Source organism: Mesocricetus auratus, unplaced genomic scaffold, assembly GCF_017639785.1.
Source record: "Mesocricetus auratus isolate SY011 unplaced genomic scaffold, BCM_Maur_2.0 Super-Scaffold_100018, whole genome shotgun sequence".
Taxonomy (NCBI): Eukaryota; Metazoa; Chordata; class Mammalia; order Rodentia; family Cricetidae; genus Mesocricetus; species Mesocricetus auratus.
In genome coordinates, this window is record NW_024429199.1 from 6,282,959 (window position 1) to 6,355,047 (window position 72,089).

Consider the following 72,089-nt stretch of genomic DNA (forward strand, 5'->3'; position numbering starts at 1 on the left):
TCGGGTTGTCCCCACGGCTTATCTATGTCACTTTGGAGCAGTACGATGATACTGAAATTAAAAGGCTATCTATTTGGGACAGAGGAACTGACCCCAAATTGTCCCCGATTCAGTATAACCTGGGGGAGCTACCCTGGCAGGCAGTGAGCCTCCGTTTTAGGCTACACAGGGGCTCATGTAGCCAGAGCAGGCTTTAGATTTACAGCCATCCCACAGCTGTATGTGCTGTCATGTGCCACCTCTCCCCTCTCCCTTTCCGTCACAGTGATGGCATAGATGATCCAAACTCCAGCCTGCTGGTCACATAATGTGCATTTTGAAGCTGGTTTGGGGCCAGAGTGATCCAGAGGGACACTAATCCTGCCATTGAGGCTTCCAGCAATTGCGACACACACATGGGGCAGGGGCACCTCCCCCCTGTAAGTCAATGGCTTACATATTTAAATGGTGGGCACCGACTGCCACTGTGTTTTCTTCAGACTGTAATCTTTCTTTTACTCCAAAGGCAAGCTAGAGACATCTCTCTGCCTGACCAAGGCACTTCGATGTCCAGGAAAACATGTAACTACTGGGAGAACAAATAAAGACCCTATTTTTCTGATTTTGTTTTGTTTTTGTTTGTTTGCTTGCTTTGCTTTGTTTTGTTTTTCTATTTCTGTATTTACTTTTTGTTGTTTTTTTGAGACAGGGTCTCAATCTATATCCCAAGCTGGCTTTTACTCAGGGAAATCCTCCTGCCTCAGTTCCCCTAGATTAGACTCTTTAACATTCTATTGCCTATCCTGCCCCCATCCCACACACTCTCATGGAATTCAAATTTAACATAGCTGGCAGTTTGAAGCAGCATAAAGTAAAATTCCAGAAGATGCCATGGCAACACATCAGACATTTAATGTCAGGTTCCCTTATGCTCACTGCATTGCAAAAGGCAAACACCAATTATGCAATTTTGGAATGATATTTTACTTTGTAATTAAAAGTCAGACTCTTCGAAGTTGGTATTTGTTGAGCATATGTGTAAGGCAATCACTCCTCAGCAGGAAGATGGTATCCTTGCCCTTTGAGAGACCTCTGCCTTCAATGCTGTCATAAGTAAGCCTTTGTTTCTTTGTCATTCTGCACTTAAACACACTATCTAGGAATCACCCATCAGTGTGCAAGAGTGAACTCATTGTCCAGAATTTGGTGGAAATGTTGTTGGACAGTTCCTTTGACAGGATAAATATCATTTATTTAATAATGTTCTCAGACTAATTTTTAACCCACCTTAAACTGACATTTTTTGGTAATTCAAATATAATTTGACCAATGGAGTACCATTTGATACAATGCTAAAGAATAAATATATATCTGTAAAATTTCCCAAAATTCATGTCCCCAAGGGTCTCTTGAGTTTTCTTTGTTTATATCCTATAAATAACAAAGGGCATTTATTTAAATCTCATCATTTGAAGTCTTCACATTTTGGCATATCCTAAATGCTAGCAATGTGGGCTTACCTTACTCTGAAACAGCATAGCTTTCTTATTGTCTAAATAAGAGTGGCAGGTCGGTGGTATGTCTTGAAAGTCAAGACAGGCAAGATCTCTGTGAGCTTAAGGTGATCATGACTTATAAAGTCACTTCCAGGAGATCATGGTTTATAAAGTCACTTCCAGGAGAGTCAGGGTACACAGTGAAACACTGTCCAAACAAAGACAAAAAGAGAGCTTAGGCATTATCACATAATTCGTTTTCGGTCAGATGAATAACTGTTCTAGCTTACTAAGGTCCAATAAACAAAGGCGAAAATCATAAACGTGGGTATTTTAACAAAAGATGTATTTTAATTAGGATGCAGACAAGACCTCAAGTATTTGAGCACACCATTTCAGATAGTCAATCTCTCCCTCAACAAGGGCTAATTCTTTTTCATGGTGAACAATATTAGCTAGAAATCATTCTCAATAAATTATACAATTTTCTACAAGCTTAAATAGAGAATATTACTCACAGTAATATTTCAGGTTCAAACTGAATCGGGTTATTGGTTGTTGAAAATTCTAATATAGGTTGTTTTGGGGGCAAAGCCACCAGTGGATGAAACTTGCCTGTTGACAATGACCCCAGACAACTGTGTGGCAATTCCTTGAGCATGTTATAGTTTGAGGCTCCTCCTACCTTCTGAGAGTCAGACCCCTGTCTTGATCTTGCCAATTTGCAGTTCAGGGGTGAAATATGGGGTGCTTTTTACGATGTGCTTTATTCTCTCTCTTTTTGGGGGGGGTTCGAGACAGGGTTTCTCTGTGGCTTTAGAGGCTGTCCTGGAACTAGCTCTTGTAGACCAGGCTGGTCACGAACTCACCGAGATCCTCCTGCCTCTGCCTCCTGAGTGGTGGGATTAAAGGTGTCACCACCACTGCCTGGTTGCTTTATTCTCCTTTGATCTTTGGAAATACGTCAGAAAAACTGCTGAATTTGCATGTGCCTCCTGAGCAGAGCAATACTAACAAGTGGAATTGGTATGCCTGTCAATCAATCTGTGAGCTCTCTTAGGGATATGTAACATTCATTTAGTCTGCTGCTCAGAAATCTGTTCCTTTCTGTGCTTTTGCTTGTTCAGACAAGATCTGTGTTGAGACACGGGGTCCTGCTGTGTAGCTAGGATGCCCTCTAACTCCAATACCTCTTCCTGCCTCAGCCTCCCAAACTCTGCAAAATTACAGTGTGTGCCATCACACCTGGATCAGCAATCTTGGGGTTCAAGTCCTTGTCAGTTATTTCAAGTGGATGAACTGTTGATTTATTGGGTTGTGTACTGGCTGGATTTGTGTGTCTACTTGACATAAGCTAGAGTCATCAGAGAAGAAGGAGCCTCAGTTTAGGAAATGCCTCCGTGAGATGCAGATGTAAGGCATTTTCTCAATTAGTGATCACTGGGGAAGGGCCCAGCCCATGGTGAGTGGTGCATCCCTGAGATCATGGTCCTGTGTTCTATAAGGCTGAGCAAGCCATATGAAGCAAGCCTGTAGGCACCTCCCCTCCATGGCCTCTACATCAGCTTCTGCCTCCATGTTCTTGTCCTTTTGAGCTCCTGCCCTGACTTCCTTTGGTGATAGACAACAATGCTGAAGTGTAAGCCAAATAAACCCTTTCCTCCCAATTCTCTTTTTGGTTATGGTGTTTTATTGCAACAATAAAAAAAACCTAACTAAGGCCAGTTACTACCAGGGACTGGGGCGTTGCTGTGATAGGCTTGACCATGCCTTTGTTTGGAGGAATATGGGCTTTGGGACTTTGGATTAGAAAAGTCTTCAAACACTTTAAGTGGAGCTTAAAGAACCATCCTAGTAGAAACATGGAAGACAGTGGTTCTGAGGGTGATTTGAACTGTGGGGACCTAGCTCAAGAGGTCTCAGAAGAGAAGAATATTTGTATGTGGCTTAGAGATGGTTCTTGTAATATTTTGGCTAAGAATATGACTGCTTTTTGCCTTTGTCTTAAAAAAAACCTGCTTGAGGCTAAATCAAAGATTTTTGGGAAAATTGCCTTGGCAGAAATTTCTAAAACAGCCTAGTATAGACTTTGCTGTGTAGTTATTAGTGTTCACTCTTAGGAAGCTATATAATGAAAGGGGCAAGCTGAACAAGAAGAAATACAAAACCTACAGACTGGGGAGAAAAAGGGGCACCAAGAAGTGGAATGGAGCTAAATACTGTGCCCAAGGAGATGAATAGATTAAAGAAAATCCTGATGTTAAATAGAATTGATGCAGGAGTGACCGCAGGGCAAGACCCCACCTAAACTTCCAAATTGTCCTGGTATACACCTTTAATCCCAGCACTCCAGAGGCAGAGACAGGTGGATCTCTGAGTTCCCAAATTGGAGGTCAGCCAGGTCTATATATGAGTTCCAGGACAGGCAAGCTTAGGCAGTGAAGGAAACTGCCTAAAACAGAAAGTTGGTGAAGATGTAATTTAACAAAGGGGCCGTGTTTCAGCACCAGCAAGCAGCAGAAATTGGCAGCTTTGGCCACATGATTCTAGTTTTAAAGTTAAGGACAGATGAACAATGTGCTTATGGATTTTGTCTCTACAACTAAGGAAAGCATCTGAGGCCAGGCCATGTGGCTGTGTATACCTGAACGGAGGCCTAGAGAGGCCATTGAGTGACAATGTGAAGATGAAGCCTGGATTGCCTTGGAGATGCTGGGTGTTGGAGATGCCAGAATCGCAGGATACCTGCCAAGGAAAGCTGCTAACAGGGAATGGAACTAGTCCAAGAGAAAGAAGTGTGTTGCAGTCAACAAAACTGAAAGGAAATGGAGATCTGAAGAGTGTTTTGCCATCAGACACAAACATGCAGAGTTTGGAATTTGTCTTAGATGGGGTTTCTATTGCTATGAAGAGATACCATGACTACAGCAACCCTTAGAAAGGAGAATATTTAATTGGGGTTGGCTTAAAGTTTCAGAGGTTAGTCCATTATTGCAGACCTGGTGCTGGAGAAGGAGCTGAGAGTTCTATATCTTGATTCACAGGCAGCAGAAAGACGACATCCCATACTTGGTATATTGTGAGCATATGAAACCTCCTGCCTCCACAGTGACACACTTCCTCCTAAAAGGCCACACCTACTCCATGCCTCTTAATAGTGCCACTCTCTATGGGCCAAGCTTTCAAACACATGAACCTATGGAGTCCATACCTATTCGATCCATCACATTCCACTCCCTGGCCTCCATAGGCTTGTAGCCATAACATAAGTCCCCACAGTCTATCACAGTCTCAACAATGTTTACAAGTCCAAATGGAAAGAAAAGGAGTATAGTGAGGAAAACACTGGGCCAAAGCAAAACCAAAACCAGCTGGGCAAACTCCAAACTTTGCATCTCCATGTCTGATGTCAAAGTCTTCTTCAGATCTCCAACTCCCTTCATCTTTGTTGACTGCAAATATACTTCTTTCTCTTGGGCTGATTCTACTTACTGTTAGCAATTTTCCTTGGCAGGTATCCATGTCTCTGGCATCTCCAACATCTTGGGGTCTCCAAGGCAATCCAGGCTTCACCTTCACAACTTCACACAATAGCCTCTCTAGGCTTCCATTCAGGGACACTCCTGATACATGCATGGCCTCAGTGGCTTTCCTTAGTCATGGAGAGATATTCCATAACCCCTTTCTTCTATCCTTGAAGCAGACCCCCAAGTTCCAATAACATTCAACACCACTGTCTTCCATATTCTTACTAGGAGGGTTCATTAAGGCCCACTTAAAGCATTCAACTGCTTTTCTAATTCAAACTTCCAGAGTCCACATTCCTCCAAACAAAATTATGGTCAGGTATACCATGGCAATACCAAATTCTTAGTTAGGGTTTCTATTGCTGTTAAGCAATCCCATGACAACAGAAACTGTTATAAATAAAAACATTTAATTGAAAAATTGAGACTGGCCTATGTCGCATCTGCTGCGCGGCCTGTGTCCGAGAACGTGCGGAGGGTGTCGGGGATTGACAACACAGAGACTTGTTCAACGATATAAAGAAAACTTTAGGCAGGCCCCAAAAAAGGTTCAAGAAAACTTCCTAAGAAAGGCTCCCACCAGAGAAGCTTCTGCTCTCTCCTCTCCCCCTGGCTGGTTCTGCTCTGACCCCAGAAACTGATCTGGGCGTGGCAGAAGAGGTGGTTAGTCTTTGGACAAGGTCGAGGTCAGGGTGGTTTCTGTGGGCAGGCCTTTTCCAGGAACTTATTGCCCCCGGGCATTGTATTGTTTTTAGTAAACATGTTTTTAGTAAACATTGTCTTACAGCTGCCTACTCCCAGGCAGAAGGGGAAGTGGGTCTCTGCTCAAGGTCTGGTGTTCCCACAGGCCTACAGTTTCAGAGGTTTAGTCCATTATCATCATGAGGAGAAGCATGGTGGCATGCAGGCAGACAGCTGTCTTAGGGTTTAGGTAGCTGAAGATATACCAGGACCACAGCAACTCTTCTAAAAGAAAACATTTAATTGGGCTTGGCTTATTCAAACCACCACATAGTTTGCCCAGCTGGTTTTCAGTCTTGCTTTGGTCCAGTATTTCCTCACTATGCTTCCTTTTGAAAAAGTAAAGTATATTCCGTGCCATTATATGTTGCAATCTGTGATGGGGGAAGTCCTGTGTATATGTTGTCCTATTGGTTGATAAATAAAGCACCGTTGGACAATAAAGAAGCAAGATAGACGGGACTAGGAGTTGAGGAGGAGTCTGGGAAATGTAGTCAAGAGAAGGGAGTCGCAAGTCTGGTCTTCTTGGTAAGATAAGACCTTATAAAAATATATATTAGTAATTATGGGTTAATAATTAAGTAAAAGCTAGCAATTAAGAAATCATAAATGGCCAACAGCTTCATAGTTAATACAGTGTCTCATGTGTTATTTGGGGGTTCTGAGGCAGCTATGGAACTGGGCAGGGATCTCGTAACAAATCTGCTTTTCATCTTGATTTTTAGGGGATTATAGGCAAGAGCTTGTGTGAATCTCAAAAGAGACTTTGAACTTTGGATCTTTAAACAATGTTGAGACTGTTATAGACTATGGGGACTTTTTACATTGGACTGAATGAATTTCTGCATTGTGTTATGGCTATAAGTCAGTGGGGGCCAGGCAGTAGGGTGGTGGCTTGGATAGGAATGCCCCCATAGACTGATATGTTTGAATACTTGGCCCATAAGGAGTGGCACTATTAGGAGGAGGTGTGGCCTTTTTGGAGTAGGTGTAGCTTTTTTGGAGGAGGTGTGTCACTAGGAAGTGGGCTTTGATGTCTAATAAGCTCAAGCTGCACCCAGTAGGGCATTCTGTTCCTGATGCCTATAGATTCAGATATAGAACTTTGAACTCCTTCTCAAGCACCATGTCTGCCTGCATGCATTTATGATACCTATCATAATAACAATGGACTAAACCTCTGAACTGTAAACCAGCCCCAGTTGAATGTTTTTCTTTGCAAGAGTTGCTGTGGTCATGATGTCTCTTCACAGCAATAGAAACACTAACTAAGACACCCTCTAAATGTATAAGCAAGCTCCTAATTAAATGCTTTCTTTTATAAGAGTTGACTTACTCATCCTGTTTCTTCACAGAAATAGAGCAGTAACTAAGAAACTCTCCCTGAACTTCCCAGCCTTCAAAATCACAGAGCTAATACATCTCTATTCTTTATAAATTACATTTTGTTACATCAATAGAAAGCAAACTAGGACATCACATATTAGAATTAAGGATTAAGATTTCGACATGTGGAGTTTGGAGGACATAGACACTCACGCTATAATAACATCACAGGGTTGACAAACCCAACACTTTCTAAATCAGTTCTGGACCATTTCTCAGTCCAGAGTCTGCAAACCCTTCATTCCTTACGTTCATTTTTTTCCATCTTTCTTTGCTTGTTTTGTTTTCTGAGAGAATTTTGCTACATAGCTGTCTTAGATTGGGATACTGTTGCTGTGATGAAACACCATGACCAAAAGCAGCTTGGGGAAGAAATGGTTTATTCAGTTTACATTTCTATATCACAGTTCAGCTTCAAAGAAAGTCAAGACAGGAACTCAAACAGGGCAGGAACCTGGAGGCAGGAGCTGATGCAGAGACCATGGGGGAGTGCTGCTTACTGGCTTGTTCCTCATGGCTTGCTCATTCTGCTTCCTTATAGAACCCAGTATTCCCAACCTAGGGCCTATAGGCCTGCCTACAACCCTATCTTCCGGAGGGAGGCATCTTCTCAGTTGAGGTTCCCTCCTCTCAGAAGACTTCAGCTTATATCAAGGTAACATAAGAAACTACCCAGGCTGACCTAGAACTGATTTTCCTCTTTCCCTCTCAAGTTCTAGGATTACAAACATGCACCATCACTCCTGGCTGAGTCTCCATTTCTAACTCACAGACAGGTGGAAGCAGCTGTAGGTTATCCTGCCAACAAAGCAAGTATTAACAACAATGTCCATCGTCATAGCCTTTCATTGTTTTCATGAAAGCAACTCCAAGAGCATCTGGAAAGCTTCTTTCTATGAAGAAAAAAATTTCCTGAAAATTGAGAGCCCTGCCCACTCGCTTCCTACACAGACAAAACCAGCATCTAAATTTCCTCCCTCAGGAAAACACTGTTGCTTGAAAACTCATTTTGTTAAGGATGCCACAAAACCATATTACAACCTACTAAAATAATTTTCAATACATGTGCATACAGTTGGAATTCTCATTTCACCTAGGGGTGTGTGTGTGTGTGTGTGTGTGTGTGTGTGTGTGTGTGTGTGTGTATGTGTGTGTGTGTGTGTGTGTGTGTGTCTTCCTCTATCACACTCTACCGTGGCTTGCTTGGGTTTTTGTTTGGTTGTTGTTTTGAGTCAGGATCTCTCATTGCTGTTTTAGTTTGCCAATTCTGGTGAACTGGCTGGCCAACAAGTCTCAGAGATCCACCTGTCTCCTCCTTCTTAGGGCTGGGATTACAGATGCATGCCATCACAACCTTCATCTTCACTTGGGTGCCAAGGAGTAAACTAAAATCTTCATGTTTACACAGAAGAGCCAAGTAAGTTCTCCAGCCTTCTCTTAGTTTTGAGGGGGAATCTGTAGGATGAAAATGTTTCTTTGGTCAACATCACTACATATTTTCCTGACTTGTATTTTCTTATATTTTCATTCTAAGAGATCTCAGACTTCCCATTTATTTTATTTTCCCCCATCTATTTTATTTTAAAGAGAAAATGCAAAGATCTTGCTTTTATAGAGTCAGAAAGTGAGAGGAGGTCCTTTAGCAATTAGCCAGTGTAAATCTTCATTTTATAGATAAAGAAACAATACCCAAAGGGCTACTAAGTCATGCTTAATCCTAACACTAGAATTCCCCGATCAGACAGAAAACCTTGTGTAGTGTAGCTGTTTTCTTCTAGGTAAAATCCATCCATCTTGGAGGAAAGCTCATTAAGACTAAGATACTAAAAGGGAGGAAAAAAAATTCTGTCCAGCAGAGAAGCTCATTAAAATTCAGAAAGTAACAAGTCAGTAGATTCAGGAAGTTCCTGAAACTGAATGAATCATTAAACCATCTCCCCAGTTGGTCTGAATGAGAATGACCTCCATTGACGCATATATTTGAATGTTTGGTCCTCAGTTGGTGGAATTATTTCAGAAGGATTGGGAGGCACGAGCTTCTTGGAGGAGATGTGTCACTGGCTTCAAGGTTTCAAAAGACTCATGCCATTCTCAATGTTGACTCTCTGTCTCCTACTTGCAAATGAGGATCAAGATGAGAAGCTATCAGCTTAGGGCTACTGCTCTGTTTTTGCTCCACCACCATGGACTCTTAACACTCTGAAACCATAAGCACCAAATTAAATGCTTTCTTTTCTAAATTGCCTTGGCCATGGTTTCTTTTCATAGCAATATAATTAACTAAGACAGCCTCTCTTGCCCCCGTGCACTTATAAACCATAAGGACCGTTGAGAGACACTTTGAGTCAGGCTGAGCAGCTGGGAAAGAGCGGAGACCCAGCTGAGCTACTTAGAAATGATACCCTCCAACCTGCTGAATTATCTATAGGTTGTATAGTGTGCTTCCAGCTTCCAATTTTTGTGATCTATCACTGATGCTGGGGTGGGCTTTGGTGAATCACTTTCAGTCGTCTCTGTTTCTCTAATTAACCCTTACTCACACTTCTGTAGGTTAGCTTAGGAAAACTCATTGGCTCACCAAATTCAACCTTGATGATATTGCACTTTGGTCTGTTCTCAGTTCCCTATCTGGTAAGTAGACATTTCCTCATGTAATCCCCAGCAGTAGTATCATACAACACTCTCTATGTCTGTCCTCAGTGCATTTAAAGTTTTCTATGTGGCTCCATTGACAGAGGGTTTGCCTAGTATACACAGAGCACTGGGTTTGCTTCTGTGTATCAGTTTCTATATTCCATCTTGGCATGGTGCAATACACCTATAGTCCCACTACTTTAGTGATACAGTGGGATGAGAAAATTCAAGATCACCTTAAATTACTTAGTGGGTGTGAGGTCAGTCCTGGCTATATGGAGTCCTATCTGAGAGAAAAATGTCACGGTCTATCCTGGGACTGTAGTTCAGTGCCAGAAGACATGCTAGCAATGACTGAAACTTTGAATTTAATTCTCTGCATGCCCCAAATTAAATTAAATATTAGATTAAATTATGACCTAATTTATGAGAATGATACCTATAAAAAAATTACTTGGAAAAGAATGTTGACTCACACTTTTAATCCTAGCACTGGGGAGGCAGAAGCAAGATTGTACGTTTCAGGCTAGCATAGACTACTTAGTGATGGCATATCTGGAGAAACAATGGTAGAATTGGGGGTAGGTTAGAAAGGTAGGTCACTTGTTTGAGGGTTTATCTTGACTACATAGAAAGTTGGAGGCCACCTTGGAATACACATGATCCTGTCTCAAAAATAAAATAAACTATAATGTATGAAAATATGTAGCATTATAGTTTAAGTGCCTTATGTTTAACTTTAAAATTGGGTGTAGAGGGGCAACCCTACATATTTGTACTTACAAAAAAAACAGTTCATTGTTTTTTAATCTGTTCACCTTTGTATTTTGATCTTAGGTCTGTAACTCACACCCTTCTGCCTGCCAAGCTTGTCACCCCCACTAGGTCTGTCCCAGGCTGCTGGGCTAAATATCCTTTGTTGTGGCTAGTACAAACCAGACAGATAACCATTCCAGGCAGTCTCAGACCCTCTTACTTATTGAGTGAGTTAGCACCAACAGCTATTGAATAAAATAAATGCTTGTCATCATATGATCCCAAACACATACACAATTAACTTAGGAATGAAAAAATGGTTGCTTAAAATTCTGTGATGTGTTTGTCTTGAAAAGATAAATTAGGTCCTAGTTATCCCTAGTTGATCCTCTTAGCTACTGGCATTCATTTTAGAAGTGGTAATAACTAGCACAAAGCAAAATGAAACTCAAGATAGAATTGCTGAAAGTTAGAAGACCATGTATCCTCCATAATAAAAATTTCAGGTGAAATGCCTGTTTTATTCAAATTTAACAGTTAGTTCTTTTTCTAAAAAACTGTTTAATCAATTTTTCTGCTTCAGGTAATATTTTTTTTTAAAGCAAACCTGCTTTATTCTTTTTTTTTTGTCTGAGACAGGGTCAGAGGGTCTCTGGCTGGCCTGGAACTCACTATGTAGATTTTGCTGACCCTGACCTCCTAGACCTTTGCTGAGATAAAGGTGTACACCACACATTACACCCAGTCTCTCCAATCTCCTCTTTTTTCTTTGTTAATACAGGGTCCAAGATCTCAGTGCTTTGCTATGCAAGCAGGCAGACCTCATGAGTAGCCCAAGGGCGTCCTTCTTCTGCCTCAGCCTCCAGAATGCCACACTGACAGTCCTGTGCCACCGCAATCGACTTGACTTTTTTTTTAATCATTGAAAATGATGGTGATTGTAATTCGAGGGGCATTCAGGTCTCACTGGGATCAAAGCATATCCTGAGGAAAGTCTGCCGACTGTTTTGTACCTTTTCTGTGTCTGAGCTAAGTGTTCTGCTTTGAACTGTAGCTATTCGTGAACTCCTGAGCAGTCTGCTAACCTCTGTGATGAGTTTTCCACCTCCTTCTAAAGAAATACCAAGAAACCAAGTGATGGAGTACTTAACATTTCTCTTCATGACCCTAGCTAAGTAGGGGCTTCAAGATCTGAAACCAAGATCAGACACACTTGGAAATAGGTTCCATCTTCAGTCACCCATGTTATTTCTTCTGTGTTCAAACATCCACATTTTTCAGGTCATTTGTATCAAAATTGGAATGGAGCATTCTCTTGAAGCTCTGAACGTCTCTTTATTTTATTTCCATGTTAGTAGATTAAGGAGAAACTGTGGGTTTTTTCCCCCTACCTAGGACATAGTCCATTATGTATTTTGACAACTAGGAAAGTACAAGTGTGCCTTAAGAAGTCAAAAAGGATTAAAGGGAAGAGTATTTGAAAGGGACAACCCTCAGTTTCATCATGCAGACATTTGCAATGCAGTGATTTTTATTGCAATAGAATTGTGTGAATGCAATCAGTCTCTTCTCTCTCTCTCTCTCTTTCTCTCTCTCTCTCTCTCTCTCTCTCTCTCTCTCTCTCTGTGTGTGTGTGTGTGTGTGTGTGTGTGTGTGTGTGTGTGTGTGTGTGTGTGTGCACTTTGATATTTGGTGACTTTTCCCCTGAGGACATTTTAAAGAAAATTACATTTCTCAAATCTGGAGAGATTGATCAACGGAAAAGAACATTTGCTACCATTGCAGAAAACCCAGGTTCAGTTCACAATTGAAGGCCACTCACAATCATTTGCAACTGCAGCTTCAGGGGACCTAACAGCCTTTTCTGGTCTCTACAGGCACCAGATATGCAAATGTTATACAGACATAATTGCAGGCAAGACACCCATACATTTAAAATAAGATTAAAAAATTTTAAATGTGGTTTAGAGACATTTTAAGAAACGATTCTGCCAAGGGTGGTAGTGCACACCTTCAATCCCAGCACTCAGGAGGCAGAGCCAGCTGGATCTCTGTGAGTTCAAAGCCACCCTGGTCATTCAGAACTCATACTGAGATCCTATTTCAATAGCAACTACTACTACTATTAATAATAATATTAAAAAGAAAAACAATAAAAAAGGAGAGAAGGGAGGGAAGGAAGGAAGGATGAAGGGAAGGAAAGAGGAGGGAGGGAAGAGGGAGGGAGAGGGGGGGGAAGAGTGGAGGGAGGAACTTAATGATCTTGGTTTGGTGACATATGCCTGTAATCTCAACTCTAAGAAGTTAGAGACAAAATGAGGATTTCAAATCTAATTTTATCTGTATTTGTGAGTTCAAGACCAATCTAGACTATATAAGAGCCTGTGTCAAAAGAGCAAAACAAAATTTAAAGAAAAAAAAAGACATGATAAACTAGCTTCCCCTATTCTTCTGACAAATATAGAGGAAGAACTTTGATGAGACTCCCTAGTAGAGTAGTCATGAATGTCTTTTCTTTTGTTTTTCTCCACTCCAGACAGTCTCACTGTGTAGCCTTGTCTGGCTTGGAGCTCACTATGTAAACCAGGCTAGCTTTGACATCTGCCTGTCTCTGCCTCCTGAGTGTTAGGACTAATGGCTTGCACCACTGCTCCAAGCCCAGAATCAAATATTTCTTTAAAACTAGATCTTTAAAGTCAAAGTCTTCTAGTTTCATTGTCGCTGATTTCATAGGTTACTTTGACAGTGAGGAGACCATCCAAGATTCTGCCTAAAGATGCTCTGGCCCAAGAGAGTCTCAGAGGGCAGATGCCTGGTCTGCAGCAGCTGCAGCCTACTGAGCCACATCCTACAAGGTGTTTTTAGGTCCCCTCTTGCCCTTGGCCATAGAGTGGGAAGGTCTTAAAACTGCTGTCATCTACTTGGCACTGACACTCATCTGGATGTTGTTGAAAACATTACCCGATGAGTCTAGATTTCAGTCCTCTTCAAAGTCAGAGACAATTCAACATCAAGCCTGATGAAAATTCTTAGCAACAGAAATTCCACAGCTTTCTTGATGCCGTGGAAAAGGTTCCTGTTTTCCAAAATATCATCTCCCCCTGTGTGGTAAAATAATATCTTCTGTGCTTAGTTACAAAGAAATATTAGAAATATTAGTTACAAAGAAAATTGAGACAGTTTCAAACATTATTTTTGCTACTTATATTTATGACTTTCCAATGGGCCAACTTTACAGCACACTTGTGCCAAGAACACCAACATGTGATGTCTGGGGAAGTACTTTAGGTGTATTTTGTGTCTTTCCTCAGGACTACATTTAATCTGATGCTCTGCCTCTCTGTTTCCAAGACTCATGCCTGCTTCCTGCCCATCCTATCACCTGCCACATCAAACCTCATTTTATAGCTACAGCCATGTGCTGCATGACATGTGGGTCCATGATGAGCTGCACATGTTGAGAATGGCACCGTAAAATGACAGTGCCCAATGACAGTATCCATATCTTAGTTCATGCCATCGCCCTATAATATTCACATAGTGGTGAGATCCCGCAAAGATACAGTTCTCAGAACACATCTCTGTCATTAAGGAACACAAGACTGTATTTGTTGACACAGAATGACAACTCTGTAAGACAGAAGCAGGACTACTCCATCTTGACCGTGCTCTCTTTCTTGCTTCTAGCTGGTACTCTCACAACCAACCACTAAGCTTCACCAGCTTTGATCCATTGCATCACATGGCGCTTTACCCTGGTCATCTTCAGAAGACAGTGGGGTAGGAGACATGAAAGCATTTTGATGAAAGGAAAGCCTCCATTCAAATGGATCGCATACTTATTCATCTTTAGAGACTAACAAAAGTTAGGGGTTGGAGAAACGGCTCAGCATTAAAATTATTGATTGCTGTCATGAAGGATCCAGGTTAAATTCTTAGCGCCCACATGATGGTTTATGACCATGTGGAACTACAGTTCCAGGACATCTAATTCCCTCCTCAGGCCTCCACAAGCACCAGGCATGACCATGGTGTGCATATATACATGCAGATATTCATATGTACACACTAAACACACACACATTTGAGTAATATGTGAATTTGTTGGTGATTGCCTAGGTCAATTATTACAACTCTATGTTGATGTCTTAGATGTATTCCTCGACACAGAAGAGAACATTGGCAGTCACATATATCATGGAAGAAAGACTCAGAATTGGTGTGTAACATTGTGTACATGGATCACCTTAACTATGTCTGAAGAAGCAAACCCAAAAGAAAGATAATGTGTAAACCAGGAGTTAGAGGTGAACAGATGGGGAAAGTGGCAATAGAAAAAAGATAGCTGGGCATGGTTGAGCATGCCTTTAATCCCAGAACAAGGAGGCATAGGCTGGTGGATCTCTGTGAGTTACAGGATAGCTAGGACTACATAGAGTAACCCCGTCTCAAGGAAAGGGAAGGGAAGGGAAGGGAAGGAAAGGAAAGGAAAGGAAAGGAAAGGAAAGGAAAGAAAAGGAAAGGAAAGGAAAGGAAAGGAAAGGAAAAAGACAAGCTAAGGGTGTAGAACCTAGGTCAAGTGATTGCCTGGCAATTGCAAGACCTTGGATTTGAATTCTGGTACCGTGAGATGCTAGAGAGAATGGGGGTGTGGTCTCAAGGAGATGGGGAGTGGAGAAAAGTTCTGGTTTTCTAACATCCTGGCTCTCTCAACATTTTTGACATCAGAACAGATATTCCAAACAAAAATAATTTTGAGATAAAGTCTTACTCTGTGACCCACATAGACCTAAGCCTCACTATGTAGTCTAGGCTGGCCTTGAGTTAGTGGCAATCCCCCTGCCTTGAGGTTCCCAGTGGTAGGACTGTATTCATATCACCTGCCATATCCAATTGATATTCAAAAACCCAAGGCCTCTCGATAGGTCAGTACTCTATAACTGAGCAAGTTCAAAATACTGTATTCGTGTGCTTTTTTTTAAAACCCCTTTGCTCTTAGGAGGCCCACTACCCAGCTCCCAAACAAATACACAGATACACCACCATGCTCAGGTTTTCAAATGCATTGTTTTTAAATAGGTATTTTTAAATCAGAAAAAACCCACGTGTCTCTATCTGTTTATATGTATGCATTGTGTATTAATGTATACACATGTATCTTGAAGAGAAACATTTGGTATATGTGTCACCATTCATATTGACAGACCCATGAAACGAGGTTCTCTAAATTCTAACTATACTCAGGATTAAATTACTTGAAGCCTGGACATAAATTTCCATTCATTATAGCTTATTCATTAAGATTTTTATTACATTTACCCCACTATATATAGTTCTCTTCGTGTGTGTGTTGTGTGTGTGTGTGTGTGTTGTGTGTGTGTGTGTGTTGTGTGTGTGTGTGTGTGTGTGTGTGTGTGTTCGGGCACACAAACTCATGCATAGTGTGTGTGTGTAGATTACAGGATGATTCATAGAAGTCAGCACTCTCCCTTTACAATGTAGATCCTGGGGATCAAATTCAGATGGTTAGGCCCAGCTGAAAGTAAGTGCCTTAATCCATTGAGCCATTTCCCTGACCCACGCTTAATAATATCAGCTATACTCAGAAATTCTTACAGCATTGTAACTGAAAAACCACTTTGGTAGCAGATGTGGGAAATGGAGACAAAACATGTATTGAGAGGTGGATACTGGCTTCAGACTCTATAAAAATCTTCAAAAAGTAATCATCACATGAAACAAGCCTCGTGGAGGTTTTGTTTGTATCGGGGCTTTCTTTGCTTCATCATGCACCTATCTTGCATCTAATTTTTTCTTCTCTTCTGGTATTTTAAGAAAAGGTCCCATGTAGTCCAGACTTGCTTTGTAGCTGAATGCTGGTCATCTGAAGTCTTGGTCCTCCTGTTTCTACCTCACAACTGCTAGAACAGACATGAGCCATCATGCAGGGCATCAGAGGCAGCCCTTCTGTGTGTTCTCACCTGGTCTTTTCTCCGCATGTACACAGAGAATGTGTGTCAGGATGGCAGTCCCATTGGATTAAGGTACAATCCTTGGGCCTCATTTAAACCTGGTCATTCTTGTCTCCAAATGCAGTCCTATAGCTTCAACAGAAGATACTTGGTGGGCACACAATTTGCCCATAACAAGTTGAATATAAAACTGAGTTTGGGCAAGTATGGGGACAGGAGGATCAGGAATTCAAAGTTACCATTGTCTATGTAACAAGTTCAAGGACAGCCTTGGATATGGGAGGAGATAAATACCAAGTCCCAGCATCATTGTTAGGGCAGGTGAAGACAAGCACTCTGTTGCATAGATTAAGACCCATGGTAATCGGGAAGTACTTTAAACAATGAAATATTTTGAGTACTAACAGTAATCAAATCTTCATTTCAAAATGATAAAAATTGACAAAATGATTAAAAACTTTCATACTTAGGTACTCACTCTTCCTTGTTGTGTGTATATATTTCACATTTTATTATTAGTGTGGTAATGGAGGTACATGTGTGTGTGCCACAGTGCATGTTTGGAGGTCAGAATATAGTTTTTAGGGCCAGGCATGGTGATGCAGGGCTTAAATTCCAGCATTCAGGAGGCAGATGCAGACAAATCTCTGTGAGTTTGAGACCAGTGTGATTCAGTCTGGACCAGCCAAGGAATATACAGCGAGACTCTTTTTCCAAATGTGTGTGTGTGTGTGTGTGTGTGTTTGTGTGTGTGTTAGCATCTCTTTATTATGTATATTCTGTGATTTCTTTTTATTTCTTTTTGAGACAAGGACTCCTATATCCCAAGCTGGCCTCCAACTCCCTATATAGTTAGAGATGACCTGAACTCTCAATCCTTCTGTTCCCAACCCCCACATTCCCCATTCCCTGTCTATGTGATGTTAAGAATTGGATTGAGGATGCCATGAATGCTACGCAAATACATTCCTCCATCCCCATCCCTGCATATAAACTTTTTATACACTCAACATTAGCATCACGCCATTATGGACATTTTACAATTTTCATTTGGCATTTATTCATGTTAATATTAGAACATTATGTGTGGGGAGGTGGCCACAATGGATTTAGATTATATGATAAGTGTTTACATTAGTAGATATAGTTTGATGAATACAAGAGGGATTACACGTGACAGATGATAGATACAAACCACCCAGCTCCATGGTGGTATTAAGAGGGATGACTTTTGGGTTATGAAGACAGAGCCTAGCCTGGACTTAGTACTCTCATAAAAGTCTCAACAGACCCCACTTTCTCTATGCTTGGCTGTGTTGTGGAATATCAGGTCAAGATGTGTTGCATTCATTTATGCTGTGGAATATTTGTTTAATGCTTAAAGGTATGTTGCCTTATTTTTTTTTTGATACAGTGTTTCCCTGTGTAGCTTTGGAGCATGTCCTGGCACTAGCATCTAGATCTCTTCTCCTGCATACCAGGTAACATTTCTCAAGAAACAAATACTGGGAGGAAAGAGGACAGCTGCTTCCTTGAATGGGGAAATGCCATTACCAAGGTGACAGATGCTGAAAGGGGGAAGCCAATGGGAGGTGCTGGTCCCACTGCAAGAAGGTGCTCTGGGTGGGTGCTGTGTCTCTTCTTCCCCAGCATGTCCTCTTCTCGTTCCTTTATCACCTGAGGTTCTCCCCAATGTCCCATCCCCATAAAGTGGACATAGCTATGGCTTTTGATATTTCTAAACTAAGAGCGTTAGGTGTAGGTGGGAGAGCAGAGTGAAAATCAATTTCTTTGACAAAGTAATTTCTCTGAGGAAAAGCTGCTAAGGTGTGTGTCAGTTTGAGTTTAGTGTGATTGCATTATATTTAATTAACACCGAAGCAAAAAGTTGGGCTTTGAACGTCACTGGGAATAGACATGGGGTTGATTGACCAATAGACTGGTCAGGACAGCCAACTTTTATTTGCTCACAAGAGCTAGTCAGTTTGTCAGGGAATTTGGCACATCAATTGTTAAGTAAAAGTATTATGAAAACTTAAGCTGTATAACCTTACAATTAAATAAATCATTAAAAATGAAAGTATAATATGCATGCTTTCCTAATTGTTTAATTGTGTTTATTATTTTAGTTTTTTATCTTCTTGTGTGTTCATGCATATATGCTACAGGGTATGTGGAGAGGTCAGAGGACAACTGTGGGAGTCAGTTCTCTCCTTCTACCGTGTAGATCCCCGGGGGCAAGCTCGGATTGTCAGGTTTGGTCCATAGTCCCACATTTTACTATTTTATATAATCTGGAAGTTATTTACTTCTGTTGCATGGCAGAATAGCATGTTATTGTGCCTCTTCCCCCATTGGTTACTTGAACTCAATCAAGGTAAGAGAAGGTGTATGAGCCAGGTATGGTAGTGCATGCCTGCAATCCCAGCATTCAAAGGGTGGAGGTTGGGTGAAGAAGAGTTAGAAGCCACCCTCAAACATAACCGGTTCAAGCTCAAAGCTAGGCTGCATGAAACCCTTGTCTAAAAGGAAAAAAGACAATAATGTGTGCACCATGAGAACCAGCCAATAATGTACAGCGTTTTCTCCAGAGAAAGAGCTGCCTAAGAAATGTTACATGAACCATCTCAATACTGGACACTGCTTTCCAGTATTAAGGAAATAGCTTTTGGAGTGTTTGGAGGTTTCACTCATTTCTTTTTGTAGGTTTTGATTTGGCTTGGAAAGTCAGGGTGTCACTATATATACATAGCTAGTTGGGGGACTCTCAATTCCTCTTGCCTCAACTTCCCCAAAGCTGCAATGAAAGTTATATGCTACCATATTCAGAAGAACTTGTACATGAGTCAGTCTATATGGACATTCAATTGCTCCAGGAGAATTGCTGGATTCCTTGTAAGCTATCTTGACTCAGGCTGATTTCAAGGTGTTTTGCGTGAAGTCTGAATACTGCGCTCAGGTATCACATATGAGTGAGTCACTGCCCTACCAACACACTACAACCCCAGCTCCGTGTGTAAAATATAACATTAGAAAAAAAATGTCTAGAAGTAAAGCCGAAAGGTCTGTGCTGGTCGTGCACTGGAAGAGGTTGGTTGAGCGATTTGCCTTCTTCAGACCTTCCTCTCTGCCTTTCAGTGAACTTTACAAAGAATTCCATTTGTTTTTCTTCATTACTTTATGGGTTTGAATGTTTGTGTACATGTATGTCTGTGTACCACTTTCATGCCTGGTGTCCTTGGAGGCCAGAAGAGGGTGGGGGGTCCCCTGGATCAGGAGTTACAGACTGTTGTCCAGAACGGCCACCATGTGGGTGCTGGGAACTGAACCCGGGTCCTCTGCAAGAGCAGCCAGTGCTCTGAAGCAGCCAGCCATGTCTCCAGCCGCTGTCACTGGCTCTTTAATACTTCGTCATCTAAAAGCATACAAAGCATTGAAACGACATTGTGTTATGTTTCATGTCCTTTAACCATTGTCTAAACACTATGATCACTTACAACACACACATCACTTTAAAAGCTACTAGCTTGGCTCTGTAAACAGGTGACTTACTGATAGGATAAAGTTCTGCGTCGTGAATGTTGATTGTAAAATACACCATACATTAACTCCGGTTCTACTACTTGCATCTTCATTTAAATATTTCTGAAAACCCTCAAAATGTGGGGGGTAACAAACGTTAGACTCTGCCTTAGATACTAATACTCCATGTTCCAAGTTAGTAATAATTTACGTTAAAATCCTATGCTAATAAAGTGCTTTTCAAAAGCCCAGAGGTCTCTGTCTGGGCATGGCTTAAACACTGACCTCACCATGCCGGCACTTGGTGATGCGGAGTTCACAGCTGGCACCCTAAGGAAAGCAGTTGAGCAGCTGGGACACTGTATTGGTCTGGGAGAGAAAAACACCCACCCCCACCTCCACCCCCACTCCGGAAAAGAGGAAGACTAAGATTCAACAGAAGAAAAAAAAAAACCCACCCAAAAAAAAAAAAAAACCCTAGACCTCATCAGTTTTCAGCACAGAAGTGTCTCATAAAAAAACTCAGTTTGCAATTGGTTTTGGATTCCCTGAGTTTCACTTGAGGTTTACAGTTCAGCTTTCACTGACCTCGGTTCCCTCCGGCTTCTCGCCTTCACGGCAGTTCCAGCAAACTTAATCACAATGAGGCAAACCTTGGAAAACTCTCAGCACACCTGGGCTGGCTTTAGCTGTGAGGCAACCGGGCTTCCAGGCTTCCAGGCTTTGGATGCACGAGTATGAGGCACCTCCCCATCAGTGTGCTTGGGACAGGACACTAGCTGGGCTGTGTGCAGGAGTGCTGGCACCAGTCACAGCTGTACAGCAGCAACTCTCCCTGGCACCACACAACCCGTGTAGACCTTACTGTGTCACCCGAGATGACATGTGAACCAATCTGGGGAAACTGAGCAATGGGAAAGCGAAGCTATCGCAGAGGAAGAGCAGCCACCTAAAAGAAGGGATCTGGCCTCAAGGAACGACTCACTGTGCGGTGGGGAGAAAGAGAGAGAGTGCTGGAATAGCCATCACAAAACTGCCGAGATAGCCGTTTGTGCTGGGCTGCCGGTCTCACGTGGAAACTTTTCCACATCTGCGGCCATTTGTCTGCATCAACAGTGGCCCTGTTTATACTGTTTTGTTTGGGGTTCTGGCAAATCACAGAATCCTACTCTGAACTCTCCTGTGGGAGGAAAAGAGGATGTGCTCTATAGATGCTGCATCCTGTATTTTTATATTTTCCCTGGACCCTCCTGAGCTGGCAAGAGAGGGTCTTAGCCCTTCAGCAGCCTGTTGGGAGTGGGGCTTGGCCTCCAGGGCTGTCTGTCAGAACCCTGGCTGGGCGGCTGGGGCTGTGTGGAAACCTGGACCTGGTCCTCATCCCCGTGCCCAGGCTGCTTTCCCAGTTTCCACAGCTGCTTATCCCAGCTGCAGCTGAACTTGCATCGCCTACCACCCTCACCCTTGCCCAGAGGACTTTTTACTGGAGAAGACAAGGAAGAGAAACACACAGTTCCCTCTCCTCCAGGCCTAATATAAAGACACACAACAGAATTGGTTCAAAAAAAAAAAAAAACAGCAGAGGACATATTTGCAGTCTTTTAAATGTGAGGAAGACTGGGTATTATTTTAAACCAAAATATTCTCAGTGCTTGATTCTTGACCCGTTGACATGTACACAAAGATAGCAAACTTCAAATAGCGACTTCTCCTCAAGACAGCCTCAGTGTGAGACCCAGGCTTGACTCAAATGCACAGTCCTCCTGCATCAGCTTCCCAAATGCTAGGATTACAATTGTAATCCAAAATGTCTGGCTTTGGTTTTTTGTTTGTTTGTTTTTTATTTTTGTTTTCAGAGAAGACTGTCTATGAAGAGGAGAAAAATGATTCAAAGAGACGACATGATACATGACAGTGTGATCTTCAAGAATTCTTACTGGGATCTAGCAGGAGGAAGAGAAAGTTTCTGCCTCTCCACATCTTATTATTACCATTATTTTAAACATGCATTCTCATATAGTCCAAACTGGCCATGAGTGCATTATACCTTGAACTCTTGATTCTCCTACCTCTTCTTCCAGAAGGCTAAGATTTCAGGCGTGTTCTCTGTGCCAAGCTTCTGCTCCTTATTTTTTATTTATGGACCTTACCTTTATCTCTCCACAATTATTGTGATGGGTCACATGGTGACCCATTGGAAAGTATGCCCAGTTTCAGGCCATGATAGCGTGGGAACATGGCCTGACTTGGAAATGGGGGATCTTTGCAGTTGTAATAGAGCAAGAGAACTTTAGATGAAATCCTCCTTGATTGTATTTGGGGACAAAAGCACCATGGGAAGACAGAGGCAAAGGGCAGTTACAAGTTGAGGAGCAGCTGGGAATGCCACAGTGGAAGGAAGTGGGGTAGGGAGCTATCCTAGCGTCTCCAGAGACTGAGGCCCAGGCAACACCTCAGTTTCAGACATCTGACCCCCAGGACCGTGAGTCAACAAATTTTGACTGCTTTAAGTTACCAATTATGTGTCAATTTGTCCCAGTAACCTCAGGAAATTAATGCAGTTAACTAAAATCTTTGTTGGCCTCTGTTTCCACAACCATGGCTGCTTGGGTATTTAATCTGAAAATAAGCTCAAAACTAAAAAAGAAAATCTGTTGCAGAGAACACTGCAACAAGGATTTTACATGCACAGTAAGAAGTGCAGGAAAACACGACAGTGTTGTTATGTATGTGCGAAGGAAGAGCATGACCACTGTTTCCTGGGGTGTCTGCAAGGCTGTTCAAAGGGAAGGACCTGAAGGTGGGAAGGTATTTCCTGGACAAGTGGGTTCACTGGGGGATGGGGAGAATTCTTGGAAAAGCTAGTAACAAAAAAATGTATGGAGGCACAAAATCTTGTAGCTGCTATGGGGACTGAATGTTTTGAAGTCTTCCTGATAAGATTCCAAAGTAGGTATGCTGAGGGAAAATGCTAAGGCTAGATTCCAAAGGGCCATAGTCACCAAGAACATGGAATGCGTTCTCTGGTGACTAGGATTTTAAGCAAGGTGATACCATAATCCCATCTGTGCTTCAGAAAGATCACTGAGGATGAGGCAGAAGGCTGCCCTGGAGACTTAACCCTAAGGCGGGAAGACTCCTTAGAAACATTCTGAGGCCAGGGTGTGAGGAAGGGAGAAGACGACAAGCTAAACTAAGACACGATTCTGAGGCAGGAGCAAGGGAGCTAGACGAGAGTCTGAGTTAGAGAACTGAGAAGCAACGAGTGTGGTTTCCCGTACAGTAATGAGAGATGAAAGCATCAAGAAGACTACCCACCAACTGTGTGACGTACACCTATAACCTCAGAAGTTGGGAGGCTGAGGAGAAGGAACATTAGGGGTTCAGGGCTAGCCTTGGCTAGAGCGGCTACCAGTGAGTTTGAGGTCAGCCTTGCCTAGACGAGAGATAGAGTGGAAAGAGAAGGAAGGTGAGGACGTGAGGGCAAGAGGTCAGAAGCCAAGCAAGGTGGAGCCTGAGGAGGGATGGCTGAAGAAGAGGAGGAGATGGTCTCCACTTGCAAGGTGGAGCCTGAGGAGGGATGGCTGACAGAAGAGGAGGAGATGGTCTCCACTAGCAGTGGAATTGTCAATGGGAGGTCAGCTAGCTAGCATCCACACAACACAAGACCGGATCATAGGCTTGTCACTGTCACAATGTATCCACACCTTTCCTTATCATCTGAGCAATTGGAAATAGTGTCACATCCTACCCCCACTAACTTAGACATGGTGGTAGAGAGTTCTTATCCATTCCCCCTCAACTGCCCCCCCCCCTCTGCCTCTCTGTATCTGTTTTCTCTCGGTCTCTCTCTCTCATAGACACACACACACACACACATTTTATTAGCTTTGTTTGTTTGTTTGTTTTGAGATGGGATCTTGTGTAGCCTAGGCAAACCTTGACCTCTCTGTGTAACTAAGGGTAACCTAGTATTTGATTTTTCTGCCTACACCTCCCAAGTGCTAAGTTTATAGATGAGCCCCACACTCTCGGTTTTATGTGCTGGGTCTAGAGTGTAGGCTAGGCAAGCCCTGTACCAGCCGAGCTGCAGCTTCAGTCCAGGTCTGACAAGGAGCTGACTTGCTGAGGTCTGGGACCCCACTTCCCATGCTAGGAAGGACCTTCTACTGAAAACGTGATCCGCAGACTGTCAGCATGGGCATCACGGGGGAGCTTGTTACAGACACAGAATTTGAAACTCCGCACCTGCCCCACTGAATGATGGTCTGTATTTTAACAAGATCCCCAGCGACAGGGTGCACACTGAAGCTTAAAAAGCCCTGTCAAAGGCTTTAAACCTCAGTGGCTTCCTTGTCCGACATCAGAGATCACCTAGCACCGTAAGTCCAACAAATTGCTGATTCAGGGAGGCAGTCCTGTACACACCAGAATTTCCTCCTTTACAGTAAAGTAGTGGGATAACTAGGAGTGGCCTGGTGGCACAGGTCTGTTACACCGGCTACCGGGGAGCATAGGGTTAAGGCTGGAAGTTCAAGGCTTGCTTGGACCACTTAGGGAAGTATGTCTCAAATGGTTTTCAAGTGCACGCTGTACTGAGGATGTAGCACAGTGGTAGAGAGTGCTTGCCCAACACGCACAGGTCCTGGGCTCCATCTCTCACACCACAAATAATAATAATAATAAATAACAAATAAGCTGCAGCTTAAATGAGACCAGATGTGATCAAAGTGATGTGGATGCTTTCTATTTATTTGGTACTCAATTCCAAGTTATAGAAAAACATTTTTTTTAAAAAAATGCAAAAAAAAAACCTGACTGGAGTTTATTATATAGCTCTGGTGGGAAATAATATCAAGTCATTAGAACCTTATTCAAAGCAGCCTCCTAGTATCCTTGCCAGGGACTGCATATAGGCATAGATAAATGTTTATATGACGGAGTAGAGGACGGCCTATGCCAGGAAGCAGCCATAGTACTGTCTGGGCAAGTTATTATATGTAAAATGTGGCCCAATGAAAGGAATCTAAGAGCAGTTTCTTTTGTGTGGATATAGTTTAGCTCAAGTGCTTTCAGACTACCAGCATCAATGTGCTTGGTAGGAAGGAAAATATTGGTTCTGCTCAGCCCATTTGGATCAAGCGTCTTTGGGAATGGGAGGCAGGGAGCTGTTCAGTGAGGGTCCCAGTGACTCTGAAGCTGGGTCAAGCAGGAGGGTCTTCGCTTAGGCCTGAGAGACACCACACATAAAACTCTGCCCACATCCCTTGCCTTCATCCAAAAGGCATCTTCTCCATTTGGGTTCCCATTTATCTTTCCTCTCCTGTCAAATTTCTTTCTTTCCTCCTTCCTCTTTTTCCTTCCTCTATCTACCTTTGTCTTTCTGTTCTACATTCTCACTTCCTGTTTCTTCCCCGGCTCATGTTGACTTTGAATTGCTCCATTCTCACAGACACATATAAGCCCCACACTTCTGCTCCAGAGTTTGCTAGCTCAGCAAGACTGTGGGGCGCCCAAGCTCAGCCTTACTTGAGAAACCGAGACAGCACCCCCAAGAGACAGCACCCCCAAGCAGTGTTGTCCTGGAAACAATGTAACTTGCAAAAAGAGCAGCATAGAACCCACCATTGTGCTCTTCTGGGCTATTAATGTGACTTCAATCGTCAAGGGTACTCCTGACTGTCATGTGCTAATGACCCACAGAATGTCTGCTGACATTAAAGACTAGGACGATTTTCAGTCTGCAGGCATGTGGGTCCTGAATTAGAATTAAGTGATTGTGACTTTGTCTAGGAGGTGGCTAAGGATCACAGTAGCAGCAAATGCTAGTCATACTAAGCAGTGAAACACTGTATGTCTGTTTAACACAGATAATCTGCCTTTATTATATGTCTATGGCTAGTTATATTGATTAGTTATTATTTAATATTGAATACGGTCCTGGCCCTCTTGTGTGAGCTTTATAGTTATTTAAACATTTAAACCTCTCTACCCAGCTCTGAGCTAAATGTGATTATCATCTCCATTGTGGAGACAGGAAGTGAAAGCTGGAGCAGTTAACTCCCCAAGGTGACCAGCTTGGAAGTAATGGAGATGGGATGCCATGTTGGAGAGCTAGCTTCAGGGTATAAGATAGCCACCGTTGTTCTTCTGAAGAGAAAGAGTTGAACACTGCAAGGCACATCTGGATGTTGTATTCACTCAGAAAGGCCCCATCATTAAATACTTTCACTTTCACATCCTGATGCTTTCAGTGGGACCTTTCTTTCTCACCTCAGAGCAGGAAATTGTTAATTATATCCAGTGACATAGGTAACTAGCTGAGTAACTGTGGGAAAAGTCAGATTTAATCTCAAAGGATCAACGTTTCTTCTCTTGTAGGAAGAGGCTGACAGAGGGCTGGAGACATGGCTCAGTGGTTAAGAGTAAGTACAGCTCTTACAGAGAACCCAGGTTCAGTTCTCAACACCTACACCTGGTGACTCACAACACATTGTAACTGCAACTCCCGAGGATCCAATGACCTCTTCTGGCCTCCACACACACACACATACATGGTGCCCATAAACCCAGAAACACACACACACATATACACATAAATAAAAAATAATAATAATTTAAAGAGGGAGAGGCCTCATTAGATCACAGTAGACTCACCCAGACCCAATGTCTGCTGAATTCTATGTGTGAAATGATGTTGCAGGAAATAACCAGCTTTTTAACATCCCTGAGGTTAGATTAGGGTAACCTCTCCTCTGTATCCTTAACTAAGCTGTGTCTGTGCAATCCCTCTGCCTTGGAAGATAACACAGTCACAGGTTTGAGGATTTAGAACATTGGCATCTTTAGGGGGTCATCTAAGAGAAGGGAACCTCAGTTGAGAACATGCCTCCATTAGGTCAGGCTTTAGGCAAGATTGCAAAGCATTTTTTAAATTTGTGGTTGATGTAGAAAAGCCCAGCCCATTGGAGTAGGTGCCGGCCTGGGCTGGTGGTTCTGGGTTCAATAAGAGAGAAGGTTGTGCAAGCCAGTGAGCACACACCTTCACTTCCTCTGCATCAGCTCTTGCCTCCAGCTTCTTTCCCAGTTTGACCTCCTGCCTTGGCTTCTCTCAAGGGACTGTGATTCACGGTATGTAAACCAAATAAACCCTTTCCTCCCCAGGTTGCTTTTGGCCATGGTGCTTCATCTAAGCAAAGTAACCCAAACTAAGACACCTTCTCTTTCATATACTTAAAAACAAAGCAGGCACAGCATGGTGACATACACTTGTCATGTCAACACTCAAAAGGCTGAAGCAGGAAGACATTTGTCAAGATATCTCTTTAAGGACAGTCTGAGCTACATAGTGGGACCCTGTCTCAAAAAAACTTCAATAGCAGCATTAACAAAAACAAAGGAGTATTCATATAAAAAGAAGTTATGAAATACAGCAAGACTGCTTTCAATTTGGTGGATGAAATTCACAATTGAGGAGTAAAATTCATGGGTTCATTTACTGAAGATTATTTAGAATTATTACTTGTCTTGCTTAGTCACTGTTCTATTGCTGTGAAGAGGTACCATAACCATGGCAACTCTTATAAAAGAAAGCATTTAATTGAGGCTTGCTTACAGGGTCAGAGGTTTTTAGTCCATTATCGTCGTGGCAGGAAGGGACCATGGCAACACATAGGCAGACATTGTGTTGGAGGTGTAATTGAGAGTTTTACATATAGATCTGCAGGCAACAGGAAGAGAGAGACTGAACCTGGGTTAGATTTTGGAAATCTCGAAGCCCACCCCTAGTGACACACTTCCTCCAACAAGGCCACACCTCCTAATCCTTCTGAAATAGTGCTACTCTCTGATGCCTAAACATTCAAATATATGAGCCTTTTTAGGGCCATTCCTATTCAAACCACCACATCACTTTAAGTACAAAAGAGTGATAGAGCCTCAAAATGCCACACAATGATCTAGAGAACTTCTACAAACTAGAAGCCAAGGCCAGGATGATCTAGTGAAAGACCAAGCTGCTCCTGACACCTCCTGCTTGATATCAGTCCTGATCTCTCCCATTAGGGCTCTGTTAGGCAGTCTATTAAGCTGCTTCTGCTTTTTCTCTTTTCCAATCATTTCTGAGATGGTCTTGTGAAAGTTCTTACCTTGATGTGTAAGGAAGAGTCCTGGATACACATCCTTAGGCTTGCAGGCACTATGAATACCCTCTCCATACCCAGTGGTAATGACCACAGCAAACCTCTAACTGCCCCTCTTCTTAAACAATGTACACGGAAGGAAAAAGCCTGGGACTTTTGACTGCCATATGGGGATAAAAGACAGGAAGAAGAGTTGCTGTGGCAGAAAAGCACAGAAACCACAGATGGGGTGTTCATCAAAAATATTCTGTAAATCCCACATCTTACTCTGAAAATATGGCAGCCATGATGCTTATAATTTCATAGACTGTTTACAAAACAAACATTATATCAAGGGCCAAGGTATGTCACTCCAAACTTAGTTGAGTTCTTGTAATATGTCAGTATTTCAAGGTCAAGACTTTGTTGGAAAAAAGAAAATTGTAACTTCTCCATGACCCAAAGCAATGAGAGAACAACTCTAACCCCTTCTGAAAAAAATTGGAAATATTAACATCTCCCTGGCCTAAAAACACATTCCTATCAGAAATTCCTGCCACCAGGTAGACACATTAACAAAAGTTGAACAGTTTCTGGTGATTTCGGTGGGTCCCAGGAAAGCATCAGTTGAAATATGAACTCCATTCCTGGCTTTCTATTTTTAAATTCCCTCTCAGCGTGGTAGTAATAGAGAGACATGGTCTTCATCAAACCTGTTGTGGAGGATCTGCAGAATCTCACAGTGAAAATGCAAATGATGAAACTCGTGTCCCGAAGAGTTTAATCCATTCTTAATACGTCACTCATGAGAGCAAACAGCCAAGGAGCCATGGACATCTCTTCTAAGCATATAACAAGATCAAAATGTGTAAGCACATGGGGGGAAATGTGGATAGCCCAAGAACAAGTACAATGTAAAAAAAGAACTATAGATGAGGCCAGGCTGGACCGACAGCCTCCAAAACAATACAGAGAAACCGTGTCTCGTAAAATCAAAAAAAAAAAGAAAACTATAGAAGGGAGGGAGAGCAGGAGGGAGGGAGGGGGCAACACAAACAACTGTGTAAAGTCCACACTACATAGAAAACAGCCAGGCATGTATAATCCCAGCACTAGGGAGATTAAAGCAAGAGAATTGCCAGTTTGGACCAACCTGGGCTACACAGTGACAGCCTGTCTCACGGACAAACAAAACAAAACAAAATAGAAAAGATGGGTGATTGCTGTTTGTTGCAATCACTCAGAAATCACTGAAGGGGTAGGCCCTGCTCTGAAGTTTACAACCAATGAACACAGCAGTGGCAGAAAGACAGAACAATGCCTCAGAAACAAAGAGAAATGCATGCTATCTTATTGGCCATATTAAACCAAATTATGTGGTCATCTGGAAAGGCTGGGGCTCCACCAATGATGGCTACACCAAAACTCAGCAAAACACAGCAGGAGAGCTTGGCTAAGGAGGGAAATGAAACCCTGGTGCCTTCCACACTCCCCCAGAGCCTACTTACAGCATGTAACGTTGATGCTGACAAACAAACAGAGCTGTCTGGGAGGAAAGAGGATGTTTAAGGACATCTTGAAAGTGCTAAATTATTTTGTAAGACATGAGAGGAATAGAAAATAAAAAGTAAATGAGAAAAATTGCAATAGAGACATAATACCAGAACTATAAGAGTATTATTAAAAATAAAGATTTGAAAAACATTTGCCTTAAATCATAAAAAAAGATGGAGAAAGTTGTAAGACACTGTTCTTGCAATATTCTGTGACTCAAAATTATGTGTATGCATTTACTTGATAAAAATTAATGTTGAAATTTTTTACTGTTGAGGGGGCTGTGAGATAGGAACCTTCTGTGTAACCCAGGCTGGTCTAAACTCATGATCCTCCTTCCTCAGTTTTTCAAATGCAGATATTAGAGATGTGCACCACAAACAGATAAAGTCAGAGTTTAAAAAGACTAATCTAAATTAGGTATGATGGCATATGCCAGTGATCCTAGCATTTGAAAGATTGAGGCAAGAGAATCAGGAGTTCAAAGTCATTCATGGCTACATAGTGAGTTTGAAGCTAGCCTGGGACTCTTCAATCTAATGTAAAAAAAATTGACCTCGGTTTCTTTTAAAAGATGAAGCTGGGAACAGACGGTAAGATGGCTTAGTAGGTAATGGTGTTTGTCCCATCAAGCTGATCACCCAAGTTTCCTCCCCCAGGAGCCTCATGGTAGAAAGAGAGAGACAACTCCTGTATGCTCATGGTAGAAAGAGAGAGAGACAACTCCTGTATGCTCATGGTAGAAAGAGAGAGACAACTCCTGTATGCTCATGGTAGAAAGAGAGAGAGAGACAACTCCTGTATGCTCATGGTAGAAAGAGAGAGACAACTCCTGTATGCTCATGGTAGAAAGAGAGAGACAACTCCTGTATGCTCATGGTAGAAAGAGAGAGAGAGAGACAACTCCTGTATGCTCATGGTAGAAAGAGAGAGAGAGACAACTCCTGTATGCTCATGGTAGAAAGAGAGAGACAACTCCTGTATGCTCATGGTAGAAAGAGAGAGAGAGACAACTCCTGTATGCTCATGGTAGAAAGAGAGAGACAACTCCTGTATGCTCATGGTAGAAAGAGAGAGAGACAACTCCTGTATGCTCATGGTAGAAAGAGAGAGAGAGACAACTCCTGTATGCTCATGGTAGAAAGAGAGAGAGAGAGACAACTCCTGTATGCTCATGGTAGAAAGAGAGAGACAACTCCTGTATGCTCATGGTAGAAAGAGAGAGACAACTCCTGTATGCTCATGGTAGAAAGAGAGAGAGAGACAACTCCTGTATGCTCATGGTAGAAAGAGAGAGACAACTCCTGTATGCTCATGGTAGAAAGAGAGAGACAACTCCTGTATGCTCATGGTAGAAAGAGAGAGACAACTCCTGTATGCTCATGGTAGAAAGAGAGAGAGACAACTCCTGTATGCTCATGGTAGAAAGAGAGAGACAACTCCTGTATGCTCATGGTAGAAAGAGAGAGACAACTCCTGTATGCTCATGGTAGAAAGAGAGAGAGACAACTCCTGTATGCTCATGGTAGAAAGAGAGAGAGACAACTCCTGTATGCTCATGGTAGAAAGAGAGAGACAACTCCTGTATGCTCATGGTAGAAAGAGAGAGACAACTCCTGTATGCTCATGGTAGAAAGAGAGAGACAACTCCTGTATGCTCATGGTAGAAAGAGAGAGAGAGACAACTCCTGTATGCTCATGGTAGAAAGAGAGAGACAACTCCTGTATGCTCATGGTAGAAAGAGAGAGACAACTCCTGTATGCTCATGGTAGAAAGAGAGAGAGACAACTCCTGTATGCTCATGGTAGAAAGAGAGAGACAACTCCTGTATGCTCATGGTAGAAAGAGAGAGAGAGACAACTCCTGTATGCTCATGGTAGAAAGAGAGAGAGACAACTCCTGTATGCTCATGGTAGAAAGAGAGAGAGACAACTCCTGTATGCTCATGGTAGAAAGAGAGAGAGAGACAACTCCTGTATGCTCATGGTAGAAAGAGAGAGACAACTCCTGTATGCTGTCCTCCAACCTTCCAGTATAAGACATGGCAGGTTTTTCAAGACAGGGTTTCTCTGTGTAACAGTCCTGGAAGTCACTTTGTAGACATGGTTGGCCTCACAGAGGCCCTCCTCCCTCTGCCTCCTGTGCTAGGATTCAATTTGTGTGCCACAACACCGGGCACCTTAAACTTTTTGAAAGAAAAAAAAAAGTGAGACTATCAAGGGAAGCTGCAGTTCCCCAGACACTCAGGATTGCAGCAATGTTTATACTGCAAAAACGAAGATCGATCTACAAGTTTCAGGGTTTGGTGACCTAAGATCAATCCTAGGAACTGAGGAAAAAATGGAAGGAGAGAACCAACTCCACAAAGTTGTCCACTGACCTTCACGAGAGCACCGTGATACACATACCTACATCATCACACACACACACACACACACACACACACACACACACACACACACACACACACACACACACAAGAAAGAAAGAAAGAAAGAAAGAAAGAAAGAAAGAAATAGCATTTTCTGTCACAAGAGAATGGACAAGCTGCAGTGTACTTTCACAGTAGAATGTCTTACAGGAGTGGAAATGAGAAATGACAGCATGTGTCAACATGGATGAACTTTACCCATGAATTAACTCAGACAATAAATAAGGAAAAATAAAATTTGTTATTTCTACTTGTATGGAAGTGAGAAATATGCAGAGCTGAGGCAGTTTACTAACTAGAGTAACAATTTTATATTTTAAGCTGGGCAAGTACATCCAATATCGAGGCAGGAGCAGGGATAGGTGGAGCTGTCCGAGAGTATAAATAGAAGGAGAACCAATTTACTTTAATTACCATGCAAATTATTAGGTTTCATTATGACATTTTCAAACAAAATTCATTGTTGCTGACTCTTCTGCCCTTCTCCCTATTCCCTGCACCCTCTTTTAATTCCTGCAGCCTCCTTGCCATGTGTCTGTTACGTGTGTCTTATTGTCTCTGACACCTCTGTTTCGTCTCTCATGGTCTCCTAGTTTGGTAACTCATACCCACATTCACCCCATGTATACACATATGTGGACATTGTAAACTAGGATTTACATATGGCAGAAAACATGTGATATTTGTCTTTCTGAGTTTTGGTCACTTCATTTGAGTAATGCTTTTCAGATCTGTCCATTTTCCTGCAAAATTCATAACCTCATTTTTCTTTACAGCTGAATAAAATTTCACTATATATACATACCACATTTTCATTATCCATTCCTCTACTGATGGACAGCTAGGCCGGTTCCATTTCCTTGCTGTGCTTACAAGTACTTAGCAGTTTTATTTTTTTCCAAAAATTTAAACTAAAGATGTGCACAATGCTCTCGTTATGAAAATATAATAATTTGCTTGAGTTTGGAAAACAGTTAAATTACATCTCAAAGCTCTTCTACTTACATGGAGTCAGAGGTTTTGCTATTATTGTTGTCTTTTGTCCTAGTTTTAGCATTCCTGTTATCTACTTACTCCCAAACCAGAAGCCTGAGAGCGTCTATCATCTCGAACAATGACAAACATGTACTCTTTCTCCAAGAACACTGCTTTGTACTCCTGCCTTTTATCCGAAGATATAAAAGAGATATTCAAGTCAATAAAATAATCTCCATTACAAGTGTTATCAAACTGGGATGAAAGAAAGAGAGAGACAAGCCTTGATGCCAAGGACCTTCAAGATAGGAAAAGTGTTTTGGAAAATTAATATCATTTGTAAAGTAAACTGCCCAGAAATAGTCTATTCTGCTGGTGTTACATAAGCCATGGCCATATTTACAGGGAGAGAGAAAAATGAAACTGACTAGCTGAATCATCACTGTCCCCTCAGACTGTGGGTCTCTCACAACAGGACTCATTTAGAAGACAAATTCTACACAAATAACATTTAGTGTCACAAAAATGTACTTTTCCCACCAGTGTCTGCAAAGACATGACTGGAGAACTAACAGTGACAATTCACTTTGCTAAAAGCTCCTGCATGGAGCCTTCAAAAAAGAGATAATGGGACTTCTCTGGCTCAAATGTGATATTAGTCATTGCACTGAGAAAGGACGTTATATGCCATTATGAAGAGTCTACTTGGACACCAACTGGCATCTGTGCTGTAAGTTTTCATTTAAAGGTATCACTTAGTACAGGGTTTCCATAGATGCTCCTTTCTGTAGCCTTGGCTACTTTTGTCAATTCATAAACTAGTTATTTACTCCTCCAGACACAGCCAGTCACCCTAGAGCCACAATAAGACACTGACATTATTTATTCCCTTCCTGATACTCCCTTTACTCTAGATTCAGAACTCAGCCAAACATCAATAAATGGGAGGTTTAGACAATGATTACAAGCAGGTCAACCTCAATCCCATTCCTTGTACTCTGCTGAGGTTTCCATCTCACACCCTAAGGCTGAGGGTGTCTCCAGCCTGCACAGGGATTGGTCAGACCTTCAGGACGTGGGACCAAGTGGAAGGCGGGAGCATGCCCCTTCCTAGCTCCTTGTATTTGCTTCCTGGTTGCCTAGGTGTGAACAGTGCCTCTCTGCTATGCTGTCCCACAGTGATAGCTACACCATCTGAGCACAGGCCCGAGGCCACAGGGCCAAATGACCATGGGCTAAAACCTTAAACTGTGAGCTACAACAGACCTTCCTTCTTTATAAAGCTGATTGCTTCAGGTGCTTTGTCTCAGTAACACAGACTTAACACTGTGAAACTTCATTAACCAGTTGCTTGCCGTTGTGCTTCACAAAACGAAGTCAAAATCCTGCTTCAGTCTTTCTAAAAAGATCCTTTCATTATAAATTCCTTTTGTATAGCACAGCACAATCCCCAAACTGAAATTCGTGTTCCCTTTTGCCCTTGTTTGCCCGTTTCTATGGCAATAGGAAGGTGGTGTGTAAATATATGCCAAGGGGAAGACAGTATAGAGACAGTTTATTTTCAGTTTCCTAGTTTGCTGCCCAGTGTAGGTTCTCCTGTGTGATCTCCTGGTTCACCGCACACAGTAGGTTCCTCCTGGGCCACAATGTGCTGAGGGAGGTGTGGAGCCACCACTGTGAGATTTAATCAGATTTATTATTTTCGATACCTCTCCCATCATCTTAAATGCACTGTTAGGGGTGCTTATATCATTGTCATGTCTCTGTCAATTGCTGTGTCCTTTTCTCTCACCCATTTTGCTCACATGCTTCTTACCTTAAATGGAAAGTTTGTTACTAAGGACTGAATCTTGTTCCATATCCCAGTATGTCTTCAAAATGTCATATGTCCTCCTACTTCAACTTTTCAAGCAGGTGTCACTACAGCCGGAAATTCTTCATTCTATTTTACTTATTATTACTGTGTGTGTCAATGAGATGTGTGTATGTGCATGTGTTCTGTGTGTGTGTGTGTGTGTGTGTGTGTGTGTGTGTGTGTGTATGTGTGTGTAGGTCAGAGGACAACTTATGGGATTCAATTCTGTTTCTACCAAGGGATCCAGGAAGGAGATAGGTTATCAGGCCTGTATGGCAATTACTTTTACAAGTTGAGTCATTCTGGCCCAACACCTGGAACTTCTTGAAGGGAAAGAGGGGATACATATAAATGTACTACTAGCCAAGCCCTGACCCAGAACAAAGCTTTGATCACATGAAAACCACATGTACTGAGGTGTATTAGGCTCACACTCTGTGGTCAAGGCCCCAGTCCAGCCTAAAGGTCAGTGGGAATTCAAGTTCCAAGTTCATGAAAGGAGAAACACTTATCAGGAATCAAAAATCAAAGCAATAAGAGTAAAGCTAAGCTAGCCAGTAGATTTTCCAAGGTGGTAATGTGTTTTGCTATAGTATAGACTCTTGGAAGCTGCATTTTAAATTATAGTATTTCAAATCAGAAACCATGCATGTAAGAAGGTAGTGCCTTGTGCTGAGTATGCATGAAATGGATGAACAAGTGGTGGGTGACTCTTTTAATACATGTCTGACATTCGTTAAGAATTGGGCAGTTACTTTACAATACACTTACACATACATAAGTAATAGAGTTCATAAAATATCGACTATGCATGATCTTTTTATTATTTTTTAAATATGTGCATAATGCACAGAAAAATCTGAAAATATATCAAATGAATATTTTTTACTGTTGGAATTGTACCCATTATATTTTGTAAACTTCATATATGTATATGTATGTGCATATTTGAAATTACATATTATATACACTTTCTGGGTATACTATGCTTTATACATGTGTATGTTGTGTGGGCAGTTCTGTATCTAGCCACGCTACATATATTTAAGCATTAAGTTAACAATGGGCCATATATGACTTTGCTGTGAGCATAGCCCCTGTGATGTCATGGCCATCACTGTTTGTGTACCTGCACTCTATAATGTTCACACAAAGATGAAATTTATCTGACAAATCACTCAGAACTTGTCCCCACCATTAGTCAATGCATGATTACATATAGTTTTACTAATAAGAAAGAAGGTATTTTTAAGATAACTTTTATTTTTATTTCACTGGGACCATAGATCTTTCTAACTTAGACTTTGAGATGTTTGGCAATTTTATATTCCTAGCACTTAGCCAGCATGTGTTGGGCTCTCTGGTAGAGCCTGGTGTTGGTAGAAGCTATACACTGTATGGTTGGACCAAGGCCAGTTCTAAGGAAACTGAGTCAACTTCCAAATCCATGGGTTGATGCTCGATCTCAGCACTGTCTAGATTATTTTTGAAGATATTTATTGAGCAACTTGTGTGTGAAGATGCTTGTATCTGGGCCTCAAAGGAATGAAGAGTGTCAGGAAAGAGATAAGGGCCTGGACTGTAAATCCTCAGTGCTACACACTGACTGTGAGAGGGTGACAAGAGCTGACATGTCGAGAGAACCAAGCTTATTGAGACCTACTCTCATCACTTTGAGAGGACTCACTCACTCTGTCAGCACAAGAGCCAACCGAGGAAAACCAGTACACTCCCCGAGTTGCAGATGACATATACCCACACAACAGCCTACCAAGCGAGGTCCATATCCTCCTGGAGTTACACATGAGGGCTCAAGGCTCCAAGAGCCTAAGTGGCTCATATAACATAGATCCAGACTGGAAATGGACCTATGTACTCTGTCCCCAGTGAATACACGCTAAACCAGTGGTTCTCAACTTCCTAACCCTTAATATAGTTCCTCATGTTGTGGTGATTCCCCAATCATAAAATTATTTTCATTGCTATTTCTTAACTGTAATTTTGCTACTGTTATAAATCATAATATAAATATCTCAAATTCGACCCCTGTGAAAGGGTTGCTTGACCCCCTAAGGGGAGATCCAAGTTGGGAACCACTGTAAAACACAACCCCAGACAGCATAGGTTTCTAGAACCTGGTGAAAGCTCTACCCTAAACACTACCTATGGATAACTAAAAAGCGAAGCAAAGTACAGATGAGGAAAGAGGTGGGGGGGGATGGGAGCTGGGAAGAAAAGAGAGGGAGAAGAGGAAGAGAGAGTAGATCATGGGGGAACAGGAAGGTTGAGTGGGGGGGGGGGTAGGATAGGGGGATAACAGGATGAGAAATACCATAATAGAGGGAGTCATAGGTTAGAAGAGAGATCTGGCACCAGTGAGACCTCTAGCAATCTAAAGGGATGACACGAACTGGCAAGCTAATCAATAGTGGAGAGACAACCTTAAATGCCCATTCCTGATAACGAACTTGGCATCTACCCTATATGCCATCCTAGAACCTTCATCCAGTGACCGATGGAAGCAGAGGCAAACACCCACAGTTAAACACTGAACTGAACCCATGGAGCCCAGTGACAGAGAGAGAGGAGCGATGAGCAAATTGGCAAAGAATGGGCTGGCAAAACCAGCAGACACAGCTGATCTGAACAAGGGGGAGCTCTTGGACCCCAGACCAACAGCTGGGAGGCCAGCATGGGACTGGTCCAGACCCCCTGAGTGTGAGTGTCAGTGAGAAGGCCTGGGCAACCTATGGGGCCCTGGGCAGTGGATCAGTGTTTATCCCTGGCATACAAACAGACTTTGTGTGTCCATAACACAAAGAGGGATGCTCTCTCAGCCTGGACTCTTAGGGGAGGGCCTGGACCCTGCCCTGAGTGAAATGACAGACTCTGGATATCCCCTATGTGGAAGGAAGTAGGGATAGGGTGGGAGGCTGGGAGGGATGGGGGGGACAGGAGGAGGGGAGGGAGAGGGAACTGTGAAGCAAGCTATTTAAAATTAAAGCAATAAAAAAGTTTAAGAAAAAGATGAGGAAAATCTGATTACAGAAATTGAAGTCAAGTAAATTAAGAACATACCAGAAAGCAAAGAAATGATTGATAGAAACAAAGCATTTTATGATGACCAAAATTTATGGTGACCAAAGTTGAGAAACTTGAGACAGGGAAACCAAATAAGAGCACACAGGCCTGGGGTATGTAAGAGCAGGAGGTGAACTAGAGGGTTCCAGAACACAGAGCCCTTACTGCCAGGATAGAAGGACAGGGACAGGGCAGGGCTTAGAGGAACGGGTGGGTGGAGAAGAAAGTGGAGAGAAGAACTCCACAGCGGAGTGACTCAGAGAGAAAGATGGAGCCTGCATTCACTGGCCTCGAGGGCTGAGTGCTGAAGAGTCACCCATGTTTAGGGAGGAAGGCAGGAGACAGACTCTAAGAACTGTGAGTTGCCACAAAGCCACTCTGAGGACACTGGACAGTAAAGGAAGCATATGGTAAAAAAGACAGGCAAGTTCCCAGTGGAACCTTTTTCAACAGATAAATGGGGAATAGAGAGTCAAGAGAGGAGACAGAAAAGCCATGCAAACTCTCAAACGTTAAAAGACTTAAAGTAATGTTAATATTTGTCATGTTTCAGAAGTTTATGAATTTCCCCCTTTCCTTTTCTTCTTCTTTTTTCTCTTTCTTTCTTTTTCTTTCTTTCTTTCTTCTATTAGGAGATGGGATCTCATGTAGCTCAGGTTGGCCTTGAACTCCAGAATGGCCTTGAAGCTTGACCCTCTTACCTCTACTTACTGGAAACGGAGCCTACTACACACAGGTGTCACTGTTCTTTCTTTCTCTTGCTGTGGTAAATACTCTAACAAGACACAACGTAAGGGAGGAATGGATTCAGTTGGCTTTCGATCCGAAGTTACAGCCCATCATTTCTGGGATGCAAAGGCAGGAACTCAAGCAACTAGTCACATCACATCTTCAGTCAAGAGCACAGAGGGCTAGCTTTGCCCTCTCCTACACTGCTATGGACATCACTGCTTAGGATATAGAACAGCCTGGAACAGGCTGGGTTTGCCTACCTCAACTAACAAGACAATCTGCTCCCCCCACACCGTCCCCACACACAAGCCCTCAAGTGAAGCTGATCTAGACAATTCCTCTCTAAAAATCTCTTCCCAGATGACTCTAGATTTTGTCAAGGGGGCAGGCAGTCACCAGGTCCAGCTTTCCAACAGCCCTACATCCCCAGCTCTGGGAAGTTCATTAATGTAAACTACTTTGTAAACTGTCCATGCTAAAAATGGGAGGGAAGGGGTGCAATTGTGAGGCAATCTATTGTTTTCTTTAAAACGCTGGGATGCAAACTCTGGGCCTTACACATTCCAAGTAAACCCTCCCTCATGGAGATACAATCCCTGTCCCTAAAGTGACAACACACCCCCCTCCCAATTCTGCAAGTGCAGTCAAATCACGGAACAAAAGTGCGAATTAAAAATGCTTCTTGGAGACCTCAGAGGTCAAGGCATGTAAATGACATCAATTGCCCTGCCCTGTAGAATCACATCTGGGTCTGTTTATGTGGCTGAGGCCTGGGCTTCAAAGGTCTGTGCCGTTTAGACCCGTGATCATTTTTGCTGGCAGGGAGATTATTCCAGAGTTTAACCTGCTCCAGTTCTCACTGGCTGAGCAGATCATGCTTGCTATGCAAATGCTTCTTCAGGACTGAATGCCACTGTGGAGGAAGGAAGCCATTGAAAAGCAACCCTGTGCTGCTGGGGAACAAAAAGCCATCACATCCCCGATCAAAGAAAAGAGAATCCTTTTGCAACAGAAATCCCAGAGTCTAGCATCAGAAAATCAGTTTCTCCTTCACACTCTTGTTACTTTTTAAGCCTTGCCCAATAAGAAGCAACAGGCGGGGCTGGGGGTGGGAATCCTTTCAAATGTGCCACTCCCGTTACATCTAATGCACAGTCTTTCTCACTCTTTGGATTATCATCTGCTATTTCAAAAGGTATCAGAGTTTTAGCTCAAAGGAAGGCATTGTGGGTGGCCCACTGTGGCACAGAATTTGGGTTTATAAGATGCCCATAACCAATATGTGATCAACCACTCCTTTAATACCAGACCACGGTCTCTTGACAGGACATACACTGTAGCGGCTGTTCTAAAGTGTGTCTTTAAAGGGTGTCTGCTAAATTGTCATTTGTTACAAGCATGCTTCTGCTGTGACAGATTCCCCCAACTCCTCCTCTTCCCTGAGCTCCTGGAATCACAGCTGTGTTGTACCATAAGCACAATGTTGTCACGTCTTTGTTTTGTTTAATTATTCAAGTTGGTCCTACCACAGAATTAAACTGCCTGGAGATATTATGGGATTTCCGTCCAAACAGCACACATGACCACATAGATGGCAACCCTTGCTAAATTGTCTTCATGACTCCCCTCCCCCGTCACATAGTGATCGGCAGTATACCCCTAAGAGTCGGGAGCTGGATGAGATGGACCAGTATAACCAAGAGCCAGTGAATGTTAGGGTCGGAGGGAAGTCTATACTTGTAATCCTAGCAGTCTGGAGGTAGAGACAGGAGGGTCGTGAGTTCAAGACCAACCTGAACTACACATTACTCCACCCCCCCACCCCACCCCACCCCCGGCGGCGGATTGCCAGGCAGACAGAGCTTAAGTGAGAAGTTTTATTAGAAAGGGAGGCAGGGAGAAGAGAGGTAAAGAGACACAGAGACAGAGAGAGGACAGAAGAGAAGAGGGAGACAGGAAAATTACTGTCTATGGCGGGAAAGAGCAGGAAAAAGAGCATTAAGTGGGAGGGGGGGTCTTTTTTTTTTAAAGGGTCCTTTGTACCTATGTGCAAATTAGTAGTCATGGAATCCTGAGCTGACCAGGTTACCGCCTGAGTGCATTCTGCCCGGTAACAGGGGCAGGCCAGAATAATGCCCCATCCTTACACACACCTCAAAAGTAAAATTTAAATAAAAATTTGAACTGGTTTATCTCTACCCTGTGCTCCTGTCTTCCCAGTAAGAAGCCCTGGCTTTCTTGAGGGTAAGCTCAGGCAGATCAACCTTAAGTTCAAGTCCTACCCAGGCTGCGTGAGACCTTGTCTCACAAAATAAACAAACAATAGAAGTTACCAGCTCAAAGTTTAAGTCCAGGCCAACCCGGACCTTGCCCGGCTGGGGAAAACAACTTCCTGATTTCATAGACACACCAAGATCAGTTATATCTTCTGGAATTTACTTGTACGTGATTCTCCCCACCCCCAAAGTCCTTTAAAAGATGAGAAGCATCTGTGAGCTAAAAACCTCTAGGGACTGGGGTGATGATGGTTTGTGATAGCAATTCATTTGGAGCTTGCATAGTCTCTTTCAAGCCACCAAGGGAAACAAAAATAAAACCACAGAGTGCAATGTGAGGAGAGGCCTTCGTGCTCTTCCAGTTAGAGCCTCCTTCTGCAAGTGGAGGCCAGAGCCATGGAGAAACGAAAAGCATGGTGGAAGATTTCCTACGGGAACCCAACTCCGCCTCTCCCACCTCACCTCACCTCCTCCAGCCACTGAAAGGACACAAAGTCGGCCTATTTTCTATTCTTCTATGCTGATCTCTTTGATTTTACCTCCTCAGGAGTGAGGGTGTTGTCTCTGAAGGGAGAAAAGACTTAACTCTTACAAAGTCTTCCGTAATCCGTGGGTACTGCAGGCCTGCCTAAGAAAAAGAAAAGGGAGAACCTCAGGAGGTCATATTTATGGAGCAGGGAGCATCCGAATCCCCCCCCCCCACAATATCCTGGTGCCTCAGTGTCTATGGGCTAAAAGACCAGCTCATAGAAAGGGACTTTTCTTGGCCACCGCTTAAGGAAGAGCGCAGCTGCACTGGCCACAGCACAATTCCCAGGAGCAACCAGGCACCGGTCCAGCTCCCTGAGAACCGCCAGCGCTGGGAAGCCAACTCCCTCTCCACCCCGGTACTTGGATAGATGCATTGAGCTCTCCCAGGCTAGGAGGGGAGAAGCCGATTGAAAAGCTTCACAAGTTGAACCCGAAAGTCCCTTTTTCCCAGGGCTCAGCAGTCACTCCTGGATGCTGTGCTCATGAGCAGTGAAACCCAGAGAAACAAGGAGAAAGACGCACGCGACATAGTGTGCACTCTGGCCACATCAGGATCAGTTGTATCTATCTAGTTATCTTTGCCTGACTTAGAGAAGCAGATTCCCTAGAACTTTAAGGGGGGGGGGGCGAGGAATACAAAGAATCAGCACGTATAAAATACCAACAAACTGAGGCAGCATCTATCGGGAGATGAAAATATCAATTATAATTTGGTAACTTACTAATCTACTTCTAGGGGAGGGAAGACTGAGGCTACTAGGTAAAATATTTTACTTGTCTTCTAATCCTTCACAGAAGTGTCTTCCCAGTTCATCCGCACAGGTGACACCTGGCTTCCTCCTGGTTGCCTCTACAGTGCAGAGTCACCACATGCTCCCACAAGCCATGCCTTCCTCTCTCCGGGGCCTGGACCCTCAAACTCTGCTTCTTCTTCTGTCTTCCATTTCGCAGTGAATGGCGCTGCCCCCAGGATACCTTGAGGACCTGGGGAGAAGAAGATAACTGGAAACCGCCTCAAGGGAGAAGGTCCAAGTTATAGTCAGGATGTGATGCCCAAGCAGCATAAAATTATGAGAATTCATGACAAATATATCTGTATCTTGTTTTTCTTCAGCTCCCTGTAGGAAATATGATACTGGAAGTGAAGAGCCTTGACACTAGCAGTAGGAAGATGGCCTCCCAGTTCTGGTAAATGGGCTAGAAACTTGTCTACATGTGTGTATCTTCTGATGCTTGTTTCATGTTTCCTCTAAGTTGAAACCCTGCTACATGTCAGGCAGAGAGGGTGAGAACTTCTCTCAACATTATATGTGTTGGAATATTAGATACTTTCTTGTTGCTGTGACAAAAACACCATGACTGAGACTACTTATAACAGAAAGTGTGTGATTGGTCTTACAGTTCCAGAGGGTTTGAGTCCATGATAGCAGAGCACATGGTGGCAGGAATTGCTGAGAAATTTCATCTTGATCCACAAGGAGGAGGCCTCTGGGCAGTCTCAGTACATTGGATAACCTTACCTGAGAAATCTTCCTGAAATGTCTGTTTAATCATGACACTCAATTGTTCAAAACTTTGGGGCAGCTAATCTTGCTTTCCACGGAGCAAAATGACCTTAGTTTCTAATTTCCAGTCTCATCCAGTTGCTATTTGCTGTGTGACCACATCATGCTAACTCTCCGAAGGCATCTTTTACCTTCTTGGGTATACCAGTTGCTAACACTTTTCTCTCCTAGAATACCCGCAGCCTTCTTTCTCTACCTGGAGCGCCCTGCCTGTTTCCATGTTCCTTCCCTTGCCCACCAATTCATCTTCTCTTTATTCTCAGAGCACTACCATGTATGCTGCCACCCAGCACATGGTATGGTTACAGATGGCATGACTCCTGGTTTGGTTGTTGATTTTTGAATGTATCTTCTATTATGTGCCACCGACTAGGAAGTATAAGAATCTATCCTAGAAGTGTAAGAATGCAAAGATAAGACCTGTAGAAAAGGGAATAAAATATCCACATATGCTCACATTATTATGTGTTAGCAGAAGACACGTTCTATAAACTCTAGACAGTAGGGACACCATGAAGACAAATTTTCATGGCATCTGCTAGAATCAGAGTAAAATTACCTTGAAAAGGGCAGCATTTGCCCTAGTTAATAAAGTTTAGACAGTGTTCTACAGTGTCTTAAATAGTGTACCTACAGGTCTCTAAGATACATTTTAACGGTGTAAGTCACCTTAGCTGAATAAATTAATTAGCTATGAAAATGGACACCAAGTACAAGGTGGTCCTAAAAGTCATCTTGTACCTTGAGAGAAGAACAGGGAAGTGTTTGTGGATGCTCTCCATTCACATGGTCAGACCTTTTACTGGCTTTGTTATTCCATTCTGCCCAGTCACTCCTTGTTTCCCAATTTAGCAGAGGTGTGTGACAGTGCTTTATCATTCAAGACTTGGGCGGGGCTGGGAGGTGTGGGGTTGGCAACTGAGTCATGAACATTGCCTTCCTGGAACTGTAACTCACCTGCTCCTAGAAATCTCCACTTTCCGAGGGGAGCTACCCTGTCAAGCCCTATAGGAACACAAGAATGTCTTGACGGGCAGCTGCATAAATTTGTCATTTGTCCTGTTTGTGACAAGCCCTGGTCAACAACCCCCCAGAGGGTCCATGATACAGGAAGGAAATAAAAAGTCTCAATCTCAAGGACCCATCAAAATTCACAAGACAGTCCAGCAGCATATCGACCCTGATTCACGATCTTCTGCAATGGTTGTCCTGGCCTACAACAGAGTGCAGCGTCTTTAAGGCTGGAGCACTGCATAGCCCTGGCCTCTGTGTGTGAGCAGACTGCATCCACTCATCTGTCTGCCCTGTACAACACTCCTCACCCCACAGCCACTGACATTACAGGTGCTTAAAGTGGAGGCTATAAATATTAATCAAGAGAGTGAAGCTCATGCTTGAGAATGTTATGACAGTTGAAGCAACACACAAGACAGAAATTGCTTCCACTGAATAAGGAGACATCTTTTCTCTGCATGAGGCCTCTGCCTACAATGTAATTTCCTGCAGAGGGGGCAAAGAAGGCGAGTGCCCAGAGCAGGAAAGCAAATCAATGAGGCTCTTTATAATGAATACATCGATGAGGTCTCATTAAAGTAAATAAAGTCCCTATAAAATGCTAGGAAATTTCTTTCAAAATAGCCCATAAATTAGCCTTAAAAGATGCCTAGGCCTGAAAGCCAAGGCTATGAATATAATTAGGAGACACTAAAAGAATCCAGACCAAGTCTGAGAAGCGGTACAAGAGCAGAAGGCAAAAGAAGGAAAACAAATTCCTCTTGGGAAGCCTGCTGGAAGTATCTGCAGATCCCTTCCATGCTTGCTTGGGGAGAGGGCTCCTAATGAAGACTATACACTGTAAACAACATGACTGGACTGAGCTCCCATCCCTATGCAATCAAGAATGGTTATCACTATTTCCAACCTTGAGATGCTTCTCAAATATCCCTACCCTTATAGATACAGGAGAAGTACCAAGTATAGTTTCCAAACCCTTGTATTTTAATGGACCAAGTCATTAGGAATTTAAGATCAGTCCCTTCTACTGGCACATCTTTCAGGAGTATTTATTATAGTTTGTGTTTCCATAACTTTTAGTGATTTATAGACAGTTTACCTCATGGGAACCTCCCAACAAGCTCACAATATAGGCTAACTGAAGGTGAAAGAATTAAAGAAACCAACCCAAGCTCAACTAATGGTCTACATGGCTCAGGGGGGCCTCACCAATCAGTGCTTCTTTGGAGCATTCCGTCAAAGTGAAGCATTGTGCCAGGGTGTTGGCTTCAACGGACGCTGTAACTATACTCGACACACAATTACTGAAAATAAGGCTAAGTATTTAATATAGAAAATTACTCACAAGATACCAAACCCAGAGGATCTAGTTCTCAGCTAGCGGCCGGACCGGAAGCCGAACTCCAGGAAAAGAGAGCGAGACTTCCTGTGCGCTGTCTTTTATGCCTTCCCCCGTAACGCCCCTAGCCATGCCCAAAAGTGGGCCTGGCTAGTGACGTAGTTCCGCCTACGTACGTATACGTCTTTACGTCCAGCCGTATACGTCTTTAGTCCTGCCTAAAGTGGGTGTGGTTAGCGGTGTGGTAAACCGCCCTTTTATTACCTCATCTGTATGCGCCTCTAATAAGTCACATGTTGAATGGCGGCATCAGACTTCCTCCTACACCAGGGAACACATTAGATGCTGGCTACGAAATGTGCCTAATCCGGACTGCACATCTAGATGTTCTCAGTGGAACTAGATGAGAAAGGACCAGTGCTCTCTAGTTACTAAGTGAACATACAAGCCTAAGGAATATTAATCTTTCCTTTAAGAAGTATCTTGGAGCCCACTTCCCCCTGGTATAATTTATTACATCAGAGCCAGAGGTACACAGAAAATCTGCAGTTTCTGTTGAAGACCCATGCCTGTGCAATGTCAAATAAAACATATTTTCACATATATGTGTATGTTTGTCAGTGCAGTATCAGATAAAACATAAAATGTCACAGCTTTATATATATATATATGTGTGTGTGTCATATATATGTAAACATACAGACACACATGCATATGTGTTGAAATTTATGCAAGATGTAACATCAGTCTATTTCTTCTAGTGACAATGTGCATAGAAGTTGTTAATATTAGTCATCAAAACACATTTATGAAGTTCAATAAGTGTACAAGTTGAGAAATGTATAAATAAATGTATAATGTTGAGAAAATGTTAAGTAAGTATTCAAGTATGTTTCCAAAGAAGTCATACTCCATCAGGAAGAGAGAAATTTCTGAGTCACTAACATACATATGTAGACGTCATTTTTATAGATGCTTATTGTATGCTTGCATCTTTTGTTGGTTGGCTAGTTTGAGACAGGGTCTCACTAGGTAACCAACTCTGACCCTGTACCCTTGATTCCTTTGCCTCAGCTTCATGGGAGGTAGGCTGGTAGCCACAAGTCACCTTATTTGGTTCTCCATAGACTTTTTCTTTTCCTCTGTCTTTTTTTTTCTTAGGCAAGATGTCGTGTATCTCAGGATGGCCTTACTATATAGCTGAGGATGACACTCAACTTCTGAGACTCCTTCATTCACCTCCCAAGTACTGAGACTATATGTGGAATTACCATGCGCAGCTTTAGGTGGTAGTAAGGAGTGGACCCCAGGCCTTATGTACAGAAGGGAAACACTCTACCAACTGAGCTATCATATCTCCAGACCTAGACATCTTTCTTTTAAAGCATTTACAGGTCTTCACAATTTTCACTGAATGAGACCATGATATATAATTAACAAGGCTGAAGCTGGGCATGCTGGTGCACAACTTTAATCCCAGTACTTAGGAGGCAGAGGCAGGTGCATCTCTGAATTCGAGGCCAGTCTGGTATATGCAGTTAGTTCAAAGACAGCCAGGCAAGGCTACACAGAGAAACCCTGTCTGAAATAAAACAAACAAAAAGTACTATGTCTGACAGAATTATAAACTTTTATAATAAATGCCTTTCTCCCTCACACATTTATGTCACAGAATATAAAATATTCACTTGAAAGAAGAACCAAGCATGGTAGCAAATCCTTACCATCCTAACACTTGAGAGCCCAAGGCAGGGAGAGTTGTCAAAATTTCCAGACCATTCTAGGTACATAAGTACATGACACTGTCTAAAATAACAATTAAAAAGAATAATGAAAAAATAAAAAACCACCAGCCCTAATCCTAGACAAAGAAATACAAGCCACAAGGGAAAGTTGAAAGAGAGCGAAATAGTCTTCCTCAGGGAAGAGCCACCCTACCTCAACTGGTTATCCAACACCAAGTGCTCAGTCCTGAAACCACATACATACAAATCACATTATATGCAATGAGCAGGTTGTATCTATATATTTAAGAGGGAGACACACACACACACACACACACACACACACACACACACACAGAGCTAGAGAGGATGACTGTCATTTGAGAGACAGCAATGGAAGGATTGTAGGGAGGAAACAGAAAGGGAAAATGATGTAATTACATTTTAATTTCCAAAACAAAATTAACTCTAAATTCAAAGCTGGGTGTTGTTGTAATTAAAAAAGCAGCACAGGAGAGAAAGATGCCATGTGACAGAAGTCACATGGAGGGGTTTTTTCTTAAAGGAACGGAACTGGGAAACAGAGGGAGGAAAGGGGGAAGACTGGCCTCTGGAGATAGGAGCAGTAAAAGAGAAAAGGGGGGGAGAGGAGGCAGAGAGACAGGCAGAGAAGCAGAGATAAAGAAAGAAAGAAAGAAAGAAAGAAAGAAAGAAAGAAAGAAAGAAAGAAAGAAAGAAAGAAAGAAAGGAGAAGAAAGAGAGATGTGGGGTGGGCAGGGCCCTTTTAAAAGGGAACATAGTGAATGTGGTGCTCTTAGTGGCTGCAGCTGAGGACGTATCCTGTCAGAACCCCAAGGGCAGGCCAGTACAGATGCCTGAATACTAACAGGGGTGGCGATGCATGCCTGTAATGCCAGGAGGCAGAAACAGAAGGACCACAGGTGCAAGGGCAGCCTCACTATATCACAGTGAGTTCCAGACCAGCCAGAGAGTGGAGCCACTGGGAGGGACCCTACGTTCAAATAAAGAAAGAACTGAATTCAAGTCTTAATTCCCTTTAAAGGTAAGAGTGTGAACATGAACATACATGTGCTTGCACATCTGTCATAGGAAGATCATATGTAGGGACCTAGCTCATAAAGCCTGAAAAGGTTTTATAAGGCAACATATGTAAGAGCATACATAACCTTAACAAAGCCGAAAAAAGGTACTGTGTCTTCATGAAAACCAATCTTTGAAATCGATGGATGTCTTCAAGTTTTATAGGCATCACTTATAACAAGTATTGAATATAAGTATCGAATCTCCTAAAATTTCAGACTTACTGGACAGAAGACTTTCTATAGTACCTGGCTGAGATCAACGTCATTTCTCTATGTCCCTTGCTGCCGCAGATGTAGCTCCTGTATTCTTGACTCTGAGCTTTGCTTTGTCATCTCCTTTGAGCAATCAGATATTAGAAAATATTAAATATATATAAAGTTGGGGGGAGACCTGGCATTATGGGACTCCCTCCCTCCCATTCATTTTTGCTGCTGGGAAGTCTAGTGAACCAGGTCGGACTAGATGCAGAATGATATCCAGCCATCCTTATCACCCAGACCTCCTAGATGAGACCCTAGACCTGTGTGTGTGGGGGGGGAGTGTGTGTATCTGTGTGATTCTGCATGTTTGTGTATGTTATGTGTGTGTCAATGTGTGAGTATCTGTGTTTGTGTTTGTGTGCCAGTGTGTGTATTTATGTATTTGTGTGTGTGTGTGTGTGTGTGTGTGTGTGTGTGTGTGTGTGTGTGTGTGGCCACCTTGAACCATCCAACCCCAGTCACAGTAGCCCTCAGAAACAGTAGAAATAATAAGACATTTACTCACATAGCTGTTATTTGGGTGTTTCTGGTTTTGTTTCTTTAGTAAAGGTTAAAAGATACATTGACCTAAAAAAGTCATAGTTACAGAAATTTCTACAAGTATCTCCTTAGTGACTCACTTGGAAGGAAGCTCTCCCTCTCATTCCACACTACCTCACCCCTAGTATCTCTGAACCTGAGTCTCATTATAACCCAGGCTGACAAACCCAAGATCCTCCTGCCTTAGCTGGCCAAGTATTAGGGTTATAGGCATGCATGATCACATCTAGATGGAAAGAGCTTATTCTAGTTTCAAAAGACCATGAAGATATCAGAACACTATCTAGTCATTCTGAGTAGTAAAATGTAAAAGCTTGTTATAATTTACTATTTAGGAATGATGACAAGAACAAATTTGAGCATTGATGGGGGATGTTCTTCTGTATATATGCTTCTCTTATTGGTTGTTGAATAAAACACTGATTGGCCGAGAGAGTCATGAAGATAGATGGGGCTAGGAAACCTGACGAGAATTCTGGGGAGAGAGAGGCCACCAATAGACACCAAAGGAGTAACAGGTCTGGGTATTCTCTGGTAAACCAAGACCTCATGAAAATACATAGCTACTGGTTAATAATTAAGAGAGAAGTAGCCAGTAAGAAGAATAAGCCATCAGCCAACAGTTTTATAATTAATATAGCATCTGTGTGCTTATTTGGGGCTGAAGGGTGGCAGGAACTGGTGGGACAAGAAGCTCTGCCTACAATATGTGGCATATACAAATAGATGGCAGGGGCATTTTTGAAATCTTGAGGCTAGTCTGGGCAACAAAGTGAGTTCAAGTTTAGCTTGGAATACATAGAAAAACTGATTTAAGGCCATGGTAAAATTCATACACACACACCCACACACCCACACACACACATAATGAAGGAAAAGAAAGACAGAGAGAAAGACAGAAAGAAAAATCAGAAATATAAAAATTGTAAAATATTGAAAATAAGAGACATTTGGCTACACAAAGAAATGGGATGTAATTAAAGAGCACACAGTTAAGACATGACATTCCCCTTGTCTGGTTAGTAACCTTACAACCAAACTAGCTTAGAAATGAGACAAGTAACATTAATCATTGTAATGGCAAATTACATTGCAGATAATGAAGCCTTTCTAGAATCACGTAAATTGTGTTGTTCTAAAGTTACATATCAAAAGCTTACTCAAGATAGCTAGATCACTGGAAAGATATTTAAGAAGTGTTTGTTTTGTGTCTGTTGTCATTTTTACAGAGCTTCCTACATATTTGGGTTTTCTGATGGCTGGAATGATCTGTCCCCTCAAAGTTCAAAATTGGGTTGTTTATAAATTATGTAATACACATATTTGTTACAGCAGCCCAAATAGATTGAGATAGGTTCCAAATATTTATCATGACCTGAAACTTTAAAGTTGGACTACATTTGACTCTAGAACAGCACTAGAAACGATGCACAGTTTCCTTGGTTTTATGAAGCTCATTCACTAAATTGGTGAGGACTCCGCAGCCACTGAGTACATGGTGAGGACTCCGGCAGCCGCTCAGTGCATGGCATGCTTTACTGGAAAAGAGCTGCTGTCCTTGGAACCCATTAACCTGGTGTCCTCTAGCCTTGACTCTGCACACTACCCACACCCCATCAAACCATCCAAACTGCCATGAGTATGTCATGCTCTGTACCACCGCCATAATGTTCCCACAGGCAGTTTCTTCTCTAAAATACCACCCTCTAATCTCTGCTCCTACCCAAATGTGCAAGCACATTTAACAGCCTGGCAACCACCAGGTACACTTGAAGGTTAATGTGAAAACAGAAAAAGGTGTAGGGGGTACGTAAGCCAAGAGGTGGAAAGTTTCCTAAGACTACAGATAACACGAGGAATGGATTCATGTCTTGGTCTATGTTGCTGTAAAGACCATTTTACCTCCTAAAATACTAGTAATAGAGTACATTGTCATATTGTAGGTGTATCCTATGTGTGAAGACTTCCCATTCACTTCTGTGTAGAAACGAAGGATTATTTATCTATTTTCTCACACAAATATGTCCATGTTGTCTAAGAATGGGAAAAATTCAGCCATTCTGCTCTGAGCTGTTAAGTTCGTAAACCAAAGTTGTCATTATAAAAGGTACTTGCAGTCCTGGCAGTGAAATCCTTCCTAAATCCAGCTGAAGCTAGCTTGTGGAATTTTCCAATTCTCAGCGTGATGAGACCTCCAATGATGACATGTGGTGTGGATGACGAACCAAATGAAAATCTGACATCACAAAAGAAGGTAAACACCTGCTTACACTGTCTATAGCAGAACCCAAGGGATACGGCATTTTCTAAATAATGAGACTTCACTGTGCATGTATATGCTACTCATTCTCCACTTATTAGAAGTGAAAAAGCCAACTGCTACATCTACTATCAATGTACGGGAAGTTCAGTGCACACTTAGATAAAACACCTACCTAATCACACTTGCTCATTAGCTTTGTCCTAAAACCTCTTTAAAGCCATGTAAAATGTATATCCAACGCGTAGCCTTTCATTTATCTTTGCAAGCACGTGGTCGGGAAGATGGTTGGAAAAATAAATACCAAATCTTAGAAATTATCTCTGGGAATTGGGATTATGAGGAATTTTGATTTTCATATTATTCATTTTGGCATTGTTTTCCTCTACAATGAGCACATATTGCCTCTGTAATTAGAAAAGTCAGCCACAGAATTACAATCCTTAACAACAATTTCATATATAGCATTGCATACCCTTTCCTGGAAGCCATTTGTCCAATAAAACAGATAGCTTAGAATTGTTTGTCCCTGGACGCCTTTCTGGGTCTTAGCATTAGAAGACAAAGTCCTTTCAGATCTCAGTATCTGGCCTCAGCAGAATGTCTAGGGATCAAGAACATCTTCCCAGAATGCCATGTGGTGTTGAGTCACACGATGCCTTTTATTTAAAAATCTTCCCCAAAGTATACTCGAACTTTTGGCACAGTGAACACCAAACCCAGAGGGAAATGTTCTAATCCTTTAACACAAAAACTTTAGGTCATGTTCTTCATTTAAGCCTACATCACTCCTTAATCCTGACAGATAAATCTTCACCAAAAGTTTGGCAAGAACAGTACAGATTGACACTGCCAAACAGACCTCATGGAGGGTCGGTCTGGCTTCCTCTCTGCTGGGACATGGAGTTATCAAGTGAAAGTTTCTTAATGTAAATCACAAACAGGTTTACTTGGAATCTGGCTCCTGTGTTTACAAGCGGGAGGAAGAAATATTAGCCTAGAGTTTCTGCCTACTCTCAACATGGTCATTTACCGACCAAGAGTGTCCTGGGGACAATATCAGAAGAAAGACTTTACTACCAGCATTTGGGGGCAGAGGCAGAGGCAGGTGGATCTTTGTGAATTCTGGCCTAGTCGTATATCAATTCTCAAACCAGCCAGGGATGCATCCAAAGACTGTATTAAAACAATACTTGTTTTTTGAAAAGCCAATTTTAAGGCCATGGTAAAATTCATGTTAAAATTTTCATCATTCATATTCTGTCTGTGGATTCTTTGCTAGTGTAAAACAGTTGTTACAAGAGACTGTGTAGCCTGTCATGTGTTGCACAGTGTTTCTCAAAAGTTCATTTCCTCTCAGAACCTCAGATGTGAACTTTGTAGAAATAAGATCTTTGTAGGTGTAATTATGTTAAAGCAGGATCATATTAGACTGAAGTATGCCCCAACCTAATAACTAGAGTCCTTATAACAAGAGGACTTACAGAGATGTGAAGAGGGAAAAAGTCACGTGGGGATGGCAGCTGAGGCTGGAGTAGGGCAAGGAATGGCAGCAATCACAGGAGTACTGGATACAGACATGGGATGGCTACTTCCTCAGGTGTCCAGTGGTACAAGAAAATCAACGTCTATTAAGTAACCTAGGTTATGCTATGCGGTGCAGCTACCAAAGACACTAATATGCTGCCCATCCATACCTGAAAGTACCTAGCCCTTCACACAAAATGCTGTTGGCCCTTGTTGGTATAAAATTATTGGCCCATGCTTGATGGTAGTGGTACATGAGTTTCTTTAGTCCCAGCACTTGGGAGGCAGAGGCAGGCAGATCTCTGTGAGTTGGAGGTCCCATGCTGGATGGTAGTGGTACATGAGTTTCTTTAGTCCCAGCACTTGGGAGGCAGAGGCAGGCAGATCTCTGTGAGTTGGAGGTCCCATGCTGGATGGTAGTGGTACATGAGTTTCTTTAATCCCAGCACTTGGGAGGCAGAGGCAGGCAGATCTCTGTGAGTTGGAGGTCAGTTTGGTCTACAGAGTGAGTTCCAGGGCAGCCAAGGATGTTACACAGAGAAACCTGGTCTTGAAAAACCAAAAAATAAAAGTATTGGCCCAGAAGAAAAGTGGAACAGTTTGTTACCCCAGACTGACTCAAACCAGAAGTTATTCTCTGAACTCTGAACTACACCATGGTGTGTGTAAGCACACATGTGTACCTCTGCACACAGACATACTCAATGGATGCACTAAAATTATTAAAAGAAAATAAAGAATGCAAATTTTCAGTAGTGTATGCAGAACAATATTTTTATTATTTATTATTCATGATAGTTTGCAGAGACAAAGTTCTATAAATCAGGCATGCCTGGAGCTCACTGCATAGAGCAAGCCAGATTTGAACTAAGGGCAATCCTTCTACCTCAGCCTTCTAAGTGCTGGAATTTCAGTCATGGGCCACTACGTCAGGCTGATTACTTATTTTGGTTGATGACCGTAATGTTTGTGTGCTGTACTACAGGAATTCTAACTTAGAGATTTGGGAGTATTTCAATGTTCTATTTTCTGTAAGAGTAATGAAGTCCATGGGTAAGGATCAAGTGGAGGCTGGGAGGTGGGTGCTGAACCTCTTGCCCCCCATAAAAGCATGCATCTGGGACAATAGGATGCCCTTCAGGTTTCTAGGAACACTGTTGCTCTCACAGCAGAATCCAGCACAATGGGTTTTTTGTTGTCGTTGTTGTTTGTTGTTTTACTTTTTTTCGAGACAGGTTTCTTTGTAGCTTTGGAGACTATCTTGGAACTTCCTGGGTAGACCAAGCTGGCCTCGAACTCACAGGCTGTCTCTGCCTCCCCAGTGCTGGGCTCACAGTGGTTCTTGACCTTGTTAATTACCCTTTTATACAGCTCCTCATATTGTGGTGATCCCCAAACATAACAGTAATTTTGCTGTTATGAAGAGTTATATAGGTATTTTTAGAGAAGATTTACTGAGGGGTCGAGAATCAGTCATCTAACAGCCGTACTGCAAGCATTTCTAGACTCAGAGGCACTTAAAATTATATGCAGATTGGTAAAATAAACTTTCACTTCATTAAAAGGTCATATTTTAAGATGATTCATGGATTTTCATGAATTTCTGTCACATTTGATTAGAATGAGAGTTGCTGCCTTACTGGACGTAAAACCACAATTTGAGGTTCATAAAATGATTCCTCAGTAATCACTTGCTAATTCGTGTGTGACTTGACTTTATTTAGCTTGACTAGATTTATGTTCTCTTGACCTAATTATTCAAGTAAGAATACGATGTATATTGAAGCTAAAAACAAGAAGCGCCATCTAGAATAGTGAAGCAAAAACACCCCTGGCACTGGTCATGAAAGCCTTGGAACTCTGTGCCCAGGATGCCAAGCAGTTCAAAAGGAACCTCGTATTTCAGTCAAGAACCACGCTATAATTTGCCTGGCATGCCTGAGAAGTTCAAAGACTTTGCTGATCCCTCCATCAACCACTGTGAGTTTTTTTTTTTTCAAGTAAAGCTGAAGATTCAACGTCGGTTTGATGAACCCCTTGCTTCTTGGCTAAAAAAGAAACAGGACTGCCAAGCGGGCAAATTAACGCTGCGCGAAGCTCTCTTCCAAAAGTCCTCGAGTAGAGCAGATATGGGTCAGCCAAAGAAGCACTGGTTTCCTCAGTGAACGGCTGGGGCACCAGCGTCCTGAGAGGGTTGCTTCCAGCCTCTGTGGCCAGGCATCAGCTTCCAGAGGCACGCCTTCCACTGCAGCTGCCTCCTGTACGGAGCGGAGCGGAGCGCAGGAAGCTAGTCTGATTGAGCCCAAGTTTCAAATGAACAGAGCCTCAGCTGTGAGCAAACAGCAAAGCTATTTGCGATGGTCCGAGTAAGAATGTGCCCGCATTGGTCCATACATTAGTCCAAGAGAGTCGAACTCTGGTGGGATTAAAAGGAGTAGGAGGTGTGGCTTGTTGGAGGAAATGTGTCACTGGCGGTGGGCTTTGAAGTTTAAAACCCATACCAAGCCCAGTTTCCCCATCTCTGGGCCTGCAGATTAGCATGTAGCTTTCAGCAACTGCTCCAGTGCCATGCATGTTGCCAGGCACCCAGCCTTGATGATAACAGACAGGTTCTCACACCTGGCTGTCTTGGAATCAGGAGATCCCTGTCTCTGCCGGCCACCTGAGTGCTGATACTAACAGGTCAATGGATAAAGCCTTTGCTGCACATGCGAGAGAACCTGAGTTGGAACCCCAAGGACCCACAAAACTGTTGAGTGTGGTAGTGTGTACCTATAACCCCAGAACTGGGAAGTAAAGAAGGAAATAGAGACTGGCAACTCGCAAGCCGTGCAGCCTAGGCAAAGGGTAGACTACAGGTTCAATGAAAAAGCCCGTCTCAAAACTAAAAATGGAGCCCAGCAGTGTGGTACAGGCCTTGGGAAGGAAGGGAGGGAGGGAGGGAGGGAGGGAGGGAGGGAGGGAGGGAGGGAGGGAGGGAGGGAGGGAGGGAGGGAGGAATGTATTTTAAAGCCAGAGTCTTACAGAAGGCTGTCCTGGAATCAGGAGATCTCTGTCTCTGCCACCTGAGTGCTGATACTAACAGTGTGTGATACCACACTAAGCCTCTAGTTTCTTTTTTCTTAACTTTGGCTTGTTTGTGTTTATGTCTGTGTGTGTCTGTATGTATGTGTGTTTATTTGTGCTAGTCTATGTCTCTCACACTGTGTATATGTGTGTGTGTGTGTGTGTGTGTGTGTGTGTGTGTGTGTGTGCCCGTGTGCCCACATGCTCTTAAAGGACAGAAGTGGGAATCAGGACACTGGAATTAGAGTTACAGTGGTTATAATCCAATCAACATGGGTGCTAGAATTCAAACCCCAGTCCTCTGCAAGAGCAGTGAATGCTCACAACTGAGTCATCTCTCTATACCAATATTATTTTAAGACAGGGTCTTGCTATGCAGCCCTGGTCTAGAACTCACAGTAGGTCACCTTGCCTCTTCATCCCAAGTACTAAGACAACAGTGACAAACCACCCACCTATGAAAACAATACTATTTCCAACAACCCGTCCTACAGGAAAATTTATACATGTGAAAAAATACATTAATACTTTTTAATGATATAATAAGAATTTTTAAATAACCCAAATAGTCATCAGCTAAATATATTTCAACATTTTCCTATGAACAATGAAAATTTAGTGGTTGTTTTAAAAGAATGAGATTGTTTTATAGGTATAGGTATTGAGAGGAATTCTTCAAGACTGTTAGCCTGCTTGAAAAATGGAGAACTCCACACTCAGTAAGAGACTATGTCTCAAGGGAATAAAACATACTATAAAAGAACACATGCACCATCACACATGTGTGCACACATGTATAAGCCACATGTTTAGTGTGTGTGTGTGTGTGTTTGTGTGTGTGTGTGTGTAGAGCTAGACATGGCCATGCAAACCTGAAACTCTAGCTCTTGTGAGGAGGCAAAGGCAGGAAGGTTGCAGTGAGTTTGAGGCTCTGCAGGATTACATAAACAGCCTGTTTCAAAAAAACAAAACCACAGTTCTACTGGGAAGCCAGGCATGGTCTAACGTGCCTGAACTCTCAGATGCAGGGGCCGAGGCAAGGCCTGCCAGAAGTCTGAAGCTGGCCTGAGACACTGACTCAAGGGGATAAAAAGGATAAAGTAGAATTTTCAAACTGTAGTATGAAGAGTCCCCTTGCTTTACAAAACTATTTGGTAAGATAGAAACCCCGGAGATTTATAAAACCCAAAGCTTTCTTTCTATCCACATTCTTCTCAGTTTTCTGTATTTATATAAAAGCTATAGCTATAGGTTTCATAAAGGCTCAGCGGAGGCAGAGGCACCAGAGAGTTTGCATGGGTATCATTATGAGCCCTGTTTCCACACATACAACTTTTAAATCTGCCTTTCAATGTGAGCGTGATCTAAAAGTCTGACTTTTCCACACAGGGTATGCAACAGCTACAAAAGACCTAACATTGTCACCCGGGTGTGGTAAGGCAATGGTCTGGGTTGAACTCTATTTGTTGAATTAGATGGTATCTGGGAGAATGAGATTTGAACTCCCTGTCTGGTTGTCTTTAAGTTCTAAGGTTTGCTGGGCAGTGGTGGTACACGCCTTTAATCCCAGCACTCGGAAGGCAGAGGCAGGCGGATCTCTGTGAGTTCGAGGCCAGGCTGGACTGACAGCCTCCAAAACAATACAAAGAAATCCTGTCTCATAAAACCAAAAAAGACCAAAAAAGTTCTAAGGTTCGTGAGCCTGAAAGGCAAGGGCACTTTACACCTGGCATGATGATTAATCCTTGTTGCCAACTTTACTGGGTTTGAAATCACTTCTGTGTCTGTGAAAGTGTCCCCAGAGAGGTTTAACTGAGGGACAAAGATTCAGCGTGTCTTAGCTAGGGTTTCAGTTGCTGTCATGAAGACCATGACCAAAGACAACTTTGGGAGGAAAGGGTTTCCTTCACCTCTCAAAATAGAGTCCATCATGAAAGAAGTCAGTACAGGAACTTTAAACAGGAACCTGGAGGCCAGGGCTGAAACAGAAGCTATGAAGGAGGGCCGCTTACTGGCTTGCTCCCCAATGCTAGCTCAACCTGCTTTCTTATCCAACCCAGGACCACCTGTCCAGGGTTGACACCATCCACAATGACACAATCCACTGGCTCTCCAACATCAATCACTAATTAAGAAAATGCACCACAGGCTTGTACTCAGGCCAAACTACTATGGGCTTTCTCCGGATTGAAGTTCCCTCTTCCCAAGTGACTCCAGCTTGTGTCAGGGTGAGACAAAACTAGCCAGTACATGCCCTGAGAATGGTGACACCATGCAGTGGTGTAGTATGCCCAAACTGAGTGAGAATGGAAAGAGAGAAACCTAGGCAGATGCTCCTGATTGATGGTTTATTGTGTAGTCCTAGCCACACTGCCAGTGCCATGACCTCCACCGTGCCTTCCCACTGCATGCTACCCTTCCAAACTGTGAGCAAAACAAACCCTTCCCCCACACAAATGCACTTACTCAGGTGTTTGGTCATACCAACGAGCAATAACAGTCTAGAGGAAATGATTTCCCCTTTTAGGCTTCATAATACATCTTGTCATAAAATGGATTTTAAATTGTTTTGGAAGCTGAGAATTTTCCAGAAAACAGCTTTTACCAACATGTGGACATTGGTCTTCAAATGCCAATGGGATTGGCACTCCCATGCCCATACCAATCCTTCTGCCCTTATAGCTAGAGTCAGATTTACAGTCATTTAACATATAAACATCATAAAAGAGGGCTTCCCATATGCAGATCTTTGGAATCAACCCCCAAAGTTCTAAGATGGTGGTTCTCAACTTTCCTAATGCTATGACTCTTAATACAGTTCCTCATGTTATGGTGACCCTTCACCCATAAAATTCTTTTTATCACTAGTTCATAGCTGTAATTTTGCTACCATTATGAATCATAATGTAAATATTAGTGTTTTCCAATGGTTTTAGGCAACCCCTGTGAAAGAGTCATTTGACCCCCAAAGGAGCAGCAAACCACAAATTGAGAACCACTGCTCTAAGAGATAATACCCTTACTTATCTTCAGGTCTCACTGAGGAAAAATGTCACCTAGTCTCAAACTGCAAGTAAGAAAATAGCAAAGCCTGGACTCAAAGCTTAGATTATTTGATTCCAAAACTGTTATTTCATCCATAGCTCTGTCCCCTGGTATATTTGTATGTTTCAAAGACTTTGATGATGAGAATAATAACAACTATGAAGATTGCAATTATTATAAATTATCTCTTCAACAATTTTATTCAAATTTGGAAGAAAAGCAAACGTACAAAAATAAAATTTGCATATAAACAGCAAACTATTGCCCAAAGAAATTCAGGGGTACACACATGATTCACACATTCTTGCTAACAAGATTTTTAACTAACACTAAGAAAAAAGTGAGAGTGAGGGGCAGGACCAGCTATCCCAGGGCCAGTGAAGGGCAGCTGAGTATGGCACTCTGATTCTACCATCCATGGTTCCCACGGCCTCCTGAGGAGACACAGCCCACAGACCCCAGCTGCAGCAGGACCATGGACCCAGACATGGCCCTGAGCAGCAGCCTGGGCCCAGGAGACGCCTGGATCCAGGAGGAAGCACAGGACACTCACATCAGGATGGTCCTGGTGGCATCACAGTCCCCAGATGTCAACAAGACTAAAGGTTTCCTCTCTGACCCCGGGCTTCCATATAACATTTGGTGGCAACACAGACCGTGGTTGTGGTGGGACCACGGACCCAGACATGGTCCTCAACAGCAGCTGGGTCTGGATGCCACTATTACCCCAGGCATCACATCAGGACAGCCTCAGAAATAATCAGTGACTTTCACTTTTTCTCTCCTTTCCTTTCCTTTCCTTTCCTTTCCTTTCCTTTCCTTTCCTTTCCTTTCCTTTCCTTTCCTTTCCTTTCCTTTCCTTTCCTTTCCTTCCTTCCTTCCTTCCTTCCTTCCTTCCTTCTTTCTTTCTTTCTTTCTTTTTGTATTTCAAGATAGGGTTTCTCTGTATAGCCCTGGCTGTCCTAGAACTTGCTTTGTAGACCAGCCTGACCTCAAACTAGTAGTGCTCCACCTGCTTCTGCCTCGGGAGTTTTGATATTAAAGATATGCATCACATCTCCCACCTCACCCCTTCCCCCACACCCCCACCGTCCCACCCCCTGAAATCCATTTTTATTTAATTACTGGTCACTGTATAGTTGAAACTCAAAGCACTTAGTAGTGACAACAGCAAAGGGACCCGTTAAGGGCACTGTTAGATTGAGAAATTAGAGTGCCACGCTGAAGATGTGAAAACATATTCTGACCAAGGAAAACTGGTCTCCATGACACAACGAGGAGGAAATGTCTGGGTGGCTCCTGTCATTTTCTCTTCTCTCCCCCCCAGGGACACATTTTGATGCAGAAGGCAGCTGATGCAACTGTGGCAGCAGTGAGGTCAGACAAGCAGGCCAGACTGCAAATGCTGAGAGTTCAAGCTCAGGACTATCTCCTCAAAAGCTGCTCCTTCTTTAGAGAGCCAGGAGACACGAACTGGTGGAGAACTGGCTTCTTCGAGGTTTTGTAATTTCAGCTACAAAATGCCTTGAAAAAGTTCTTCTGTCTCCATTGTATAAAACATGTCGCTGCTACAATCTTCTGAGGACGAGCTTTCTGCCAAAGGGAAACTGAAACCAGTTTCATGGGAGAGTTTAAGAACTCAAGTCAGTGAACCAGACCAGCTCCACCAGTGGAATCCATGGGAACTGATAAAGCCTTGGAAGTCAAACTAGGAGGGTTACTCCAGGCGTGGGACTGGGAAGACACTTAAGGCACACAGTGTTCTGGAGACGGGAGAGATGACCTAGAAAGGACTATAGGCAGTGGTCACCAGGAACTTTGACTTAGTTTTCTTCCCAAGAAGCAGGAGAACACTAAACACGGTTAGTGGACGAAAACCATGACGGGCATACTCTCTCTGTGTGCACTCCTGAAGAGGGAGAAATCATACAGTGAGGATCCCAGTCTTCCCAGTTATTTTTATGCTTGTAAAATTTGATCAATGAACTTTGAAAGGGACAAGAAGCAACACACAAGAACACATGCTAAAAATGCTAAGGGCATGAAGGGAAGTCAGTGAGAGTAGAGAGAAACTTCTATAGACTGACCTAGTGGGAAATGGCTTCAGGGATTTAGTCATTTTATTTGTGTTTTAATTTTTTAAAGTCTCGTGTGTGTGTGTGTGTGTGTGTGTGTGTGTGTGTGTGTGTGTGTGTGTGTTTGTGTGTGTGTGTGTAGATGCCCATGGAGACCAGGAGAGGGTGTTAGATCCCCCAGACCTGGAATTAAAGTGGATTTTGAGTCCCCTAATGTGGGAATTAAACTTCAGTCCTTCCTTCAGTTCTGGCTAGCCAGTTCAGAATAAGACACTAGAACAACGTGAAAAAAATCTAGGTGACTTTGTAAGGTGAAGAACCTGCTGCTGTCACAAAAGCTTAGCTGCACATTTGTATTCAGCCTCCTGCTGCCTCTGAAAACAAGAAAGGGAAACTACCTCCTCTCCCTCCCAGTTTACTTTCTCCACAGTCATGAGAGAAAGTTTCCAGCATGTCCCTGGAAGGTCAGCATAGCGTATCCTGAGAAATGCTACTGTGAGTAAGCTTTGATTCAGAGGTTCTAGATAGTTGGGTGTGGTGGCTCACTTAGCACTCTGGCAGCTGAGGCAGGTGGATCATGAGAGTCTGAGGCCAGGATGATGTGCATAGTGAGTTTCATACCAGTTTGGGTTAGAGAGTAAGTCCCTGTGCCTTGCCACCAAGAGGGAAAAAAATCCCAGAATTTCTGGAGAATTGTTTAAAACTTCCTTGCATCTTATTCCCACTGGTCTAAAATAATCCTATTCTATCATCTTTTCTGATATAAAAGCTTTCCAATTCTATTGGTATGCTCTTAGCAGACATGGGTTTTCAATGGTTTTGTAATGAATACCTCTATGTCTGCAGGAGATCCACAGTTCCAGATGTCATTCTTCTTGCGGATGTGTTAGCCCCCGATTCTTCAAATCAGAGAAGCTATGACTGTGAGTTTCCTAACCATAGAGGGTTCCTCTGTGTGAGTACCAGTGTGTAGTTCATATGGTACACTACAGTAAACCCTAAAATCAGAGAGGTGCATGTTTCACACTGGCTTTAAAACACAATAAAGCTCCTAACTCTGTGCTTAGTACAATTCCTTAAGTTCGTAGATGTGTCCAGTAAAGAATAGAAACCACCCATGCCTCGATGGACAATGGCAAACACACGGTTGCACTTTCTTCCCTAACCTTGTTAAATACCAGTTCTGAATATGACCGTTAGATGAAGATACTGGTCTGAGTCCAGGGAGATAAAAGTGAGAGGCAATTGGAACACAGACTCCAACAGTGAGTGGTGAGCACACAGTGAGTCCCTCCCTCCTTTAAACACGTCTGTGTAGAGTTACACAGAGCTAAGCAAAGCTGGGTTCTGTAACAAAGAGACCATTTTAGTCTGCATTTTGTTTTGTACAACTTCTATTCCATACTTGGGTATAGATTAGGAGGGTGAATGGCAATCTTGAGGAGTATTGCATTGGACACTATTACTCAATGGAAAGTTTGTATGCTACTCAAACAAGCACTCATTATTCCTCTAACACCCCCACCCATGCCCCCAAATCGCAATCCCTTCGATACCTGCTAAAACACAGCCAAACTTCAAATCTCTCTTTGTTTCCCTACTCTTAGTTGATATCAAGAGAAAAGAGAAACAACCAGAAAGGAGTTGTCCCTCATGTTTCTACAGCAAATGTGTGCCAGTCCTCTTTTCCCCATTATTGAAAAGGACCCAGTCTCTTTCAAAAGCCAATTAGTTTCTTAGCCAGATGTAGTGGTACATGTCTATAATCCCAGCATGTAGGAAATACGAGGAGGATCAGTGGGCAGTTCAAGACCAACTTGGACTACATGACATCCTGATGTGTGTGTGTGTGTGTGGGTGGGTGGGCGTGGGTGTATGTGTATAATATGTATATGTATACATCTCCTCTCCATTCATCTCTGCTCTTGGCTTTTCAAGAGTATCATTACCCCATCTCCACTTTGTGGCATGTATGGATACAGGTTTTTTCCTTTCTGGGTAGACACTTTACCAACTGAAGTGTCTCCCCATGCCCATCCACAGTTTTCCTCTTGTCTTTATACGATTTTCCTTTCTTTTGACATCTTTTCCAACCAATCAAACATGTTCTACTATCTTTATTCAAGAGGATAACAAACTTTGCCTTGACTTTCTAAACTCTTTGCTCAGTTCAAGCTGCCCAACACACCAAGCCCTAAGCATGCATCCTTTCTCGGCATGCTACAAGAACTGCTCTGGGAAATTGGACCCGGCAGTGTATGCCTGTGAGTCCAGCACTTGGGTCACAGAGGGAAGAGGATCACGAGAACACAAGGACAGCCTGGACTACACAGTGAGTTGGAGGAAAGCCTGAACTATAGAGTGAGACTTTATTTGAAAGGGGGGAGTAACTTCTGCAATATTTTCAGCCTCTATTTTATTTGATTAGATGCTAGCATTTGGTGAAAGGAGTCATTCTTCTTTCATACCCGGTTTCCACTGATTTCCCTGACCACACTCATGATGTTTTTGCCTGCTCTTGAGGATTTCTTTTTGGTTTTCTCCAGCCTTCCCTTTCCGGCTTTCTTCTGATAGCAGAAGTTACGCGGAATGAATTTCGGACCCTACCTGCTATCTGATGCGTGTTCTTATGACCCGGATTCTGATAGCATTTGCACTTAGAATGCCTACTAATCCACATGTAACCCTTTTTAAGAATTGTGTACATGGTGGGTGGTATGTGCACAGGCGAGTGTGCTGCATGCATGAGTGCATGTGGGTCCAAGCCCATGCTCACAAAGATGAAGGTCAGAGGAGACATCAGGCGTCCATCACTCAACAGAGGGTCTCTCACCCAACCTGGAGCTAGCTTGGCAGACAAGACGGATCAGAGATCATCCCCCAGCCCCAGGGTTACAGGCACAGCTTTGACAGGGTTGCTGAGGATTAGAAGTCAGGCCCTCATGCATGCACAGCAAGTGTGTTCCCCTACTAAGCCACATCCCCAGCTCGGCACACACATTTTAAACCACTTTGACCTGCAGATTCCTGGATCTGTGCACTTGATTTCTGCACTGCGACATATTTTAGATGCTTCAAAAGACATCCAAGCCCATGCATCTCTGACTGCAAACTCCTCTCTCTCTCTCTCTCTCTCTCTCTCTCTCTCTCTCTCTCTCTCTGTCTCTCTCTCTCTGTCTGTCTGTCTCTCTCTCTGTCTCTCTCTGTCTCTCTCTCTGTCTCTCTCTCTGTCTCTCTCTCCATCTCTCCGTCTCTCTCTCTCTCTGTCTCTCTCTCTGGTTTTTCGAGACAGGGTTTCTCTGTATTGTTTTGGAGGCTGTCCTGGAACTAGCTCTGTAGACCAGGCTGGCCTCGAACTCACAGAGATCTGCCTTCTCTTTAGAGACTTTGCTATTTGTACCTCTTCACCTAGCTTTTCATCTCTTTACCTGACCCGACCCTATCTCATCTTTAGACTTCAACTCCGATGCCACATTTGGAAGGTCCTTCTTTAACTCTTCCAACTATATTATACTTTCTCACAGCACCCTGTGTTCTCCTTCAGAGCACAGCCATTTAAAAGTCACATTGTTATTTTATTTTTGTGTGTGCAACTCCTCCCTATTGCTCTGTTGGGAGCATTGACATTTGCTGCCTCTTGTGATTGCTTTCCTCATGTCTTTCCCTGGCCAATGAGATCCTTGAAGCTCCATGTGATGATCTACTGAACGTAAGGTCCAGGAGACCATGGGCTGTGTTTTCCTTTCTTACTTGTTTGAAAACCAGCCCCACATTGCAAGGTCCTCACATACAGCATGCCCTCAAGGGACTGTGAAATGATCTCTAAAGTTAAGTGCTCATGTTTTATGGAAATGTAACTTTGAGATCTCTTAAACATACTCAGGGAATCCTTAAAGAAGATGATGTACAGATAATCGACATTGTCTTACATTTATTGTTTGTTGTTGTGTGTGTGCCGGAGGAGGCAGTATGTGCCAGTGTATATGATAAGGTCTGGGAACAACTTGCAAGAGTTGCTTCTCTCTACCCACCATCTGGGTCCTGAGGTGAGATCTTGGGTTTTCAGACTTGAGGGCAAGCACCTTTACGTATGGTGCCACGTCGACGGTCCTTAAACACATCTTTCGAAAATTTCAGAGCAGAATAAAATGGTAACACAGACTGGCCATAGTGAAAACAACTGTTAGGTGCCAGCACTTGAGAAGCTGAGCCTGTGAGTCACAAGTTCTAGACCAGCCTGGGCTGCAAAGAGTTGGCGATCAGCCTGTATGATAACTACAGTAAGACTGTATTGTCACACACACCACATCCTTCCAAAAAACAGTGCAAATGAGGAATGACAGCCTGTTTTTCTCCCTGTTGAGTTGGCTACAGGCGCCAAATTCCTATTTTTAATGTCTTTCTGACTTCTTTAATCCCACTTACATAAATGCATTTGGCGATTTTGTTAAAACCCCTTGGCTCCACGAGGGAGACCACCAGAATGTTGAGGCGCTTCAGTACTCTAAGACCAGCAGTTTCACAAGCTTGCAGGACTACCAAATTCAGCCTCATCTCTTTTCCAAGCCCTGACCCCCCCACCCATCCTCGTCCTCTCCAGCATACCCATCAGGCTTAGTGGGCACCTGAGAAGGGCGGAGGGGGACGGAAGAGGGGAGCAAGATCTAGAGCTCGGCCCAAACCCTTCTCCCCACCCACTCTCCCGGGGACCTCCAGCTTTCCAACTACGCTGGAAATGTATTTTTCTTATCCAAACGAAATCACGTCTTCAGCTGCAAAGTAGGGACCGCAGGAGGCCAGCCCGCCTGTTTACACTCTTTGGCAGGCTCCCGCGCTGCTGCGGGGACTGATTGGCTGGCTCCCTCCCACTGACGCTCTACAGCCCCGCCCCGTCGCTGCCATCTGCTCCGCACGGGTCCCGGGGTCTTCTCCAGACCCATTCCCTCCGCCCCTCCCCTCGGGCGCATCCCCGCCCCCCACCCCGCCGGACTCCGCCCCTTCCCCCTCCCGGCGCCGCGGGCTCTGAATCTTCCCCGGGGTTGCCTGGGAGACGAGCCGATACCAGGCAAATAGGCATTGGAGAAAGAAAAGGGGGGAAAGCTGCCTGTTAACAAAGGAGCCATAAAAGCAGCCCCCGAACGTCTGGGAGAAAATCCGAAAGCGAACTAGCAATCACCCCAATTTAAAACCGGAGAGGGACTCAGAGGAAGGGGCAAGGTTCCCGTGGGGGTGGGGGGACAGATTGCCTTTTGAGCTTTTGGGAATCTCCTGGATGGTGGAGTTGGATCAGCCCAGTTGGCTTTTCAAGTTGGAGCTGCAGAGAGGGATTCGCGTCCATCCTGACGGCTGGGGTCTCAGGCCAGGCCAGGAGGCTCCCTTATGGGTGCTAACACGTTGGTTGGCAAGATGGATTTCGACGGAATGATTCTTCCAGCTGCTCTGTGGAATATGACTTCGGGACTGAATAATGATCTAAAAGAACTGGGCAGTCAGGACATGAAGCTTCATGCAACGATGTTCTGCACAGTGACTGTCAAGCAGCACTCGAACAAAGGGTTATTGGCTTGAACCAACTGTCCTTTTCACTCAAAGTGTGACCTATTTCCCTACAATGAAATAAAACTGGCAATTCCGAGCCAACACCAAGAAAAACGAACCATTCCCTCGACTGCTGGCCTCCATCGTTCATGTTGCACGGTCGCTAAATGCAAACGACAAAAGATGGCTTGGATTTTTTTTTTCATGAGAGAAATTATGGGTGGTAGAGGAATGTTTATTAGGTTGCACCCTCTATTCCCCCTCCCCTCCAGATACATTAAATCAACGCCTTGTCTTTCACACACTAACTGCGCCTGGTGCTTCGGTGGCAAGGAGTATAGTGACCCAGGGAGATATCCTACACAGCGCTGTAGAGCTTTGCCTCTCGCCCGAGTTAGACGTGGAGTCTCCAGGGATTTTCTTGCTGTCTCTGAACATTGCAGGCGATTTCTTCTGAGACTCTGAATCGGTCTTTTAGAATTTTCTCGCGGCTGCCTCCCTTCCAGGAGCACACTCGCTGCTTTGCACGCACACGTTCAAAAATGAAAGTCCCTCCGATGTTGGCAGCAGGCTTTGAAAGCAACCCTGTCGACGAGAGTAGCAGCCTCCCAGCTGTAAATACGGATTCGCACACTCAAGGCTCTGTCTCGTTTTATCACAGAGGAAACTAATTATGTCGTTTCATCCAGTGATAAAATGCAAGTAGGTTCGATCTTCTGCAAATGGTTCTCACAGTGTTTTGTGGAAAAGTGATCGCTAATTGGTATAGTCGGAGAGACGTGATTTGAGGCGCTCCAAGGACCAATCTCAAAATATTTTATTTCACGCCTGTGGGAGAGGGAAAGGAGCATGGCTTAGTCTGTTTGCTGCTTCGCATTTCCCCCATCTGGCCTACAGACCTAATTCCAACTGGAGATCTCACTAAATGAAATTCGATATTCGTGGTTTAAAAACCTTTCAGTGTGGGACGATTTACCAATTGCAACAAAAAACAAAAATCAAAAAACAAGAAAAAAAACCCCAAACCCTTGCGCACTATCTGTGAAACCCATATGGAACGCGGAGAAAGAAAACATGCTACGCGCACACAGATCCTACCCATTGTCTTTAACACTTGCAAACACACTCATACACGTAAACACACGGGAAGATGGGGGAGGGGAGAGAGTGGCGAGAGACAGACACGGATATAGACCGACAAGAGTCAATGCGAGTCAAGTTAACGCTTTCTCCGCCCCCATCCATAAGTACCCCCTCCCGTGTTAATTGATTCCAAACAAAGCAAGCCAATCAAGAGATGCATGATTATATTCAGGCCGAGGGAGACGAGAAGCACGTATTTTTTAATTGATTTATTTATTTGGAGGACATTAATTCTCGGTCTGAGGCTGATTTTCAAACCGTTTGCAAAGCGCGGCTCCATTGTTCGCCCGGAGCGCAGGCCCCGCCCCCTGCTTTGTGTGCGGCGTGCGGATTGGCCAGCGCGCGCGGGGGCCGCGTCAGCGCCCGCGAGCCCATTCATCTGTGCACTTGGGCGTTGGACCCCGCATCTTATTAGCAACCAGGGAGATTTCTCCATTTTCCTCTTGTCTACAGTGCGGCTACAAATCTGGGATTTTTTTTATTACTTCTTTTTTTTAAAAAGCTACACTTGGGCTCCTTTTTTGTGCTCGACTTTTCCACCTTTTTCCCTCCCTCCTGCGCTGCTGCTTTTTTGATCTCTTCGACTAAAATTTTTTTATCCGGAGTGTATTTAATCGGGTCTCTTCTGTCCTCCTCGCCACCCCCACCCCCTCCCTCCGGTGTGTGTGCCGCCGCCGCTGTTGCTGCTGCCGCTGCCGCTGCTGCTCGCCCCGTCGTTACACCAACCCAAGGCTCTTTGTTTCCTCTCTTGGATCTGTTGAGTTTCTTTGTTGAAGAAGCCAGCATGGGTGCCCAGTTCTCCAAGACCGCAGCGAAGGGAGAAGCCGCCGCGGAGAGGCCCGGGGAGGCGGCTGTGGCCTCGTCGCCTTCCAAAGCAAACGGACAGGTAAATTCTAGCCGTGGTTCTGGGCATTTCTTGGGTGTCTTTCTCTAATCTGGACGCCTCTCCTTCCCGCTGGTCGCGCCCGAGGCGCATTCCGGGGAGAGAAGAGTGGCCAGATCCTGAAAGTTAAATGGGAGACGATAGCCTAAATTGTCAATTTTTCATAGTTGGGGTGCCCCCCACCCCTACCCCAAAGGAGTGGTTCCTAAGGATCCTGACGAATTCTTGAGTAGAGGGGAGGAAGAGTGATAAATCGTCTAAAATGGCGTGGTTTGGAGACTGGCTGAACGTGACTAGCTGGGTGCCCCCCCACGCCCCTTCAGGTTGCGTTTGTGTTTGGGGGCCACAGCGGTGTTTGGGTGACTCTTGTGTTTATTGTCGAGACTGAGCCGTCTTTGAGATTCCTGGTGTGGTTGTGTGTGTGTGTGTGTGTGTGTGTGTGTGTGAGAGAGAGAGAGAGAGAGAGAGAGAGAGAGAGAGAGAGAATATGTGTGTGTGTGGGAAGGGGGAGCCACCGCGGATGGCGGTGGAGAAAGGCAAGCTGAGAAGGCTCGTCTTATTGTATCCAGAGGCAGTGTGCCCCACGTTCTTGGAAAGGTGGCTGGTTGGAGCTGGGCAAGCAGCCTTTTGAAGGGTCTGTTTTGTAGCTGTGTAATTACACACCCATACGACTTTTTAAATGTATTCCAGTGTGGTGGGAATATACTCAGTGGGTTTTTAAAGACCCCTTCCTGTCGGCCAAGAGGGGGCAGTTCTGGTGTTTTGGTCCGGACTGCTCCTATGAGTGGCACCTCGGCCACCCTCGAGGGCTGCCCCAGCGCTGCTGCGACCCAGGCGCAAAGCCATGGTTGGGTGGGCTTAAGAGGTCGGCCATGGCTGGGTGCTTCACAAACACCAGGCACCCACCACGCCTCTTTTCCTAGAGCAAAGGCCGTGTTACTTTCGCCTACAGTAAATCTACTGGGGCAAGACCGGCTCTGCCAAGAGGCTTTAAACCCGTTTAAAAAAAAATGCAGAAGGAGCTGCCCGGGCGCGCCCGGGTTTGCAGAATTATGGGCGAAGAAGGTGGGCGTGGAAGCAGGGCCGAGACTGCAGAAATAATGGGTTTTCCCCAACCCTGCTGGTTTCAGAGCCTCGGAGAGGCCGAGCAGCCACCTGAGCTTTGTTTGCGGACTCCCGGGCTGCGCGATCCCCGGCTCGGGGGCGCCTCGGCCTGCGGGCAGGGCCCGGCTCGGCAGGGCGGGGTGGCCCCGCCCCTGAGCGACCGCTCGCCCGCCCGCGCCCCGCTCGGTGCGGTGGAGCCGCAGCGCCCCCTGGCGGCGCCGAGCACGGGACGCGCGGCCCCAGACGCGGGGGGCTCCGGTCCTCCGGGGCGGCAGGGATGGGTGACCCGATGCACACCGGGGGACTGTGTCGCCCGGGGCTCCTGGGCTCCTCTCCGAATCCCGGGGCATCTGGGCACCCTCTGTCCAGTCGCCCGCCGCTGTCGGCGGGCCACGTGCCTAAGCTGGTCCCGGGTGGGAGGGGACCGCGCTGCCTCGGCCGCTCCGTGTGACAGTCCCCCCCCCTTTTTTTCTGCCCCGCAGGAGAATGGCCACGTCAAAGTGAACGGGGACGCGTCGCCCGCGGCCGCCGAGCCGGGCGCCAAGGAGGAACTGCAGGCCAACGGCAGCGCCCCGGCCGCCGACAAGGAGGAGCCTGCGGGCGGCGGCTCCGCGTCCCCCTCCGCAGCCGACAAAGACGAGGCGGCGGCGGCCGCGGCGACCCCCGAGCCGGGTGCCGGCGCCGCCGAGAAGGAGGCCGCCGAGCCCGAGCCCGCCGAGCCCGGCTCCCCCGCCGCCGAAGCCGAGGCCGCGTCCGCCTCCTCCACATCGTCGCCCAAGGCGGAGGACGGGGCCGCGGCATCGCCCAGCAGCGAGACCCCGAAAAAAAAAAAGAAGCGCTTTTCCTTCAAGAAGTCCTTCAAGCTGAGCGGCTTCTCCTTCAAGAAGAACAAGAAGGAGGCGGGCGAGGGCGCTGAGGCCGAGGGCGCCACCGCCGAAGGCGCCAAGGACGAGGCCACCGCGGCGGCGGCCACCGCGGCGGGAGAGGCGGCCTCCGGGGAGCAGGCGGGCGGGGCGGGCGCCGAGGGCGCGGCGGGCGGAGAGGCGCGCGAGGCCGAGGCGGCGGAGGCCGAGCAGCCGGAGCAGCCCGAGCAGCCGGCGGCGACCCAGGAGCCCCAGGCCGAGGAGCCCTCGGAGGCCGCGGGGGAGAAGGCCGAGGAGGCCGCGCCCACCGCCGCCGCCACCGCGGGCGACGCGCCCTCCGCCGCGGGCCCCGAGCAGGAGGCGCCCGCCGAGGACCCCGCGGCCTCCGCTGCCCCCACCGCGTCGCCGGAGCCGCAGGCCGAGTGCAGTCCGGAGGCGGCGTCCCCCGCGCCCGCCGCGGCCGCCGAGTAAGCGTGAGCCTCTTACGTCATCGAAGAACTTTTCCCCTCGTTTGTTTGTTGGAGTGGTGCCAGGTACTGGTTTTGGAGAACTTGTCTACAACCAGGGATTGATTTTTAAAGATGTCCTGTTTTTTTTTTTAATTTCACATTTTTTAGCAGCAAATTTTGTTCGTTCTTTTTTTTTTTAAGCCCCCCTTCCCACAGATTCCCATCTCAAATCATTGTTAACACCATTCCGACAGGTCGAGGACAGTGTAGAGCTTCCTCTGCCTTCTTTCTTCTTTCTTTGTTTTTAGTTTTTTTTTTTTTGCATCAGTATTAATGTTTTTTGCATACTTTGCATCTTTATTAAAAAATGTAAACTTTTTTTGTCAAATTTATGGACATGCCCATATATGAAGGAGATGGGTGGGTCAAAAAGGAATATCAAATGAAGTAATAGGGGCCACTATGGGAAATTGAAGCAGTGTATAACATTGCCAAGATAATATGCCACTAGAAATGATGGTGTAAAGGCTTAGTTTTTTTTTTTAAAGAAAAGTTATTACGATGTATTTTGTGAGGCAGGTTTACAACACTACAAGTTTTGAATAAGAAGGAAAGAGAAAAAAATAAATAAAAACACCAATACCCAGATTAAAAAAAAAAACGATCATAGTCTTAGGAGTTCATCTAAACCATAGGAACTTCTCGCTTATCTCCTGTTAGCTGTACCAGTCAGTGATCAAGTAGAATTACAAGTTGTATAGGCTTTATTGTTTATTGCTGGTTTATGACCTTAATAAAGTGTAATTATGTATTACCAGCAGGGTGTTTTTAACTGTGACTATTGTATAAAAACAAATCTTGATATCCTTCAGAAGCACATGAAGTTTGCAACTCTCCACCCTGCCCATTTTTGTAAAACTGCAGTCATCCTGGACCTTTTAAACACAAATTTTAAACTCAACCAAGCTGTGATAAGTGGAATGGTTACTGTTTATACTGTGGTATGTTTTTGATTACAGCAGAC

General features: G+C 43.9%; 1 protein-coding gene and 1 long non-coding RNA gene across 2 annotated transcripts in view; one reads left to right on the plus strand and one right to left on the minus strand.

The window, feature by feature from the left end:
• Positions 1-19,781: 19,781 nt before the first annotated feature.
• Positions 19,782-45,537, minus strand: LOC110341467. The gene is made up of 4 exons (XR_002383421.2): positions 45,491-45,537; positions 42,341-42,550; positions 41,575-41,663; positions 19,782-19,906 (listed from the first exon to the last, which is right to left on the minus strand). It is a non-coding gene; the product is annotated as an uncharacterized LOC110341467 (long non-coding RNA).
• Positions 45,538-68,118: 22,581 nt separating this feature from the next.
• The window catches only part of Marcks (myristoylated alanine rich protein kinase C substrate), a 5,636-nt gene continuing 1,665 nt past the window's right edge, over positions 68,119-72,089 (plus strand). The window contains exons 1-2 of the mRNA XM_021229074.2: positions 68,119-68,652; positions 70,236-72,089. The exon at positions 70,236-72,089 is cut by the window's right edge and continues 1,665 nt beyond it. Coding sequence (XP_021084733.1) covers positions 68,551-68,652; positions 70,236-71,087 — 954 coding nt within the window. The 5' untranslated portion in view covers positions 68,119-68,550 and the 3' untranslated portion in view covers positions 71,088-72,089. The remainder of the gene's footprint in view (positions 68,653-70,235) is intronic.